Below are 71,358 nucleotides of genomic sequence, written 5' to 3' on the forward strand. Positions count from 1 at the left end.
TGTTAGACCTGAAAGATGTTTCACTCCTTTATACCTTCCTCTTGGTACTTGCTTGCTTTTGAATGGGAGGACCCAACTACTAAAGTTAGTCAGTAATACACTTAACCAGTCCTCCCTCAATGGCTCAGGGGTATGTCCCACCCTTTTTCTTGAGTATTAGAAAAAGATTTTAGAAACTTGTTTTCCCACAAGAAATCATTCTATGATGATGATACATTAGTATATATTCCTACTACATAAATCTCAGACCAAAATACCATCAAAACCTTAAACTTTCTGGCCTCCTGAGGCCACCAGATTTCTCCCTGAAAAGGCCCAAATAACCTTAAAGGAAATGCAGTATTTAGGATTGGTCTTGATTCCTGAGGCATGGTGACTATGCTCATCTTGCGTCAGGGGCTTAAATAAATCAGTTCTACCAAGAACAAAAAGACAACTTCAGACCTTTCCAGGGATGGCCAGGTTTTGTTGATTTTGTATTTCTAACTTTGGATTAAAGGGAAAACCTCTCCATGAGGCTATCAAGGGCAGAGATTCTGAGTCTCTCAAGTAGAATTCTCAATTGGAAACATCTTTTAATCAAATAAAGTAGTCTTTAACTGAAGGACCAGCAGTGGGCATGCTCAGTACTAAAAGTCCTATTTTTTATTTGTGACAGGAAAGCAAGTTTCAGAATGGCTGACTTGGTGTTCAGGTTGCTCTGTTTCTTAGAGGAACTGAACATTGTAGCATGAGTGTGGCCTTCCTGTCTAAGAGCTGTGGCCATTGATGCACTGCTAGCTGACAAGGCTTCTACACTGTCTGTGGGTCAATCATCAGAACCTTTGGCCTCATCAGGCAAGGCTGTATTAGAATTGAGGGAGCACCTATGATTGACCAGAAGTACGCTAACCAAATATGAAGCAATCCTCCCAGACAACCAGAGGTGACTATTAAAGCCTGAGGCATGCTAATGTATGCCCCCTTATTTCCCATGGTAACTTCTTCCAATTTGGAATACTTGTGTGGTGAGATCATTTCTTCCATATGTTTCATTCGCCTAAGTAACCAGACCCTGCATAACACAGAGACACCGTTTGCTGGTGGAAGTGGTCCTGTTCTAAGTGGAGAGTATGAAGCTCTCCCAGAAGAGAGAGGTCAGCCAAAAGGAGAAATTAAGAGCTGGGTGGTGGTGTTGTACGCCTTTAATCCGAGCACTTGGGAGGCAGAAGCAAGCAGATCTCTGTTGAGTTCAAGGTCTGCCTGGTCTATAAAGCTAGTGCCAGGACAGCGACTGTTACACAATGAAACCCTGTCTCAAAAAACAAAACAAAACAGAAAAAGTAATTGAAACTAATTGAAACCTCCCCCACTACCCCTTTCCACCTCCATCTAAAAGACTGGCTTTGCAATAATCCTGATAAGGAGAGTCTTTTGAGGGAAGGAAAATGATTTAGACTACATTGGCTCAAAATGTACATTCACCAGCTGCCAAAAATGGGTAAAGGTGTCATGAAGCCTGTTGACCTGAGTTCAGTTCCCAGAACCCAGGCAATGGACAGACTACTGACTCTTGCAAGTTATCCTCTGACCACTATGGCACATGTGCAAACACACACACACATATACACACACATGCGCGCGCGCGCGCAAATTAATTTTTTGTCAAGAATGGCCATGATGCTTTCTGGAAGAATCAAGGATTGTTAATGGTCAACAATTCACCCATAAGACATAAGCAAGATATTGTAAGTATATGGACAGCATCCAAATCCCCAGTTAACTGATAATCATCTACTACTTCAAGGGCCATCAGAAGGACATGCCTGATGTTGCCCAAGAAAATAGACCAGCAGACAGAGAAACAGAAAAAAAAGCAGTATTAGCTGGGATAAGCACTTGGGAATAGGAAGTTAACAGATCTGTGAATTCAAGGTCAACCTAGTCTACATAGAGAGTTCTAGGACAGCCAGAACTACATAGTGAGACCCCGTCTCAAAAAAATAAAATGAAGTCCTGCAAGTCCTTTGACTGTTTACTCCTGGAAGAGGAAGGGGCTCAAGATCAAGGGGACGGCCAACCAAAGTCGATCATCAGTCTTTGTTGATAATAAAGTACTATTACCCCTGTAGGGTAAAATGGCCAGCCAAAGAAACACACCCTGACCTAGAACTAGAGCCAGCCAAAGAAACACACCCTGACCCTAAAACCAGAGCCAAAGAAATATACATTAACTCTGAAACCAGAGCCAGTGAAAGGAATGTACCCTGGCCCTGAAACTAGAGGCAAAAGTTAAAAAAAAAAAAAAGGCCAGTGAAACAAACACACGTTGGTCCTAAAACCAGAACCAAAGAAACACACTCTGCCCTTGACCAACTAAGCACAAAACCAACCAGTCCCTGAGCAGGAAAATCATGCAATTCCTGAGCATGAAATCCAGTCAATTTCTGAGCTTGTCCAAACTCAGGGATTGAAATCTGACCTGAAAATCTCCCTGGAAAAACTCTGCCCCTAAGAAGCCCAATATAGGCCCTGTGCGTGTTCAGTTGGCAGCTGCCCTTTTCTACCCTGGCAGAGGCAGCCATTCTCCTGGATACCTCCCTCCCAATAAATCTCTTGAATGAATCTTGGGTGGAGATCTTCTTTTGCTAGAGCAGAGCGGAGAGGCAACAGACATCTCTGCTGGGAAACTTTCTTAGCAGAGTGGAGCAGAGCTGAGCTGTAAAGGCTGTCTAAGAGAGGAGCGTGATTGCCACATCCTTCAGGGAGAGCATCCCCCACTGAAGGACAGCTGTAGGTATAGTCTGACTTCCCAAGAGGACACTTTTCTTTAACAGCTGTAGGTATAGTCTGACATGCAGCCATCAGGTAGAGAGCTGTAGGTATCCAGGATACCTTCCCTTCACAGCTGGAGGTCCAGCCCAACTTCCAACAGTCGGGATACCTTTCCCTCCAGAGCTGTAACACTTGCAATCCCAAGCTCTACAGTGGAAAATAATTAAGGAACACATGACTCATTTCACATGGGGAAAGACGTCACTCTAAGTGATGTCTCAACTGTTCTTCCAACAAGATCGACTGGCACAGTGAACATGTATGTCAGGATCAGGCCTGTATACCCTGCATTCGGAACAGCTCCAGGCACCCTACTCCTCCACCAAGCCTTGAGCCAGTTTAGAGGAAAGACACCTTGCCGCATGAGGATTGACAGGTAGACTTTACTCATATGCCTTCTTGTGCCAGCTCCAAGTTGGTGTCGGTAGACACTGTTACTGGCTGGATCCAGGCTGAGAAGATGCCTACAGTGGCGAGGGACTACCCTGAAAGGAATTATACCAGGGTATGACCTCACCCACTCATCCCAGGGTGACAGTGGATCATCATTTACTTCACAGGGGACTCGGGGACTCAGTCTATATCTAGAGCTCTGGGGGAAAAAATATTATCTGCACTCTGCTCAGAGAGCGCTGTCTTCAGGCAAAACTGAAATGACTAACCAAACCATTAAATAGGTTCTAGGAAAGCTTTGCCAGGAATCCTCTGAGGATTGCCTATCACCCTCATGAGAGTTAAAACAGCTCCAATGTCTAATGCTGGGGTCAGACCATAGAGTTACTTTCTCATCTGACCAGGTATAGCATAAACCTAAGGCAAATTCAACAAGCCATATACAAAAATGGAAACGAGGTTATACCCAAACCAAAGGATGGAACCTGACAGACTGTGAACCCTGGAGACTGGGTTCCTCCTTAAAACCTAAGAAGGCAGACCCACAGAATAGTTGGGTCCTCAATGGAATGGGCCTTTCCAAGTGGTCCTAAGTGCCCTCCATAGTTACCAAACTGCTGGCAATTGACAGCTGTGTTGACACCCCTCCAGAGTAGAACTGAAGGATACCCAGTCCCTGAAGACCCAGAAGAGAACAGCTACAGCTCTGCACCCCTGAAAGCTCTTGAACTTCCCTTGACAAAACAATGTAACATCCTGACTGTTGGCTGGGGCAGTTCTGAGACCTGTCCTGCTCTGGCTCTTCATGTTTCTCTCTCCTGGAACCAGAGTCCTGCACTTAAGCATGGAGAGTCGTGTGCTCACGACTTCTCAAAGCAAAACATCACCCATGATGACGTTTCTCCTGCTTTTGTCGTCTTCTTTGCTCTTTTGAGGAATAAGCATCTGCTGGCTCCTATCTTAAACAGGGTATTGACCTGTTTAAATCCTGCAAAATCCTCTAATTGTTAACTTTTTTTTAAGTTGCATCAGCTTCACAAGAGATAACTACCTGAGAGTCTTCCAATGTTGTGTGGGAAATTTTTCACACTATGACCCCAAATGGAGTTCTTAAATAGACCCTATAAAGGAGAACCTTATAAATGTGATGAGAGGTGGTCCCAGATTGAAGGATCCAACTGGAAGTTTGCTCCCTTAGGACACATCTTCAAGTCAGAAGACCACATGAACTTACTTTTTTAAAAAAAAAAAAAAAAGTTTCTATTTTCCTAATTTGAATGGAACTGGCCCATTCATAGATACTTGAAAAAGTTTCCCTGCCCAGTTCCAGTGTGCAATTTGTATGGGAATGAGAAGGACCTGACTCTCTTGAAGGCTGGATACAGCAAATGCAATCTCATCCATGGATAGGCACTGCCCGAATGCCACCTTGGTCCAGTAAAGTATCTTTGACAACGGTGGGTGGAAGCTGTAATTCTTTTGGGTCCCATTACATATGAGGCAGAAGATGGGGTGGTTTTCTTCATGCACTGCCAGACTGTACACACCAGTACAGAAGGGAGGGGAGCCCCTCATCCTCAAGGAAGCACTGCTCATTGATGGGTAGGTAAAGGAAAACCCCCTGCAGTGGAGGGCATTAACCTACCTTCCAAAGACACGGAATGTCTGCAATGATAAAAGCTAAGGTTCCAGCAGTCAGGGGCCAAATTCCAATCAATACAGATCTTAATAACAAGAGCAGAAAATTCTAATTCAATGCATTGAGAGTGGGTCATTTTCAAGAGCCCTACACTGTAGCTTCCTCAGTGGCAGGCTCAACGATGGGTGGGTCAGGATTTGTGGAAACACTTGGTGTTCTGTGGCTTACCAATCCTTAGTCACCTAAAAGCGACGAAGTTGATCAAGTTGCCAAGATCAAATGGTCTGAAGAATCCTACCTGAAGATGTAGCCTCCTAGCTGCAAAGCTGACTATAACGCAGAAGCTAGAGAACCATATGGGCTGACGCTCTGCATCAGGGGTTCACGTCAGGGTGATAGGCATCATGTGATCTTGCCAGCAATGTGTGCTCAAAAGTACCCAAAGGGTCTGGGGTTGCAGAGAGTGCCATTGGGAGAGGGAATCCACCCTTTCGGAGGTGGCAGAGGGACCACACCAGCCCTGTACCAAGCTCAGGGAAAGCCTGGTGTGCTTTGGCAGATGCTGACGTGACACTGCCACCAGATGTCAAATGTTTGTCATGATTCTCCCAGTAAAGAGCCACCTAGAAGATGACAAAACCAGAACTTACTAGGTTGAACCTGAGGTATAAACCCCCTCAAATAATAGAAAGTGACCAAAGTACCTACTTCACAAATCACGAAGGGTAACAATGAGCTAAAAATGACTGAGACATACTGCAGATCTTCTACCTGCAGGACTCACCCAGAGGAGAATCACTGCAGGCTTTACAGACCACTCCTACTCTATGTAAGGTGGACTATGGCTTGAGAAGTCTCCATAGAAACGCTTCAAAAAGACAAGCTAGTAGCAATGCCACCGTCAGCCACCTGCAGTCCCTGCTCTAAACTACGAATTAGAATGGACAGACCCCTCAAGCTAGAGCAGGGACATGACAGCAATTCAGCGTGTACAGATACAGCCAATAGAATAGCAGACACAGGATGCCTGATGCGGCCCTGGGAAGACTGAACCAGCCCTGGATAGTTCACAGTATCAACTCCGCAAGGGGAGGACCAGGTTAGACATTTACATTTAACTGTCCTCTACCATGTTGTAAACATGGTCTAGAAAGATTCGGGCATTTGGGAGGGAATCATCCCTAAAGAGACATTTATAATATGACAGTGACACCTCCCTGTGGTATCCTTTCCCTTTCCGTCCCCTAATAGATTTAACCATGCTTTTCCTGTGTGATGAATTATATCGCTGTTGTAGCAACCAGATACAGTGCTAGTGCTTTGTCTCAAGGACATAAGGAAGATTCAGAGTAAGGTAAGAACAGAAGGCACAAGAAAGGCCTCCGCCTTTGAAGGGGAACATGGGAAACATGTCAGGGTTTGAAGTCACAGGGGCCTTGTCCTATGACATCAGAGACTGGATTAATAGATGCTAGAGTGGGAAGCTCATTCCCAGCCACTTCTTTTCTATGAAGCTGGTGAAACATAGGAGGATAACCTCTAACGGACAGGCAGAGAAGACCCATTTGAAACTAGTTAATATGACTCTGGGCGCTAGCACTCCACCCCTCCATTGTGCTCATGCACGTCCTTGTCCATCGAGCGTCCACAGCCAAGCACTAAGTAAACTGCCCAAACCCCGTAGAGACTCCCTAGCTCTTTCTTTGGTATCTTTCTGAGGCCTTTGAATATTTAAATGATAGAGAGCCAGGCAGATGGCAGACAATTAGAAATAATAGGAGAAGGCACAGGCATCGATTCTGTGATCTGGATGCAAGTTGGGCGGGAGACCTTCGAGTCACCTGACTGAACGTGTTCTCCTGACTCGACTTTTTTTCCGGTGACAAAGGGGCCCATTGATTCCCAGCACTTTCTGGGAGAGGCACCGACGTATTGTGACATACTTCAAGGAGTGGGTGGAAGCTTCTGACAAGCACTTTTGTTGAGAGCTCTTAAGGACACTGGGTCCCAATGACGTTGTCGTCCCTTTTGCCATGGAGCTGGCACTCCACCCAAGCTGAATGCGATGGTCATAATGTCAGCAACGGACCTGTGTAGCAAGCAGCAAAAAGCACCCACTGGCAGAGCAAGCAGTGCAATCACTAACATTAGATCCATCATGCGAGAAACAAAAGCAAAACTTTCCTTGAATTGACTATCAGTATGGAAAACAAAACCAAACAAAACAAAAACCCCAGCAGGCCAGAAAGATAGGGAGAGAGGGAGGGAAAGTGGGATTAGTGTTTTAATGGATTTGGGTGAGGCTTCTAGAAGGCTGATTGGTAAACCGAGTGAGGAGAAGGCTATCCTTGTTAAAGGTTGCCTGAGTGATTCTAATGTCAGATCAGGAGTTGAATCCATGCACCAATGCATGGTGATCTGTATGATTTACTTTTCCATTGTTGTGGTAAAATATCATACCGAAGAGGAACTTACAGAAGAGCCTATTTTGGCTTTTGGTTCAAGGAGGAAGGAAGTGGCTCATAATGTTGGGGAAGGCATACCAACAAGAGACCACAGCAGGAAACGAGGAGCTCACATCTTCAAAAACACACGCAAAGCAGCGAAAAGGCAAAATGGAAATGGGCCAAGGCTACAAGCTCTCAACGCCTATCTTAGTGCGGTAGTACCTCCAGCAAGGCTTCCCTGACTAGGCTTTCTGAGCTCCCCAAACAGGACCTCCAGCTGAGGACCAAGTATGCAAATACCTGGGCCCACAGGGGCCAATTCCCACTCATCATATGGTTCACATAATTAAATCAGTTGTTGTGACATACAAAAATTTGCAATAACTGGGTAAGAGAAGTGTTATCATTCCCACTGATGGGTAAAATGTGAGGTGAGAAAGCCACCAAACCATTGTCACATCCCCTGGCATCACTAGATGAACAATATGGCTTGAATGTGAAATGTCCCTCACAGATCCATATGCAAGGGGTTTGGTTGTCTGTTGGACTTCCAGGAAGTAAATGGGTCCTGAAGGTTCTGTCCTAATCAATGAATTAATCCCATGATAGATTTGTAATATGGCATTATGGGGAGATGACTAAAAAGTGGGGGGGACTTGTTGGAGGAAGTCTGCCCTTGAGGGAGCTACCTTTTCCTTGGCTTCTGTCTGCGTTCTGGCTGTCATGAGGTGAGCTGTGTTGTTCCAACACGCAATTCCCATCATGATGTTCATGCCCAGAAGCAACAAAGCCATTTAACATCAAACCAAAATCTTGGAAACTATGAGCCAGAATAAATCTTCCTCCTTCTGGATTACAGGCCTGATATGTAATTTCTCAAGGTCCCTCCCTCTTCCTCTTTCCCTCCCTCCCTCTGTGTGTGTGTGTGCGTGTGTGTGTGTGTGTGTGTGTGTGTGTGTGTGTGTTCTCGCTCTTCTTGCGGTGCTGGACTAACCCTACATACAGTCACATGCATGTTAGATACATTTCTACATTTGCATGCTTCTACATTTGTGGAGGGCTCCTCCAAGGTAGGTATCATACTTTGTATTTCCAGTATGTTCTGCAAGAGACAAAAGACCCAAGGGGAAAAAAAAAACAAAACCCTCAAGCCAGAAAATGTAAGTGCTATTGTAGGCAGAGAAAGGCTAGGAGCGAGCTCTGAGTGAAGCATTGATCTGCTGTAAGGAAATAAATACAGTCTAACCCTTGAAGTGGCTTCCAAAGGGCTGGATTCCCGATGGAGTCACTAAAATGCTCAGAAGGAGGTAGAGGGGCAGGGCCCAAGTCTAAGACTCTGTGCAACTGCAGAACTGCTCAGAACCGGCAAGGATGACCTGTCTGGCCAGAACCAGGTTCCACGGTGTTTATGTTGTAAGACACTGAATAAAAAACAGCATTTTGAATTGTTTTGTAAAATGACATTTACATGATGGAAAGTGGTAACAATGAATTCTTAAAATAAGATTGCCAAGCCAAAGGAATGAGAAGGTCAGTAGGCGTAAACTTTCACTTTATGGACTTCCTTGTCCTCGCACTCCCTCTGCTTGTCGTAATAGTAGAAAGTATTGTCCCTCCGCTGAAGCTTCTTCACGTAGCCTGTCTCTGGCCAGCGGTCTACCTGCACAGGAAGGGCGAGGATGAGAATGTGGTCACACCAGTTTTATTTCATATCATTTTACCATCAAACAACTCGCATCAAAAATTAAACTCTGGGGGTTGGGGAGATGGCTCAGAAGTTAAGAGCACTGGCTGCTCTTCCAGAGGTCCTGAGTTCAATTCCCAGCAGCCACATGGTGGCTCACAATCACCCCTAATGAGATCTGTGTGCCGTGCAGGTATACAGGCAGGCAGAACACTGCATACATAATAAATGATCAATTAAAGGCTGAGGTAAAGTTTTAAGATCCTTGTGCTCTTGGGGAGAGCACTGTGTGCTCACATAAAGCAAACGTTAGTTTCTGGCCTTACTCTGGAAGACACAACACTGAAACGTGCTTCTCTTTACAGGCTGGCTTCGAGGTTTCAGCGTCTACACCACGGCCAAGATTGGAGATACGTGCCAAATAATTTAAAATGCATTGTTTTTAGGTTTCTGAGTGATTGGAAGCATTGCAAGTTCAACAATGAGTGCTGCCGGAGGAAACTGGGGGAGTCCAGGCCCCTGCTCTAACAGCTATGCTGATCACAGGCTTTAGTCTAGGAATTAAGCAGTGGTTCTCAACCTGTGGGTCATGACCCTTTGGGATTAAAGGACCCTTACAGAGATCGCTTATCAGATATCCTGCATGTCATATATTTGTATTAAAATTCATACATTACAGTAGCAAAATTACAGTTATGAAATAGCAATGAAGTACTTCATGGTTGGGGTCACCACAACATAAGGAACTGTATTAAAGGGTCACAGAATTAGAAAGGTTGAGAACCTCTGGACTAAAGGAAGGCACTAGGCTTGAAGAGGTACCTATGCACTTCTACCCAAGCTTCAAGTTGATGATCAAGTCCAATTTTTAATAGAACTTGAACCCACAGAGCCCTCAGCAATCCTTTCTTCTCCCCACTAGTCCCTATTCTGTCTCACTCTGATTTGTTTATCATTTGCCTTGGTCTGATTTGTATGCTTTCTTCTTTCTCTCCAACTTCAATGTTATGCTTTCTTGATCAGGTTAGTAAGTGGTGGCTTTGCTGTTACTTTCAGACAATGTTTCATGTAATTTGCTGTCTGTGCCACATAGCCCAAGGATGACCTTGAACTTCTGATCTTTTGCATCCACCTGAGGATAACAGGCATGTAATTACAACCAGGCTCAGCTTATGTGGTGTTAGAAATGGAGCACAGGGTGGCTTCATGCATGCTAGGCAAGCACTCTACTAACAAAGCTACATGTCCAGCCACAGTGTGTGTGTGTGTGTGTGTGTGTGTGTGTGCATGTTCTAGGAACTTGTTAAGTCTCAAGTAATAACTTTTCTTTGGTCCATAACTAATCACAGTGCATTCTGGGACCCAATGTGTTCTTTTTATTGATAAAAATGTTCCTTCTGAATTTTGTGAGCTATACTTTATCATTATCAAAAATTCAAGTTTTGGAAAATCAAACCCTTTTCTTTAAGAGGGCGGATACGGGCAGCCCTTCCCTTCCCCAGCCCTCCTATAAATCACAGCCTGCAACTGGAAGGAAAAATAAGTGCACTATTTGGGGGAACTGTGTCTATTATTTCCTGGTAAATTTGCCCGCTTTTTCTTTCCAATTCTTTCACCTGCTTTTGCTTGAAACAAACTCTCCCAATGTAGCCCAAGCTTAAGATCCCTAGTCTTCTGAGAGCTGGGATCTCAGGCATGTGTCACAATGCAAGGACCTTGTGTCTTCTCTCGCCTGCTTTGATTATGTGACAGTAGAAACAGACCCGGCACATCTGGTCAGCGTGGCAGGTTCCAGCTGCATTTGCTTTGTAGGAAAACAGCTACAAAGCTTGTTCCTAATGCTTAAGTCAGAGCTGCCACCAGCAGGGAAAGGGGGTGTTCCCAAAACGCTGGGACAGATTCTAATCCCTTCACCAGGTTCCAAAGACACCCTTGTTAGTGTAAACACACCTACTGACTCTTCAGAGAACTCCAGGTCACTCTGTAAGCATCAACTATAAGAACTGCAGGAGGGAAAACTCCATTGTCAGGTAAATGGTCAAATCGGGAGGCACCCAGTGGTGTGAGTTATCTAGCTTGCTATCCATTAATGTTAAATTAGCTGTTAATTGTAGAGTGTAGCTACACTGGATGTAATGTTTGCTCCTGTAATCCCAGAGCCTGGGAAGCACAGTGGGAGGAGCGATGCTTATCTGAGGCGCTCATCTACATAGTGAATTCAAGGTCAGCCTAGTTTCGAGTGAGATCTTATCTCAAGAAACAAAAGAAACAAAAACAATAACCAAAAAAAAAAAAAACAAGAAAAGAAGCCAATATATACTTTAAATTAGAACTCCTTTCTAATTTACTGTCAAAATAAGCAGAGGGGAAGTAATGTTTTACCACAACTGAATATACGATAACAGAGTTACCAGAGTAAGGAAAAGGACCCTTTGAAGACTCCTGGATAAGAGAGCACAGTAGTTCAGAAAGTGAAGGTGCCCAGCCAAAGGACCACACTGGCCCCCAACTTGTAGACCACCTCTTGAGACAGGAGTTTCAGAGAATTCCCTTCAGTGGTGCTTTGTTACTCTGTTATTAAAATACATTTCACCCTCTGTGAAGCTGGTTTTTTAGCAAGCTTGAAGAGCAATAAATTTTACCATAGCAACTTGCTTCACTTGTCTGTATTCGATCTCATCCCGATATCCTGCTTGTTGAAATCTGTACAGGTTCTCTATTTCTTCTGACCATTTCTTGGCGCGACTTATTGATTTTGGTTTCACATCAGAACTTGCCATGGCTACAGAGGCCTTCCTAGCAATTATTTCTGAAAGAGGTTAGAACAATTTAGTAGGTAACATGCTAACTACAATTTTCAAAACATTTAGAATGAACAACAACAAGGGGAAAAAAGAGAACCTTGCTGGGCGGTGGTGGCGCAGGCCTTTAATCCCAGCACTTGGGAGGCGGAGACAGGCAGAGCTCTGTGAGTTCAAGACCAGCCTGGTCTACAAGAGCTAGTTCCAGGACAGGAACCAAAGTTACAGAGAAACCCTGTCTCAAAAATAATAATAATAATAAAATAAAATAAAACAAAATACCTCAGTAAAATTTCACACTTTAACATTCATTTCCAAGACTGTTATTTTTGGGAAAACAAAACAATGCACCCAAAATATTCTTAAGCCCTGGAAGACACGCAGAGAATAGCTAATTTCACCATCAAAATTGTATTTGGAGTTATTAAGTAATGTTCCAAAATAGCCATTCTTGATTTCTGGATACCAGATAGTGTACCTTTACAAAAATACACTGTCATCTGTATGTGCTCAACATATCGTCAAAATATCCCACCACTATTCCATTGATTTATAGTCTCGCTCTCTTCCTCTTCTCCCTCTTTTAAAAAAGGAACATCAGGCCGGGCGGTGGTGGCGCACGCCTTTAATCCCAGCACTCGGGAGGCAGAGGCAGGCGGATCTCTGAGTTCGAGGCCAGCCTGGTCTACAAGAGCTAGTTCCAGGACAGGCTCTAAAAAAGCTGCAGAGAAACCCTGTCTCGAAAAACCAAAAAAAAAAAAAAAAAAGAAAGGACCATCAGAACAATCGCTCTTAGCAAGGTACGGTGATGGACTTGGGAGGCCAAAGCAGGAGGCCCTGGGGTGAGGCCACTCTGCGCTGCCTACAAATCACAACGGAAGAAGTCCTCTTCTTTCTCTCCCCTTCTTGTTCCCGAGTTGCACCTTCCATATAATTTCTGAAGACATCGTAATCTATCTTCTTGGGTGTCAAGAAGTGTCACACTGCCCTTTGGTAGACTAGCATGGGAGAACAACTGGACCAATTCCATGCTAGTTGTTTGGGTGTCGTGTTTGAGCGTTGATTTCAAATGGCTTACGGGGTTACTATTGGTCATTCAGCTCTCTAAGCTTGGTTCGTATTAACTGTCTACATACCAAACTTCTATTGCTGAGCTTTTCCCCGGTTACTGGGACTGAACTCAGGACCTTATGAGTGCTAGGCAAGCATTCTACCACTGAGCTACACACGCCCAACACCACAGTCAGTTTTTCGAAGGCATTGTCTTGTATTAGTTTTTCTCAAATACTTATTTTGTTACAAAAGATTATTTAACTGACACAAAGTACCCAAAATTTTCACCATGATTCCTTGAACCCATTCTATTAAAAATTTTATTCTGTCTAAAATTCTTTGACATACTTCATAAAGAAGATCCTTAAGGGAATTTGTGTATTTTCGATCACTGCAACACATTCTCATTAGGTTATTTTTTTTAAAGGCCAAGAAACTCACAGCAAATGCCTTTACATATGGAATACATTTAGCTTTTACAGAGGGAAAAGCAGGAAAAGGGAAAGACAGACTTGCTGAACTTCCTTGACTATTTCCTCAGTGTGGAGAATGTAGCCTTCAAGTCTCTTCTCACGGTTAGTAAAAGGGAGGCTATCAGGAGACTGCGGCCTTGGTTTAGCCTCCAGGATGAGCACTAAGGGGCTGGCCTGGGGAAGACGAGGAGCTTGCCTATGCTCCTCCTGCATCCTCTAGATGTTTTGTCCCATTACTTACATTATCACATTCTAAATAGAAGGCTGTTTACAAACTCTTTGGAAATCACAGTCCCACCTTTGTTCAGTTTCGCTCCAGAGTGAAATGAATGTAAATGAAATCACTGGTCTAGTACAGCTCTAATTCTGATGAAAGAGTAACCGCACACCAGATAAAGAATCAGGACCGCTTTGTGCATTTTCTGATGAAAGAGTAACCGCACACCAGATAAAGAATCAGGACTGCTTTGTGCATTCTTTCCAGTGTGCAAACTGACATGCACACTGGTTAGACTAGGGAAAATTAGGCCTTTGTTAGAGTGTGCGTTTTAAACAACTTTTGCCTCGGTTATTTTAGATTTAGGCTCATGCTGCCTCTTATTGACTTCATTGTTACGGTATTGTGAGAGTCTTTGTAAAATAGGGAAAGCCTGACAAAGCGAAAAGGTCTCTTATTTCACTGTGAAGTTCATCACATCCCCAAGGTGCCATTCACTAGCGATGACTAACAAGTGAGGTGAAATATGTAGTAGAGCTCGGTAGTCCACTTGTGTAGGGGAGATGAATCACACACACACACACGCACACACACACACATGAAAACATGATTTGAAGAATCAAGAGAGGGAAAAATGTGAACTCATTTATTAAAGACACATTCGAGCCATGTGTAGGGGTGCGCATGTTTAATTGAGTCTCTGTGAGTTTGAGAACAGCTGCTTGTTCCAGGACAGCCAAAGCTACACAGCGAGACTGTCTCAGACAACAAACAAACAAAATAAACCACTCGAGTGGCTAGAGAGACTGTACAGTGGCTACAGCTTCTCATTGTCCTTGCACAGGCTGAAGTTCAATCTCAGCACCAATTCAAGCACTCACAGACACCAGAACTTCCAGTCTCTAGGAGACCCATCAGCACCCTCTACTGGCCTCCTTGAGCACTGCACCCATGTGTACATGGCTTCTTAAACCATATGAATACATGTCATAAAAATAATTCTAAAATACTAAAAACCTTTTTAAATAATCAAAATTAGCCATATTTTCTATGAAGTTAGCGGCCGAATCACTTTACTGCGTCTGCAGACAGAGCTGTTTTCTTAGGGCAGGGGTTTGGGGTTAGTTTTGTTCCCCATCACTTTTACTCTAGGCCTCGCTGTTTGACAATAGGATGCTTTGATTTGCTTGTATCATTCACATATATTTGCCGTAAGCAAGAATCATACACTTTGTTGACTCCCTATGGGAAGCCTTATTCTTTCTGAGGAGTGGATGGGGCTGGAGCAGGAGGAGGGGAGGGAGTCGGAACAGGGATAGCTATGTAAAATAAGATTATACTTAAAAATTCTTAATTAAAAGTAATAACCTTGAAGATAAAAAAGATATTTTCCTGAGTGTCATGTCTTTTGTCACTTTCAGAGTAAGCAACACTCATGAAACTGCTGCAGGCTACGGGAGGGGGAAAGGGTGCCGCACCCAGGCAAAGCTTCAGGAAGGGAAGTTTTTCTCAGCAGGAATGCCCACCTTAAAAGACATTATGTATCAGACATGGAAATTTTTTTTTTTTTTGGTTTTTCGAGACAGGGTTTCTCTGTAGCTTTGGAGCCTGTCCTGGAACTAGCTCTTGTAGACCAGGCTGGTCTCGAACTCACAGAGATCCGCCTGCCTCTGCCTCCCGAGTGCTGGGATTAAAGGCGTGCGCCACCACCGCCCGGCTAGACATATGGAAATTTAACGCCAATTTTCTCACAACAGAAAGAGACTATTTCGTGTCTAGTTTAGTAAAAAGCAAACGGAAAGTGAGTCTCGTGAAGTTCCGTGAAGCACCCTGTGCTCAGGATCGCACAGCCAGACCACCTGCCCAAAGCTGAGAGACTGCAGGTGTTGCAGTTCAAACAACATCAGCAGGAACTACCTTGGGTGCTGAACAGTCATTTACTTTCAACCTCTGGCTCTGAGATAACGTATTTATGACTGTGAGGAAAAACAGATTTGTTATTTAACAGACCACTAGGTAAGAATTTTATAATAACAAAATCGACAGGAGCTATTCCCTTGCTCTGTTCTAACCTGCTCTCTTATGTCCTTACCAATGTAACTGACAAATGCATTATTTTTTCGCCTGACTTTGGCTCTATGGTAACAAACTTCATTTACTCTCTTCCGTGGTGGAAGACAGCAAGCAGTGTAACCTGAGTCCATGTTCTTATGCCATGGCCACGCTCACATTTATCTACAATTAACTATCCCTTACTATCTTTGGAATGGGAGCTAGGTTTTGAAGAGATAAACTAAAATTCACAAATAACTTGACATTCCTTGCTTAAATACTTCAGTGATATGGGAAAATACAATGCCATTGCTATTTCTGATAGTGACACTCAAGACATTAAAATGCAGTGGTTTACTTTGGCCTCTGGGGCAGGGGGACTAATAAAACTACATTTGTCTTACTGAACATGAGGTGTCGCAGACACTGTGACCTGACATCTCTAGGTGAGAAAGAAGCCAAACAGGAGTGGAAAGGAGAGGAGAAGTTTTCTAACATTTCAGTCATGACTAAAGGGAAATCAGAAAAGCTGGTAGACATTAAACTGAGAGAAACAAGAAACCAAAGTGCCCAGAAAACAAACAAAAACAGCAAGACAAACAAAAAACCCACTGTGGAAAAACCCACAGCTAATTGAGTTTGATTTTAAAAAAAGAGAGAGAAATGTGACCTTTTGTTTTGTTTTGTTTTGTTTTATGGAGCTATATATTTTTCTCCACTCCCCTCCCTTCCTCATCTACCCTCTCTCATGGTCCCCATGCTCTCAATTTACTCAGGAGACCTTGTCTTTTTCTACTTCCCATGTAGATTAGATCCATCTCTTAGGGTCCTCATTGTTGTCTAGGTTCTCTGGGATTGTTAATTGTAGGCTGGTTTGTCTTTGCTTTATGTCTAAAAGTCACTGATAAGTACGTATTATATTTGTCTTTCTGAGTCTGGGTTACCTCACTCAATATAATGTTTTCTAGATCCATCCATTTGCCCACAAATTTCAAGGTGTTTTATTTTTTTCTGGGGTCTCCATTGTGTAAATCCACATGTTTCTTATCCATTCTTCAGTTGAGGGGCATTTAGATTGTTTCTAGGTTCTGACTATGACAAACAATGCTGCTATGAACATAGTTGAGCACATGTCCTTGTGGCATGGTTGAGCATCCTTTGGGTATATACCCAAAAGTGCTATTGCTGGGTCTTGAGATAGGTTGTTTCCTAATTGTGTGAAATCACCATACTGATATCTAAAGTGGCTGGACCAGCTTGCACTCCGACGAGCAATGGAGGAGTGTTCCCTTTAGACCACAACCTCTCCAGCATAAGTTGTCATCAGTGTTTTTGATCTTAGCCATTCTTACATTCTTGTAGATTAGATTCCATTCTGTGATGGAATCTCAGAGTTGGTTTGATTGGCATTTCTCTGAAGTCTAAAGATGTTGAGCATTTCCTTAAGTGTCTTTCAGCCATTTTATATTCCTCTGTTGAGAGTTCTCTGTTTAAGTCTGTAATCCATTTTTTATTGAATTTTGTGTTCCTTCAACAACCAATTTCTTGAGTTCTTTGTATATTTTGGAGAGCACCCTCTGTCTGATGTGGAGTTAGTGAAGATCTTTTCCCATTCTGCAGGCTGCCGTTTTGTCTTGTTGACTGTGTCCTTTGCTTTACAGAAGCTTCTCCGTTAGTTTCAGGAGGTTCCATTTATTAATTGTTTCTCTCAGTGTCTGTGTTACTAGGGTTATATTTAGGAAGTGGTGTCCTGTGCCAACGTGTTCAAGTGTACTTTCCACTTTCTCTTCTATGAGGTTCAGTGTGATTGGTTTTATGTTGAGGTCTTTGATCCATTTGGACTTGAGTTTTGTGCATGGTGATAGATATAGATCTATTTTCATTTTTCTTCATGTTGATATCCAGTTATGCCAGAACCAGTTGTTGAATACGCTTTTTTCCATTTGATATTTTTTGCATCTTTGTCAAAAATCTGATTTTTGTAGGTGTGTGGATTGATATCCGGGTTTCTGAATAGTTTCCATTGGTCCTCCTGTCTGTTTTTAATGCCAATACCAAGCTGTTTTCAGTACTGTAGCTCTGTAGTAAAGTTTGGAGTCAGGGATTGATGCTTCCAGAAGTTCCTTTATTGTACAGAATTGTTTGGCCTATCCTTTATTTTTTTGCTTTTCCATATGAAGGTGAGTATCTTTCTTTCAAGGTCTGTGAAGAATTTTGCTGGGATTTTGATGGGCATTGCACCGAATCTGTAGATTACTTTTAGTAAGATTGCTATTTTTACTATGTTAATTTTAATTACTCAAGATCATGGGAGATCTTTCCATTTTCTGGTGTCTTCTTCAATTTCTTTCTTCAAAGATTTAAAGTTCTTGTCATTCATGTCTTCCACTTGTTTGGTTAGACTTACTCCAAGATACTTTATGTTATTTGTGGCTATGGTGAAGGGTGATGTTTCTCTGATTTCTTTCTCAGCCGATTTATCATCTGTGTAAAGGAGGGCTACTGATTTTTTGAGTTAATCTTGAATATTGCTACATTACTGAAAGTATTTATGAGTTGTAGAAGTTCCTTGTTAGAATTTTTGGGGTTGCTTATGTAAACTATCATATCATCAGCAAATAGAGTTTTACGTCCTCTTTTCTGATTTGTATCCCCTTAATCTCCTTTTGTTGTCTTATTGCTCTAGCTAGAACCTGAAGTACTATATTGAATAGATAGGGAGAGAGTGGACAACCTTGTCTTCTTCCTGATTTCAGTGGGATCACTGGGAGTTTCTCTCCATTTAGTTTGATGTTGGCTGTTGGCTTGCTGTATATTGCCTTTATTATGTTTAGGTATGTTCCTTGCATCCCTGCTCTCTCCAAGGCATTTATCATGAAGGGATGTTGTATTTTGTTGAAGGCTTTTTCAGCATGTAATGAGATGATCATGTGGGGTTTTTTTCACTTTGTTTATATGGTGGATTACATTTCCAGATTTTCATATGTTGAACCATCCCTGCATCTCTGGAATGAAGTCGACTTGATCATGGTGGATGATTTTTCTGATGTGTTCTTGGACTCCATTTGCCAATATTTTAATGAGTAATTTTGTATCAATGTACATGAGTGAGATTGGTCTGGTAATTCTCTTTCTTAGTAATGTCTATGTGGTTTGGGTATCAGGGTAACTGTAGCTTCGTAAAAAGAATTTGGCAATGTTCCTTCTGTTTCTATTGTATGGAACATTTGAAGAGTATGGTATTCTTTGTAAATCTTGTAGAATTCTGTACTGAAACTATCTGATTCTGGACTTTTTTTTGGTTGGGAGACTTTAGTAATTGTTTCTATTTCTTTAGCAGTTATAGGTATATTTAATTTGTTTATCTGGTCTTGATTTAATTTTGGTAAGTGGTATTTATCCAAAGAATTGTTTATTTCCTTTTTAAGTTTTCCAATTTTGTGGAGTACAAGTTTTTGAAAACTGACCTAATGATTCTCTGGATTTCCTCCATGTCTGTTGCTGTGTCCCCCTTCCACTTCTAATTTTGTTAAGCTGGATATTTCCTCTGCCTTTTGTGAGTTTGTATAAAGGTTTGTCTGTTTTGTTGATTTTCTCAAAGAAGCAACTTTTTTCTCATTGATTCCTTGTATTGTTTTCTTTGTTTCCTTTTTGTTGACTTCAGCTCTCAATTTGATTATTTCCTGCCATCTAGTCCTCCTGGGTGAGTTTGCTTCTTTTTGTTCTAGAATTTTCAGTTGTTCTGTTAACTCATTAATGTGGGATTTTCCAACTTCTTTCTGTAGGCATTTAGTGCTATGAACTTTCCTCTTAAAACTGTTTTTATTGTGTCCCATAAATTTGGATATGTTGTGTGGTCATTTTCATTGAATTTTAGGAAGTTTTTCATCTCATTATTTTTTTCTTGACCCATTGATGGTTCAGGTGAGCACTGTTTAATTTCCATGTGTTTGTGGGCTTTCTGGAATTAGTGTTGCTGTTGCATTATAATTTTAAGCCATGGTGGTCTTATAAGATACATGGGGTTGTTCCAATTTTTTTGTATCTGTTGAGGTTTGCTTTGTTACCTAGTATGTGGTGAATTTTTGAGACAATTCCATGAGGTTCTGAGAAGAAAGTATATTCTCTTATGTTTGGATGGAATATTCTATAGATGTCTATTAAAATCCATTTGTGTCATAACATCTGTTAGATCCCTTATTTCTCTATTAAGTTCCTGTCTGGCAGACCTGTCCAGTGGTGAGAGGGGAGTGTTGAAGTCTCCCACTAGTAGTGTGTGAGGTTCAATGTGTGATTTAAGCTTCAGCAGTGTTTCTTTGACATATGAGAGTGCCTTTGTAATTGGGGCATAGATGTTCAGTACTGAGATTTCCTCTTGACGTTTTTCCTTTGACTAATATGTAATGTCCTTCTTTGTCTCTTTTGATTGATTTTAGTTTGAAGCCTATTTTGTTAGATATTAGGAGAGCTATATCAGTTTGTTTCTTAGGTCCATTTGATTGGAAATTTTTTTTCCCAACCCTTTACTCTAAGGCTATGTCTGTCTCTGAGGTTGAGGTGTGTTTCTTCTGTGCAGTAGAAGGATAGATTCTGTTTGCGTATCCAATCTGTTAGCCTGTGTCTTTTTATAGGTGAGTTGAGTTCATTTATATTAAGGGATATTAATGATCAGTGATTGCCAGTTCTTGTTATTTTAGTTTTTGTTGTTGGTGATGTTATTGTGTGTGTGTGTGTGTGTGTGTGTGTGTGTGTGTGTGTATGTGTGTTTCCTTTCTTTGGGATTTGCTGTTGTGAAATCATCTCTTGTCTGTGTTTTTGTGGGTGTAGCCAACTTCCTTGGGTTGGAATTTTCCTTCTAGCATTTTGTGTAGGGCTGGGTTTATGGCTAGGTTTTGGTTAAATCTGGTTCTGCCATGGAATATCTTGTTTTGTGTGTCTATTATGATTGAAAGTTTTGCTGAATCTAGTAGTCTGGTTTGGCATTTTTGGTCTCTTAATGTCTGCATAATATTTGACCAGGACCTTCTGGCTTTCATTGTTTCCATTGAGAAGTCAGGTATAATTCTGATATGTCTGCATTTATATGTTACTTGATCTTTATACTTTGCAGCTCTTAATATTCTTTCTTTATTCTGTAGGTTTAGTGTATTGATTATTATATGGCAAGGGGAGTCTTTTTTTTTGATCCAGTCTATTTGGTGTTCTGTAATCTTCTTGTATCTTCATAAGCATATCTTTCTTTAGGTTGGGAAAGTTTTCTTCTACGATTTTGTTAAATATATTTTCTGTGCTTTTGAGCTGGACTTCTCCTTTTTCTATCTCTTATTATTCTTAGGTTTGGTCTTTTCATGGTGTCCCATATTTCCTGGGAATTTTGTGTTAAGCTTTCATTAGATTTAATGTTTTCTTTGACCAATGAGTCATTTCCTCTATTTTATCTTCAGTGCTTGAGATTCTCTCTTCTATTTTTTGTATTCTGCTATTCATGCTTGCATTTGTGGTTCCTGATCATTTTCTCATGATTTCTGTTTCTATAATTCCCTCAGTTTGTGTTTTCTTTATTGTCTCTATTTCAGTTTTCTTGTCTTAATTAGTTTCTTTCATCTGATTGCTTTTTCTTGGTTTTCTTTAATGGATTTGTTGATTTCTTCCAATTTTTTGTCTTTTCCTCCATTTCTTTGAGGAAATTTGTCATTTCCTCTTTTAAGGGCCTCAAGCATTCTCCTAAGGTTATTTTTAGTTCATTTTTTTCTGCTTCATCTATATTGGGGTATTCAAGTCTTGCTGTTGTAGGGCCACTAGTTTTTGTGGGTGTCATGTTGCTATTTGTGGTGTTGAATGTATTCTTGTCTATCCATTTTCTCCTCTGATGGATGTAGTTGGGCTATGTCTCTAGTGATCAATCTTCCAAGTGCCAGTGTATCCAAGGCTCAGATGGTTGCTCCTCATGGTGCTTCAGGGCCACAGCTCTAGTCACCCCAGAGATCATTCAGTGTTCCCAGAGGTCACTCAGTGCTCCCGGGGGATAGCTCTGCAATCCTGGGGGTCATTTTGGCCTGCTCCCATGGAGGTTGCTTGCTTGAGGCTGTTCCTGCCGAGGTCGCTGGCTCATGCCTGTTCCCACAGATGTCCCTGGCTTGGGCCTGGCCCATAGAGGTCTCTGGCTCAGGCCTGCTCCCTTGGTGGTTGCTCCCTTTCACCTGCTCCTGTGGAGATGTGACCTTGTACTCATGGAGTGTTCAATTTATCCAGTGAGGAGCCTTACCTTTCAGTTTAGTAACAAGGACAATAGGGACAATGGATCATGTTTTCTCAACTTCTAAAGAAAGTTCCACATCTCTTCTTAGGAAATACTGTGGTGTTTCTCTTTGTCGATTGAAATTAGTCAATTCAGCAAGTATTTCTGTCCAGTCACAAACTTGTTGCAAGGGTTTATGATAAGGCTTGAACTGAAGGCCCTTACTTCTGCTTCCAGGAGGGATGGGAGGACCCCATTGAACGTGTAAACCAAGCCAGATCAACGAATCAGAAGGTAGAAGAAACTATGGCAGCCAAGTGTTCCTTGGTTGATTATGAAGCTTACCTGAAAGATATATAGCTAGATCCAGAAGCAGCTTATTTGGCCAAGGAGCAAACATATATGGAACTGCAGTTTAGCATACAAGAAACTTCTTTCCCAGGAATTGAGCCAAAGCCAAGCTTCCATGAAACAGTTAAAACTAGAGAAACTGTTGGAGGAATTACTGACCAGACTTAACATGCTAGGACAGAAGCGCATCTTGTTGAAGTCCAGATGATAAAATATATCACACCCATTCCAGATAAAACCTGAGAAAGACACCAGGCTGCAGCCCTGGAGGCTGAGAGACGTGAGTAAGATGGCCATGGGATCGTCTGTGATCCTTACTGTGGTCCACAGAGCAAGGTCTCCATTGGGTAGTCTGGGAAAGAAAAGCATTCAGCATGACCGGTGTGCACCCCACCACACTCAAAACTTCAAGAAGAGTGTTTGGAGTCTCCATCAAGGTATTTTTTAAGCAGGGTTTTTTTTTTTTTTTTGAGGAAGTTCAGTGGAATCTTCTGGAGTTCCTTCAAAATATTTCATTGTCAAGTCAAGAACAGATGAGTAAGAAACTCACAGCTGACGAATGTGTGCAGATGACCTCAGAATCACTGTAGTCTGCGACACCAGATCCTGCTGAAGTCATACATAGTGGTATGAAGGGAGCCAACATGCAAAGAGCTCACCTGGGAACAACCAGGGAACCACGAGCAAATCCAAGTGTGGCACTGTTGCTGGAACTTCTCTTGGTTAAGGATGCTCACCCACCACTTTTAGATTGATTCATGCAGGGGAACTTAAGCTCATAGTCTGACCGGGTGCACAAAAATAGGGAGAATGAGAAAACAGTGCCTACAGGGAAGTGCGAGAAATTTACCTGTGGGCATTATTATGCTAGAGATGTGACTTGTAAAATTCCAGGCAAGAGGTTTGTGTATAAATTTGTTTGTAACCAGAAGACACTTATTTTATGTTTGACACTGGGTCTCATATTGTCCAAGGTAGGCTCAAACTTCTGAGGATGATCTTGAACTTCTGATCATCCTGGCTTCATATCCCAAGAGATGGGGTTTCAGGCATTTGTATCACACCTAGTTTTACGGAATGCTGTTATAAATGTGTGCTAATAAATTGGGGACATTATTTAGCTGTCTTCACCCTGATTAATGGTGATGTTCAGGCCTACTGTTTCTTTAAAAACGGCTATTCTCCCAAATATTTTTGTGAAGCATGTTGGGTTTTTTTTTATCCATTTTATGCTACTGCCTTTAATAAAGAATGAGTGATTCTTTAAAATAGCACAAAGTTGTTTTAAAATTCATAACTGCAAAGCAAGACTAACAATGTCATCAGATGTAAATCTGTACAATATCAATGCTTCAATATTTAACTTGTTATCCCAGCACTCGGGAGGCAGAGGCAGGCGGATCTCTGTGAGTTCGAGACCAGCCTGGTCTACAAGAGCTAGCTCCAGGACAGGCTCCAAAGCCACAGAGAAACCCTGTCTCGAAAAACCAAAAAAAAAAAAAAAAAATTTAACTTGTTGCCAGGAAAAAGAATCCTCAATCTTTTGTGAAAGGAATACTTTTTCGTTAATTTTTACTCTGTAAAGACATTACCACAATAACAACTATATATATATTTCTTTCTGTTTTTGTAAGGCTGTGTAAAAACAGTCGTTTTTTAGTTTTGCTCACATAAGAATACCTATGCATAGCATTTTAAAATAGTGAATGAAAAATATTATATAATACACACATTCTATAATACATATGTGTATCACTACAAACAGGAAGTGGCAATGCTTGAGTGTCTATGTTTTAGAAACTGAATTTCATTAAGCACTATTAAGGGCTATGTGTGTACTGGGAGGGAAAAAATGCCACCAAACTCAAGTCCCTGAGAAATTAAGGCTCTAATGTAAAAGCTGACACCTGTGATGTAGCCAGTCACCGCAAGTTCTACAACAGGAAACCCACAACTTAAATGAGGCGGTTTGTTATGCATCCCTCTTATGACCTATTTAGTTTCTTCCTCTCCTTAACCCTAAAGCTTATGTCACAAACCCGGGTCCCAGGACCTTTTTCCTTATCGCTCTTGGCCGTGTGCCACCTTAATTACATCTTTCTCTACTTTTCACGTTGAGCATCTCTTTGATGGGTGTTTTAGGGATCGATCCTGCCTGCTGTCGCTGAAGCTATTGTCCCTTAACGCTAATAACACAACATGAAAACACGCCTAATCTAACGACCCCAACTCTCCTCACTTTTAATTCATTATCTGTGCTCCAAGCAGGTGGCAGAATATAAATGAGGATCCTTTTAAACTATATGTAAACCTTGGCCAAGATAATGAACGCGACTGTTAATCTGAACCCAGTTCTCACACTGTGTCCGAAACAGAACACCATTTTCTGAACCCAAAGTGCCGTCCCCCACCCCAAGCACTCCCCAATGGTCGATCCACAGTCCAGGTGTGCAAATTAGCGATTGTGGAGCATAAAGCCACCCTTAAGAGCGTTCCCACAGTTAGCGTTCTGTCTGCCAGAAACCACTTTCTTTTTGCCATAAATCACGATTTCTGTAAGGTATAATTTGCCCAGAAGAAGCTGGGCTAGAGACAGTCCTCTGAACCCAGGCATTAAATGGAAGAGCCATTAAATGAGCTACCTCGGGAAGCAGAAGAGTTTAGCTGGGGAGCCTATCCGAAGATGTAGGAAGGGCCAAATAAAGACCCGCCCTAAAAGACAGAAAACCCAGGTACCAGGGTGGCCGGGCGGAAGGGGCGGGGCTTGCGCTACCGGGGCAGGACGGAGCCAGGGGCACGGCGGTCAGGGCCCGGGTCCTCGCTGCCCATCCGCTCAGGCCCGGCTCCCGCTATCCGCGGTTACCCTGGTTCAGCCGGCCTCGCTGGAGTGTGCTGCGCTGCTCGCGTTCTCTACTCGGGATCTGTGGGCTGAGTCAGCCAGGGGCCAACTGTTGCGGCCGCTGCCGCCGGCTCGTCTCCTAGCAACGCAGTGACGCCACTCCGCCCGCTCACGTAGGCCACGCCCTGCTCCTTCAGGCCCCGCCCCCTGCTCTTGGTGTTTGTGTGTACTTTAAGGGCTAGACTGGGCTAGGAGGTCTGTGTTCTGTACGGTGGAACGCACCAGCTGGGAACTGTTCACTGCTACGATGAGGCGGAGACTCAGAGACGTTATACGAAAGCCTTTGAGGGAGTAGAGATAGCAGAGGTTCTGGATCCTGATAAAAGATAACTGTCAGTGTGTATAGATTCAAGTAATCCATCAGGCATGGTGTCTGGTAATGACTAAATGAAAGCTAACTAACATCTATAGCTTTATTTTCCCAACAGCATCTTCACTAACGCTTAATATATCACCTATTTCGGTGAAAAGTGATTCAAGATCGGTATTTTTGAGTGGAGAGCCATGATGATTTGCTAATAAATAGAGGGTGAAAGAGAAAAGGACGATGAGTAAGAGCCAGTTCACTGAAAATTCCCAGAATGTAAGAATTTTGTGAGCCAGGTAAACACGAGCCTTGTTTTTTTTACAGGTTAAATTCTGCAAAATTCTTTTTAAAGAGTCACTAAATATTAAAAATAAAAAGGATCTATTTATAACTCCCAGATTAATTTCCTTAGCCAAGATATATCTCTGAATTTTAGATTTATCTATACAATTTGTACTCTACATCCAAAGCCAACCTCTTCCCCCAAACAAAGGAAATTCTGCTGCTTCCACATCTTCCACTTTGAATAGCTGTTGCCTGGAGCTCTCTGTTTCTCTTAGTCCACCCATCAGTGAGACTTGTTGGCTTTGAGAGCTCCCATGTAAGTCCAAAAAGCCATATCTTTGCAGTTTCTCTTGTGATTACAGTAATTCCCAACATCTCTCCCTACTCCCACTCAACACAATAGTCAGCACAACCCACTTAAAACCTAAATCAGATTATAGCAGCCTTGGGCTTGGCTTGGGACCCTGCAATAGCTCTCTGTTTTATTCTCAGTAAGAACAAAACAAAACAAAAGAAACCTCTCAGAGATTTACAAGGCCAGTAAAGATTTAGGAATTTGCATGTTACCCATGCAGATTTGCTGTCTTCCTCTGTTGTCCTGGATCACTTTTCTCTAGCCACAGCTGGCCTAACAGCTCCTAGCGTGCAGTAGATGCGAACAGAGGATGCTTGAGATGAATACATGCATTTCACTACTACACTGCTGCTGGCTACGATGAAGGAAGCAGGATGACAAGGGAGTTCTGCGGGAGGTGCTTCAGAACACAGTGGCCTTGAATGTAAATCTGGACGCTGCTTACTGAGAACGTGACCTTGTGCAATTTCCGGAACAACTTCCGCAACCTTAAATAACAAAAATGAACCTCTCTGCTGGGGTTGCTGCGAAAGTGAAATAGTGAACGCAGAACACTGACAGCATCTGGGACCACACAGGGATAGGGATAAACTTCTAGAATATGCAGTCCGCAAACAAAGGTTTTTTGACTACTTTACTTGCCAACACTGTGCCTTAGTGTTTAGCTAAGGGTCTGTAACATGATAGAGAGTGGGTGACTGTTTGCTGAAGAAATGAATAAATTTTGACCATCAGATTTCCTGGAATATGACAGTAGCTTCCCTGGCTCCTTTCCTGAGAGCTGCGTATTATTTCATATAGATTTCATACATGTAAGCAGTATTTTTAAGTCTCTCTCTCTCTCTCTCTCTCTCTCTCTGTGTGTGTGTGTGTGTGTGTGTGTGTGTGTGTGTGCGTGTGTGTGTGTCTGAATGTGGGTACTTCTGGAGGCCTGGGCATTGGATCCCTGGAATTAGAATGACAGGTGATGTTTGAGACACCCAATATGAGTGATAAGAACTGAACTTGATCTCCCTGCGGGAGCAGTATGAAGTCTCAACGTCTCAGCTGTCCCTCCAGCCATGGACAACGTATTTTGATTATATCCACATCCAGCCCTTCCTCCCACACTCCCCAGACATCCCAGCAATTCACTTCCATCCTGTGTGCCTTTTCTCCCTGCCTTGTTTTTGTAAGAAAAGGAAAAGAATTCTGAGACCACAATGGCTGAAAATAAACTCAAAAGCAAATACGTGATCAATTCCAGGTGATTGTACCAAGGTGCATCTGTGTCAAATTGCACAGTTTCCCGGAGTCTCTGTTCTAGAGTTTGTTGTCGTTTTGAGACAGGGTCTCACTGTGTAGTTCTGACTGACCTGGATCTTGCTATGGAGACCAGGCCAGCTCCAAATACACAAAGATCCGCCTGCCTCTGCCTCCAGTATCAAAGATTTGCACCACTATATCCAGCAGTCTCAAGTTTAATCATAAAACACACACGCTCTGCACTACACACGCCATCATGCCACACAATACCATACCAAAGAATTGCTTTCAAATAAATAAATCTTTATGATTTATTATAAGCAAATGTTGGATTTGCTTGCCTGTGTTCTATGTGTTCAGTGTTGTGTAAAAACTTGTAAAAGGAAAGATTCTTGAGTGGAAAAGTTAAGCGGTAAGGATCTAAGTGTACATGTTGCTTACATTGATGCCTTACATTGATAACTTGAAGAATCAAGTTATCATTACTTCCTACTGTATACATGATAAAGAGGAAAGAAGCGAGCAAATAAACAAGAATAAGAACCTTATTTTGCCTTTCCTCTTGAGGAGTTTCAACTTAGGAATAATTCTGTAGATAACCAGACTCAATGCAGAATCTATTGTTCTGTATGGGCAACCCAGCCACAGCAATAGACCCCCGTTATTCTAAGACAGACCATCTTATACAAAACCAAGGCTTTGTCAGTCCTGCTGTGGGGAAATGTGTGTATTAGTGACTATGTCTAGACCACTTCCCTCCACTGCCCGCCTTCCCTCTTCCCACATTCCTCTTTATGAAAATCTGCATGAGAACGGAACTGTTATGGCTGAAAAAGCAAGCAAATGTTACCTGATTATGGCATTCTGGCCCATCTCCTCATAACTTATTCCTGGCATTATTCTGGGATCACTTCTCTCTCTGGGGAAATACTGCTTGCCATATTCTTCACTTCCATGGTTTTTCGAGTGTGCTGAACTCTGAAGGCATATCTTAGTCAGCTGTAACTGCTGTGGATCCACAGCTCTCATCTCACAGGGAAGAAGAGATTATTTGGATTTCTTTTAAGTGACCATGGGCCAGGAACACAGACTTAGGTCACCCTAAATTCCATTTTCCAATGTGGAAACAGCTTCATGAAGTATTATATAACAAAGAAAGTCATAAATCAAGGCATGTTTAAAATGCATTTCTGGGCCAGGTGGTAGTGGTGCATACCTTTGATCCCAGCACTTGGGAGGCATAAGCAGGCATAGGCAAGCAGATCTCTGTGAGTTCAAGGACAACCTGATCCACAGAGTATGTTCCAGGACAGCCAGGACTGTTTCACAGAGAAACCCTGTCTCTTAAAACAGAACAACAACAAAAAATTCTGGACACATCAGAGAGGCATATACAGAGAAGATGGGGAAGCTTTTGTATAGGCCCAAGGTGCTGTCTGACAACATTCTTAGCTTTCGGGTTGGTGGAAACTAGTGGTCTGCTAGATTAATAAATTCCAAAAGGTTCTCATCTATTAGTCACAAGAGGTTAATTCCAACATAGAGGTGGCCATTTCCAAGGGTTAGAAGTATTCCCAGATAAGGTAATTAGCTCCCTGCCTGCCCTTTGGGGAATTTTCCTTCCCACCTCCATAAGGCTTGTCGAAGTGTTCTGCATAGCAGGATTTGGAAGTTCCAGTTGTTTGTGATCAACAGCATCTAAGGAGAACTTGCTAGGAAGGAGACAATAAAGACCACTGCCAAAAGTCTTTGGTGGGTTTTATTAGTGTTACCATGAACTTTCCCAAACATCGTCCTCTTCCTCTGTTTCTTTATATACATCCTTCTGGCTTCCTAAAAACACAGCTCTAGTGATTACTGGAGGCTAGCAGATCAACAGGATCTTTACTTTTATTTTTCTTTTCCTCTAAGAATCTATGTCTGAGTTGTAGCCTTCGAGACATAGTTAGTTTATGCACAAATGTGAACAAGCACCAACAGACTCTCTTAACCAAGAGTCCGAGGCCGTTTTCTCATCCAGCCCTCGTGGTTATCCTGTAAAATACAAACTGGGAGAAGAGGAAAAAAGGAACAAGAACTCGATCTTCTGTTGACAAGAGGAAATGCAAGGCAGTGTGATTAGAAAAAGGGAAGCTCCCTGGCCACCATTTCCAGCTGTGTTTTTTTTTTTTTTTTTGTTTCGTGCATCGATTACTCCACAGATGCGGGCAGCTCTGTATCAGTGCACCAAACACTTTTGTTTTCCTTTGTTGCTTTCTGGCAGGAACGCGACTCTCCGTGACCAGCTGTGAGATAGCGACACACTCCGTGAGCCTTGCATTTCCTCTTCGTGCTTGTTCGCTTTTGTACTTAAGCTAGCGCACAGCTGTTGCTGTTGTGGTTATTTAAACCGAGAGTCCTGGGACGCGGGGACAGGACTGGATGTTTTTGGCTCTGCCCCCTGCCGCAAGGCTCCTTTGATTGGACGTAGCTGGGTTCGACCGGCCTATGGGAGGCGTTGCACAGGTTCCCGGAAGTGGCGGCACCCAGGGTCAGTGTGCACCTCGGCTTCCGCGGCGTGCTTAGGGGCTAGCCTTCCTGGCGCTATGAGCTCCTTCCAGGGACAGATGGTGGAATATCCAACCATCTCTATTGACCGCTTTGACCGGGAGAACCTGAAAGCCCGCGCCTACTTCCTTTCGCACTGTCACAAGGGTGAGTGAGCCCCTCTCGCCACCTACTGCGAGGGCACTAGGGCTGGAGATGGGACGAAGGGTCGGGGCCTGGTGAAGGAGAGAGCACCCCTGGTCCCAGTCGGCTCTTAGCCTCGCCTTGGCTTTATTGAGTTCTGTACCACCTCTGTAACCCCAACTCCGGTTGCAATCTGACAGGACCCTGTGGTAAGGCTAAGCTGTTTGAAGTGCTGATTGCTATCCTAACAGAGAGGCTTAGTAAGGTTTAGTTAGCTCTTGCCCATACCTCTCTAACTCTCGTTTGTCACGCGTAAAGAAAACATGTTTCAAAACTTCTACACCCCGAGACATTAGGCAAGAGCCTGAGATCTATCTGCATCTCTCTCTCTCTCTCTCTCTCTCTCTCTCTCTCTCTCTCTCTCTCTCTCTCTCTCTCTCTCTCTCTCTCTCTCTCTCTCTCTCTTTCTCTCTCTCTCTCTCACACACACACATACACATACACAATAATATCTCATACACACACTAATCTCACTATTTCTCTCTGTGTGTCTCTCTGTCTCTATCTCTCTCTGACACACACACACACACAACCTGGCCTGGCCAGGTGTTTTTGTTTGTTTGTTTGTTTGTTTGTTTTTGTTTGTTTGTTGTTTTTTTTTGAGACAGGGTTTCTTTGTGTAGCTTTGGATCCTGTCCTGGAACTCACTCTGCTCACTCTGTAGACCAGGCTGGTCTCAAACTGACAGAGATCCGCCTACCTCTGCCTCCTGAGTGCTGGGATTAAAGGATGTGCCATCACTGCCAGGCTCATTCATTTCTTCTTCTTCTTCTTCTTCTTCTTCTTCTTCTTCTTCTTCTTCTTCTTCTTCCTCTTCCTCTTCCTCTTCCTCTTCTTCTTCTTCTTCTTCTTCTTCTTCTTCCTCCTCCTTCTCCTCCTCCCCCTCTCCCCCCTCTTCCTCCTCCCCCTCTTCTCCTCCCCCTTCTTCTTCTGCAGTATTTTTTTTATTTAATTTATTTATTATGTATATAATGTTCTGTCTGCATGTATGCCTGCCACCAGAAGAGGGCATCAGATCTCATAGATGGTTGTGAGTCACCATGTGGTTGCTGGGAATAGAACTCAGGACCTCTGGAAGAGCAGCCAGTGCTCTTAACCTCTGAGCCATCTCTCCAGCCCCTCATTTTTCTTCTTATATCACTATTTTAGGTTATCTGGCAGAGTTCTCGTATCCTTGGTGTCGTCAAATCAGTTCACATAGGTTCTCCTAGCACTTGCCTGCCTCGGTCTCCTCAGCCATGTGGGGCTTGTTTTCATCCGCTCAGGTGGACAAACTTTTAGTGGTTCCTGCTCTGTGTTCCGAAACATTCTTAATCTACAGAAGGACCAAAGACCTGTGGGATCAATTTGCTCATAACAGTGAGCCTTATGTAATGTCTCTCAATAGGAAGCTCACAAAGACAGCCCAGCTGTCGTGGGCCGAGGAATCCTCTTTTTAAAAAGTGAAACAAAAGGTGTTTATGATTTCTGATTCTTTTCCTTGTAGATCACATGAAAGGATTGAGGGCTCCTTCCATGAAAAGGAGGCTGGAATGCAGGTAATTGATTTTTGTTACTTATTTGCATATAAGTAGCCATCTTAACTAAGAGATAGCACCTAGACAGAGCAGTACTTCCACCTTAAGGGGTAGCATGATAAGCCTGTATAAACACTATCTAGCTTCCCTACCAATAAGAAATCGAACACTACCAATATCCCAGGAACCCTGTATAATCACTGCTGCTCCTTCTCCCAGAACTAATTCCTATTTTGACCTTTTGTCATGATGGGCTAACTTTGGTTATTCTTGAATTTTATATAACTAGAAGACGTGACATGGTGGTGTAACCCCCAACACTGAGGAAACAAGAGGGTTGTGAGTTCAAGGCCAGTCTGGGTTACATAGTAAGAACTTGTCAAAAACAAACAAAAATAAGTAAATAGGATCATATACTCTATAGATTAAGAAATCTTCTTAAACATTTTTCAAAACTTTATTATTTTTGTTTCATGTAAATGCTTGTTTTTGCCTGCGTATATAGTGTATATGCATACCACATGTGGGCAGTGCCCACAGAAGCCAGAAGGTGCCAGGGTAACAGACATTTATAGTGGCTATGTGAGTGCCAGGAATTGAACCTGGGTCTTCTGGAAGAGCGACTATCCCAATGGCTGAGCCAACTCTCCAGCTCCAACTTTGTCTTAACATTGTATCTCTGTGGCCCGTCTGTGTTGCTGGCTGCGGCAATGGCTCATCTGCTTTCATTGTTGTAAGCGTGTATGTTTATGTATATGAGTGGTTGTTCGAGAATCCTAGACTGACAAGATGCCCTGGCTGCTGTGATGGGCCAGGCCTGGTGGAGACTGAGAATGTTATCCTCATCAGAACCTCTTGATAATCTTTAAATAGGTACTATTGTTATTCCTAATTTACAGATGAGGATACTAAGAAGCCAAACAGGTTAAATGAGCTGTTCAGTGTCACAGGTCCAGTGAGTGTCAGGACCAGGTTTTTAGCCAGGTCTGCCTGAAGTCAGAGCCTATGTATCAGCTACCTATGGCCATGTAGCATTACCTTGTAACTGAATGTTTTAAGATAACACCAGTCTCTCAGTTCCTCTGCATCAGGAATTGTGTACAGCGGGGATTGCTCCTTTCTGCCTGGCTGGCATCAGGTGGGACTGAAATCTGAAGACTCAAGTGTCTGAAACTTGGAAGGAATCATGTAACAGCATCAAAGCCTAGAATAGCTGGCTTTCTGAGCTTGTCTGTCTCTGAGAGGCTTCTTTAACCCGGGATAGCTAGTTTTGTTGGTAGAGAATCCAGGGTTGAAAGCTGTACATCCTGGGAGAGAGATGGTGAGTAGGCTTTTAGTCCAGGCACTCGGGAGGCAGAGGCACAGACAAATCTTTGTGAGTTTGAGGCCAGTCTGGTCTACATAGTAAGTTCCAGGTTAGCCAGGATGACATAGTGAGCAAAACAAAGTCCCAAGGGAGAGTCAGGAGGCAGGCATATTGTCTGGAGAGCAAGCTTTAACAGTCTTGGAGTTGCCAGGCGTGGTGACGCACCTCTGTAATTCCAGCCCTGGAGAGGCAGAGGTAGACAGATTCATGTGAGTTTGAGGGCAGCCTGATCTACATAGTGAGTTTCAGGACAGCCAGTCCTGTTACACAGAGAAACCCTGTCTCAACGTAGATCTTGCTATTAAAACAAAATCTGCTTTAAGCAGAGTCGATCTTCCCCCTTTGAAGTTGTTTCTCTCAAGTGCCTTGCCACAGTGACAAGCTGGCTAACCAAGTACCGGTATACCATCACCCATTTCAGACCTGTCATTGAGCAGGAAGAGGGGACATTCAGGGTCCTCCCCTCCCTGAGAAGCCCATCACTTCTCTTCTGTTAAAACCAAGTGCTGGTTTTTATATTAAAAAAATACAGTATTTGTATTTCCAATACAAATACTTTTGTACTAAAACAAAAAGAGTCCTGCAATTACTTCCATCATATTCTGTAGTCAAAGCAGTTACAGAGATCTGCCCAGTTCAAAATGAGGGCTCATAAGCCCCTCCTGTTAGGGTGAAGTGTGTGGGTGTGGGTGTGGATGGGTGTGTTCGACACACAGTCTCACCATGTAGCCCTGGCTGTTCTTGAACTTATGTGCATCAAAGAATACAAACAGATGGAGTATACAGTGTGTGGAAGTATACTTTAGCATGGAGTGTATTCCTGATCTCCAAGCTATACCATGACATTTTTAGAATTTGATAGAAATTAGTATCTGTTCACTAGAAATGTAAATACAAGGACCTGAGGTGCTGCTCAGGGGTAGAGCCTGTGACCGGCCTACGCAAGGCTCTGGCTTTGCTCTTCAGCAAACACAGAAAAGTAGATTTATATGAAGCAAAAAGCAGAAATCTCTATTCCCAGCACCCTCTTTCTGTTTCCTAGAAGTAACTTAACATTTGGTGGTGTCCTTCCTAGTTGTACCTGACCACATACAAGCTTTTTTTCCTCTTCTCATGATAGGCAAGTGTTCCAGTACTGTGATACACTTTAAGCCCCCAGCACGTGGTTTCAACAGAAGAGAAGCCATGCGCTTCTTAGGGAGGGGAGGGCCCTGCATGGTGACGGGACTGAAATGGGTGGTGGTATACCGGTACGTTGTTAGCCAGCTGTGACTTTGGCAAGGCACCTGAGGGAAGATCTCCTTTGCTTCCTGGTTTCAGTCTGTGATTGGCTGGTTCCAGTGCTCTTAGGCTCCTAGCGAGGCAGAAACGTGGCAAAAAACATGGCAGATGAAAGCTGGCCCCTCCCACAGTCATGAAGCAGAAAGCAAGAGACAGGGAGGACCAGGGATAAGGGATACCTGTCAAGGATGTGTCCCCAGAGATGTCCTTCACCATTAGCCCCACCTCCAGTAATCTGTCATATCGGTTCATGACTCCATCACAGGGTTAATCCGTGCATTCGCTCAGAGGCCTTCCATACCTCCAAAGCCCTGCCTCTTTCTGAACACTGTATTGGACACCAAGCCTTAGCGCGTGGTTTTAGAGGGGCTTTTATAGCCAAGTCATGGGAGCCACTCTCTCACTTTCCCTGTTAACTGATTGTGATTTACTGGAGAAAGATCATAGCCCGTGAAATGCATTGCTGACTCACCAAAGTGACTTGTGAATTCCACTGAAACAGCTTTTTTTCCCATTCTGTTTTGTTTTTTTGCTTTCAGTTTGAAGGTTTTCCTGTACTGTTCTCCAGTTACCAAGGAGCTGTTGTTAACTAGCCCAAAGTACAAATTCTGGGAAAAACGAATTGTAAGTCACTTGTAATTTTAAAATTGTAATTTTTGCATAGCACTACTTTGTTGTGGACATGTGTAGTGAGGAGGCGGGCAGGCCTGCTTTTCATCCTGCCTTGCTCCCGCATGGTTAGCTTTACACCCGAAATAACAACACACAAACTGTATTCATTAGTTTCAGTCTCTTATCCGCTAATTTTCACATCTTGACTAACCCATATCTAATAATCTGAATGCCACCACGAGATTGTGGCTTACCCGGAAAGATTCAGCATGTCTGACCAGGCGGCTGGCTCCATAGCATCTGTCTCGGGTCGGAGAATCATGGCGACTGTCTGAAGCATCTGCCTAACTTCCCTTCTTCCCAGCATTCTGTTCTGTCTACTCCACCTATCTAAATCCTGCCCTATCAAAAAGCCAAGGCAGTGTCTTTATTAACCAGTGAGAGTCCTCCATCAGACATGGGGAGTAATTTTAGAGGCATCCTTTTGAAAAAACTCTTTGGAATTATTCAAAACTCCTTTCTTCACATATTATAGGTTCATCATTAAGTAGAACAGTGGTATTTGCTGTGTAATTCAGCGGTTTAGGTGTCAGCAATTGGCTGTTTTCTTGTTCTGCGAGAATGTGCTTTAGGTCTTACACTTTACCTGCTCTCATGGACTGCCTGCCTGAGATGTATTCAAACCCAGACAAAGTGTGCATTCTCGTAACTTTTAAATCACAGGCTAGCTCAGGAAGTGGAAACATAATTTGAAGTTTACAGTAAGGATCAGGGCCAAGAGATGGTTCAGTGGCTAAGAGCACCTGATGCTCGTCAGCATCCACATTAGGCATCTCACAACCACCTGTCACTCCAGCTCCAGGGGGTCTGCCTTCCTCTGCTGGCCTCAGCAGGTGTTCATACACAGGTGGCATTGATACACACACACACACACACACACACACACACACACACATGTAGTGAGGACAGCATTCTGTTCTGTCTACTCCACCCACCCAAGGGCTGGCCTATCAAATGGCCAAGGCAGTTTCTTTATTAACCAATGAAATCAACATAAAACAGAAGACCCTCCCACATCTCACACACACACACACACACAAAGCTTAAAGAAAGAGAGAAAGGAAAGGTAACAAACAGAGTACTCGAATATTAAAAGATAGAATGGAGCCAAACAGTGACACAAAACTAGTTTTGTGGACTAAACCTGGGATCTTGTGTGTGCCAGTGCTCAACAACTGATCTATATCCCAGGCCCAAGATCCTGAATTTCATGTCATCTTGACCTACATGACAAAAAAGAATGAGATATAAAATGCATAATTTGAGAGAGAGAGAGAGAGAGAGAGAGAGAGAGAGAGAGTGTTTGTGTGTGTGTGTGTGTTGTATGACGGGGGAGGGATCACACTATGTAACTTTGACAGGTCTAGAATTTGCTATATAGACTAGGCTGACCTCAAACTCAGAGATCTACCTGCCTCTGCCTCCAGAGTGCTAGGATTAAATACATGTGCCACCGTGCCTGACCCAATTAATGGATAACTTTTATTCTGGAAAAATGAAATGGTTCTCTCCTCCAGAAGGTAGTCAAAAGAAAATTTAATGTAAATAAAATAAAATGTAAACATGGCAGACAAAGTCCTGTTATGAACCTTATTATCTTAAGGAGGAGCAGATTTCTCAGTGGAGGTGAGAAAAGTTAAAAAAGCTCAAAGGAAGGCCAATGCTAACCTAGATCTAGATAAAGCAAAGGATAGATTTTAAAAAGAAAAAAGAAAAGAAAGGGAAGGAAGAACATAAACTAAACAGAAACCCAAAGTGCCAGTGTGGCGGTTTTCCATCATATGGAGTAGAACTAAAGGCCAAAGAAGCCAGCCAAACAAAACGCCAGAGAACCGAAAGATCCACAGAGGATCATCATCTGCTGTGATGAGAAGCTGCAGCTCAAGAGGACATGAACATATATGCCGTCAACAAAATACCTCTCACTCAAAGTGATGCCTGCTGGAATCTGTGATGTCCATATCCAAGAAGGTGGCAACTGTAGAGCATGGGGTTAGGGTTAGGGATTGCTGTGGAGGGCAGGCTTTAAGTAACTGTTAGAAGTCTGCACGAAGGGTAGTGTCTTGTTGTCTGACAGATGACAGCTTTCAAGTCCCAGCTCCTCTGTCTTCTCTGCCCCACACCTGGCATTCCTCTGCCAAAAATGGCCAGATCAAAGCAAGCCCGGGCCAGCCTCTTTACCGCAGCAGCCAGATGCGCAGCTCAGAGGTGGTGCATGTTTGCCTAGTGTGTTTGGTCCCCAGTGTTACCAAAACAACAGAGCATGAGACAAGAGCCTGTGAGGTTGCTCAGAGGGAAAGAACTTGCCAGTAAGCCTAATGACCCAAGTTTGACCCTGGGACCTCTATGGTAGAAGGAGAGCTCGAACTCCAAGTGAGCTTCTGACCTCTACGTGTATGCTCACTTCCCCTCCACTCCACAATAATCAACTAAATGTGAACAATTTTTTTTTTAAAAAGGAAACAATACAAGAACAATTTTGTACAGACTGAGCCTCCAACAGTCTGTGATAATAAGGAATCCAACGATTCGCAAAGAATGGGATGATGACTAGTTAAAGGGATGGAATTCTGATAACTCAATTTGATCACGACACATACAAACCAAATTATTGTTCTGTACCCAGTAAGTCTGTGTGGACATTATGTTTCAATAGAAACAGCTGCCAACATCTGCTGCCTCTAAAGCCACATCGGCCCCTTTCACTCTGCTTGGGTGCTGCACCCAGAAGATCCCGTGCTAGGCGTAGCCTTTCGTCATGTGTGTCTGTCCCCTTGCCAGCTGTGTCGCTGCAGCTGGACTGCTCTCCCTTCGCCTCTAAGACCAGGCTGTACCAATGCAGTTAGTCAGTCTGAGGCAGTCAGGAAGTGGGAAGAGACAACATAAGCTGGAATTAACAAAGGCATCTAGAGCCGGGCGGTGGTGGCGCACGCCTTTAATCCCAGCACTCGGGAGGCAGAGGCAGGCAGATCTCTGTGAGTTCGAGGCCGGCCTGGTCTACAAGAGCTAGTTCCAGGGCAGGCTCTAAAAAAAAAGCTGCAGAGAAACCCTGTCTCGAAAAAACCAAAAAAAAAAAAAAAAAAAAAACAAAGGCATCTAGAGACCGGGAAGGCAGCCAAGCCATGTCAGCATCCCCTTCCAGCCTCGATAGTGCTGATCACTGCGTGTTACGGTCACATTGGCCCTTGACTCAGGGAAGTATATAAATCCTGTGAGCCCAGCAGATAGGCAGATTGCTGCTGCTCACTGGCCAACTGCAGGTTTAATGAGAGACCCTGTCTCAAAGAAGGAAAAGGCCATGGAGGAAGACACGACATCAGCCTCTGCTTCCATATGCACATGCATGTTCACAGGAACACATACGCACCAACGAGGTGTCACTGTTCTGATGACCAGGGATGATCAAAGAAAGAAAGCCACTCCAGGATGTAATGGGGCTCTGAGGCAGCAGGGAGGCTCAGGCTCGATGAACTGAACCTCAAACAGCCATGGAGAAGCATATTTATATTACACCCCTGCAGCTTTATAGTCCTTATCGTGTGCACAGTAATACAAGATGTTCAGGGTTTGCCAGGACCCTCTTGTGACTAAAGTCCTGCAGGGGTTGTGGAGCTCCTTCAGAAACACCGTAAGTCTCTGAAAACCATCACTGACTGAGCACAAAGGATGACCTCAGGGCTCAGGGTCATGTCTAAGCAATCCCAAGACTGGTGTTCATGCCACATACAATGGCTGTACGGGTTTGTCCACTACAGGGAAATCTATCTAGAGCTGGTGATGCAGCTTAGCAGTGGAGTGCTTAATGTGCCCCCATGCATGCCCACCACATACATGCACATGCAGATAGGAAAAGTGAAGAAAATGGAAGTTCTCCAAAATCTCTTCAAAACAGTCTCCAGCCCAGTGGTTTCATGATGCAGCATGAGCTGATGCTTCTCATCTGTAAATGGGATATTTTAACATTTGTCCCCGGTTACTGTATGTGTGTGTGTGTGTGTGTGTGTGTGTGTGTGTGTATGTACTGAGTGTGTATATGTGAGATTACTGTATTGTGCTGTATTGTGTGTGTGTGTGTGTGTGTGTGTGTGTGTGTGTACTGAGTATATGTGCTCTGTGTGTGTACTGAGTATATGTGATCAGCACACGCTGATCCTGGAGTCTAAGGCCTGAACACGCTAAGCAAGTGCTGTAACACTGAGCTATTAAAGGTATTTTTGTTTTGTTATGCCATTTTCTTAAACTACTGATTTTACTGAAATCACAAATGGTTACGTGGAGTCTATAACATCCTCACTTAATCTCTTTCCAGATAGCAATTGAAATTGAAACTCCTACCCAGATAGCTTTAGTTGACGAGGCATCAGGTGAGGTAACTATACATATTTTGTATGTTTTCTTTGTGCTAAAATGATTCTTTAACTTTCTCTTTAATTTAGAATGCTCATTTATTCATAAACAATAATTTATGAATGAAGTAAATTTTTAGAAAAACAACCACAACATTTGTGAGTGTTTTGATCCCTATTTGCCGGGGTTCTGTCCCCATGGCCTGGGGTTCTGTCCCCATGGCCTGGCATTCTCTGACTGCAGATTGGGGTTCTCTACCCATGACTTGGGGTTCTCTTGCTGTGGGCTGGGGTTCTCTGACTGAAGATTGGGGTTCTCTCGTTGTGGGGTGGGGTCTCTCACTATGGGCTGGAGTTCTCTCACAGTAGCCTGGTACTCTCTCTTTGTGGATTCTTAGCTATTATTTCTCACACAGGGAGAAGTAAAAGTTCCCGTGTAAGGGCACTACTCTGTTTTCTGAGGGGTTAATTTCAAGAACTAATCACCTGTCAAAAGCTTCTTAGTTAAATTCCCAGGGGTCTCTGTTTGAACCCCCAGCTGCAGGGAATAGAGACATTCAGTCATAGATTGTTAGAATTATTTCAAACATTAGAAGGACTATACATGGTGTCTTTATTTTTTCCTTCTCTCTCTCTCTGTCTCTCTCTCTCTGTCTCTCTCTGTCTCTCTCTCTCTCTCTCTCTCTCTCTCTCTCTCTCTCTCTCTCTCTCCTCTCTCTCTCTCTCTCTCTCTCTTTCCATGTTTAGGACAAGAATGTTATTTGTTAATAGTACACAATGTTATCATATTTATTGTTTCTTATATCTGGGATATAAAATAGTGGTTTGTTAATATTTTTTCAAACAAACTCAAGTACAACAAAGTCTCTGCCCAAGTGATAAAGTTTACTTTTCAGCCTTAAATTTAGAGCTAGTACTTTATGGATGTATTGTTTAATAGTAAATAAGACTGTAGGCCTTAAAACAAAGCAAAGTCCAGTCTAAATGACACCAAGGGCTAGGGGGGATTTGCCTGTTTTCTGGCAGTCAGATTAGCATTTGCTCTGTAGTCTGTTATAACATCATCATATGTGGCTTCACAGTGTGGAACTCAGAAGGTGGCCTGTGTGTGTGACTGTGACCAGAAGAGAGATGACCATTTAGATGCTAGAAGATAGGGTGTATTCTTCATCAGTTTCATCCTGGTAGAGCCAGGTTTGGGTGGCAGGGGGGACAAGGAGGAAAGGAGAAAGGGAGAGAATTAGGGAAGGAGAGCAAGCCTGAATTTTTGCAAGTGTGACCTGGGAAGAATGTTATCATTGGCCTTGTCACCTGTAGATGCTTCCTCCAAGCCCAGCACTGAGCACCAACAGTGCAGGCTCTTGTTGGGGGTCTTGCTGTGCCTCTTACATGCCTTGTCCTGTGACCTGGCTTTTGTGCAGTGTGTCCCCAGCCCCAACCTGGAGACCCCCATTGAAAGGGGCCTGGAGGATGAGTGCTGTGAGCAGTGGCTGAGGAATTATTACTGAGCAGTGAACCATTGCAGGCAGAGCTCTGCCCTCTCCTCGCGAGAGCTGGAGAGTCAGTGGTGCCCAGCAGGCTCTGTCTTAAAGGGGCAATGCCACGTACAATGTGATGAGCTGGGACCGGACTGCACCCACTTCTTTTTTTCTTTTAATAATAGCATTATTGCAATATTCATCAACACACAATTCACCCCCTTGAAGACCTGGTAGCTCTAATGCATTCACAGAACTATCCGTACACCACCATAACCAATTTTAGAATATTTTCACCACTCAGAAACCCTGTGCCTGTTCCAGCCACTCCCACCCCTTCCTGTCACAGCTCCTGGTGGCTGTTGTTTTCCTTTCTATCTTTTTGGACTTGCTTATCTGTGGAATTATTATACATCATGGGACTTCTTTCTCTGAGCATTTTTCAGTAGGCATCCCTATATGTGGATGGCATACATATATAGAATCTTATCTTTATGGCCAGATGGTGTGGACAAACCTTATGCTGTTTATCCATTCATCCGTTGCTAGGTATTTTGAAGTGTTTCCACTTTGGGGCTGGTGTGTTTATGCAATGAATGTCCATGCACAGATTTTCTCTTGTGACCATTCTCTTGAGTGTGTACCTAGAAAAGGAACCGAGTCCTATCATAGCTCTGTGTAAGGGAGTGGACAAGACACTTCTTCCACAGTTTGAAGAGTGAGAGACTGAAAAAGGCAACGCTATGAATTATGAATTAGGCAGTTCCTCATGGTGACTTTTGTACTATTATTTTCTTTCTTTTTTTTTAGAAGGAAGAGGTTGTTGTGACTCTCTTACCAGCTGGTCACTGCCCAGGATCAGTTATGTAAGGGCCCCTCTGTTCCCATTTCTTCTTATATAAGTATGTATTATGCTTGTAGAGATAACTTTTTAGCGTCTAAAGTGTAGTATGTGTACAGAGATAGATTTCCTTTTTCTGGCAGTGTCTTTAATCAAAATTGAGCTTGGGAAACCGAGATGAAGACCCCTTGAAATGTGGCTTTCTTAGTGTACATGCCTTAAATTGGGATTTCCTCTGTGTCTTTGCGCTGTCGTATCACAGGGATTTTTCTCTCTCTGGAATGCAATGATTTGAGTGTATATTAGGAAGTGCTAGAATATTCCAGGCCATGCCTAGTACAGATTCAGTAATGTTCCCATCCTGTTTGATCATATTTTATTGTATTTGTTTTTGCTCCTCATGGGGAAAAGTGGTAGTCACCAGGACTTAGCACTGCCAAAATTCTAACACTACCTTGTAAGGCATATGTTTGGCAGGAGGCCTTTGCTGCAATTTTAGCTTTCTTAGGACTTTGTGATTTGGAAGTTACTGAGATACATTTATTTTTCAGGTTTTTATTTCAGGGCAGTAATGGAACCGTCTTATACACAGGAGACTTCAGACTGGCAAAAGGAGAAGCTTCTAGAATGGAGCTTCTGCACTCTGGGGGCAGGTAGAGGACCTTCTATAATTCTTGGCTGTGCAGGTTGAATAAGTGTGTGTGTGTGTGTGTGTGTGTGTGTGTGTGCAGGTCAGAGGATAATTTGTGGGAGTGGGTCCCGTTTCACCACATGGGCCCTGGGGATGGAACCCAGGCTATCAGGCTTGATGATCGGTGTTTTTACCCACAGAGTCGTTTCTCTGCTCCAAAATCTGAACTCGCTCTGTAGACCAGGCTGGCCTTGAACTCACAGAGACCCACCTGCCTCTGCCTCCAGAGTGCTGGGACTACAAGTGTGTGCCAACACCAACTGGCTCATAAATATGTATTTTATTGGATGAATATTGTTCCAGTGAGATTGATGGACAATAGATTTGGAAGTGGAGTAGTACACAATTGAAAATAACCCAGGTTCTACATAATTTATACACAATTATGTCCCATGAAATAGCTAACAGTATTTTTTCTTCTTCTTCTCAGAGTAAAAGACATCCAAAGTGTATATTTAGACACCACATTCTGTGACCCAAGGTTTTATCAAATTCCAAGTCGTGTATGTTTGCTTGGGGTGATGGGGCTGGCTGGGGTGACGGGGCTGGCTGGGGTGACGAGGCTGCCTGGCTGGGGTTACGGGACTGTTTGGGGTGACGGGGCTGGCTGGGGTTACGGGACTGCTTGGGGTGACGGGGCGCCTGGGGTAATGGGGCTGCCTGGGGTGGTGAGCTGGGGTGTAGCCACCTGTCTTGTTGGAATGGCCGGTGGAGGCTATTAACAGCAGTTATCCCTTTGGGAAGCGATTGCCTCTGAATGTTGAAGAGGAGAAAGGTTAGTGAGTTTCTTCAAAGTATCTTTTTTTTTTTTTTTTTTTTTTTTTTGGCCATCTAGGAGGAGTGCTTAAGGGGAATTTTGGAGCTGGTTCGGAGCTGGATCACTAGGAGTCCACACCACGCTGTATGGCTGAACTGTAAAGCAGCTTATGGCTATGAGTATTTGTTCACCAACCTGAGTGAGGAGCTGGGAGTCCAGGTACCTCTCGCTTTTCCTAGCCCCCCTTCCTTGCCTTGCCCCTCTCTATTCCCTTCCCCTACTCCTTTCCCTCCTCCTCCCCAAATAACTGAAGGTGGGGTATGGGAGTGGGGAGTTGGAGCAGCTTGCCAAAACACAGCTGCCTCTTAGAAGTCACCTCATCTTTATAGGTACATATCCTCGCAAAAGGGCAGTCACAGCTCAAAAATATGCCCCAGAGGCAAAGTGTTTTTTTCCCAAAGTGTGGGTTATAAAATAAATATAGCAACTGTGACCAGTATCAAAAGTAAATTTGAACCCAGTGATACCTGGCTATATTGCTTGCAGTTTAGGTATTGACAGTGAACATTTACTTAACTGGTTGGAAACATACATGTACACATGAATATGGATTTCTCCTTGATTGTGTGCTGATCAGGTTGCTATGGAAACTGTATTTCCTGCTTTGACTCATGGCCAACAACACATGAAGAGCATTGACCTGGAGATAGTCAGTGGGTCAGTGCTGGGCATGGTGGGAGTTTCCACTTGCCCATTTCGACCACTCTTTCCCAGATGTTTGATGCTGGCCGCTCAGACCCAGGGCAGAAGAGCCTGGGGTATGTATAGAGGCTGTTGAGCATGTACCTCCTCTTCCAGGGCAGAAAGTGTCTGGAACATTTGTGCCTGAGAGAATATGGATTGGAAATAATCACTGAACAAAATGAAACATTGGGACCAGGTGGACATTTGTAGTTGTGGGTTATTAAATGTAGATCCACCCGATCACACACACACACACACACACACACACACACACACACACACACACACACACATTTGCATTACCTGTCTTTTAAATTCTTCTTCATACTCTGTCTCTCTGATGTGTAGTGGTGGCAGTTATTTGGGGTGTAATTTCAGGGGTATGTGAAGAATGGAAGCCACAGCTCTGAACCCTGGAAGGAGAAGTGGGGGGCAGGGAGGCTTCAGGGAGAGGCTTTTTTGATGGTGGCCCCAGAGTTTCCTTACATCCCTTTGGCAGAGATGGGGATAATTCTAGATCAGGAGTTTACAAAGAAAAAATGGTGGGGTTTCCAAGTCAGGTGCTCAGGGGCGACCTGCGGCTGCCTTCCTGGTCACCGCTCGGGTGCTCAGGGGCGACCTGCGGCTGCCTTCCTGGTCACCGCTCGGGTGCTCAGGGGCGACCTGCGGCTGCCTTCCTGGTCACCGCTCGGGTGCTCAGGGGCGACCTGCGGCTGCCTTCCTGGTCACCGCTGTGCCGATTCTCTCCCACAGTTCACTTTAGCCCTCGCCATTCTCCTTAGAGAGCCTGAACGGCACGTTCACTATTTTCTTTCTTCCTTATTTTCCTTTATCTTTTCTGGGAGAAAGGGGTGCATTGCCCAGGTCTGTCTGAAACTCACTCTGCAGCCAGACTGCCTTCAAACTCATGATCCTCCTGCCTCAGTCTTCTGAGTGCTGCGATAATAGAAGCATCACCATACCTGACTTCTGTTTTCTCTGTGTGTCTGTGTCTGTGTATACAAGCACCTCTGCATTTGAGTGCAAGTGTTAAAGGCCAAAAGTCTGATTCTTTGTTTAAAGACAGTCTCTCATTGACCTGGAACCCACTAGGTGGACTGGCTAGCAGGTGTACCCCAGGGATCCTCCTGTCCCACCTCCCAATTGGGATCACAAGCTCAGGCCACCATAGCCATATTTTTTGCATGGTTCTGGGGATCAAACTTAGTTCCTTATGCCTGCAAATCCATGTTTCCTGACTGCCCCCTCTCCTCAGTCACTTATCTTTCCTTCCGATGGTCGTAAGTAAATCAGCTCTAAGTCCAACGGGCCACTCAGGTAAGCAGTTGTGCCTAAGTTCTTTCTGCACCCTGCCTTAGCAGCAGCCAGCACAGTAATTGGACATTATTTTTGTGTGTTTGTTAGTCTCACACCAACATGAGAGTGTTACAATTTTAATTTTGTTTCATAATCCTAATATCAGTTTAGGCACTAATATCATCTGCTTTGAAAGACCCAGAAGACAAGCTTGAAGTAAAAGTGACATCATTGGTTTTAATACTTTAAACTGTTAATAGCCTTAAATTTCTGCAGGTCAGCCACATTTGAGTATTTGTTTTTCTGGATCTTTCTCTCCTCTTTGCCGTGTGAAGTTCTATGTGGCAGGACAATCTGGGTCTTACTTCTTTTTTTTAAAACCACACCAGCTGTTCTGTGTGGCATGTTGTATGGCATTAGAGTGGTAACATGCGTGCCACACAGGACACATTATAGTTGCTTCTCTCCCTCTAAGTGGTTCTGGAGACTGAATCCAGGGCCACAGCTTCTTTAGCACACACTTGTACCCACTGAGCCATCTCACCAGCCCAGTGGGAGCTTCTTGATTGTCCTTGTCGGCTTTGGCCTCTGCTGTAGTGCTAGAGTTTAGAATTGTTTGACATCCAGGAGATGCATAATCAATATGAACCAAATGATTCTCGAAGGACAGTATTAACACAATCAGCTGCAATCTATGGGATCGGTCCTTTGCCTAGTGACACCAGAGCCCCAAATGAGACTGCAAGAGAGAAGACTCATCCACTAACTGGACAGTGTCCCCTGGAATGTGTGTCCTCTTAGGACTGCATTTCAAACAGTGTGCTTCTTCTACCTGCTCTTGTATTGTACACAGGTTCATGTGGACAAGATGGATATGTTTAGAAACATGCCTGATATCCTCCATCACCTCACCACGGACCGAAACACCCAAATCCATGCCTGCCGCCACCCAAAGGTACTGTTCTTTGTGGGACCTGAGAAATTGAGATCAAGGCGGCAGATCAGAAATTCCCTTTTGGAACTCTTTATGATCCTAAGCTGTTAGCTGTTAGCCGTTAGCAGTTATACATACCTATATTCCATGAGCACGTACCTCATAATGAGGAGCACACACAGATTCTTAAATCCGTTACAGAAAATTGCTTCTTCTACATGAAGGTGGAATTTTATTTGTAATGAAGTTATTAATCTGTGTTAGTTGTAATTTAAGCAAATATTAATTCTTTGAAAAATGCATGCAATCAATTTTGGTCATATTTATCCCCTCTACTCTTCCCAGATCCACCCACTTCTCCCTGTTCATCCACCTGCGTGTGCTCTGTTACTTTTGTCAGTTTTAATAACCCATAGAGTTCAGTTGGTGCTGCCCATATTTTCCTGGATATGGGGCCATCCACTGGACACGGCTGACCTGCCAGAAGCCACACCCTTAAAGAAAACTGACTCTCCGTCTTCCAGAAGGCATCAGCTGTCCATAGCTCCTCAGGAGTAGGGTCTGCTCAGGAACTTTCCCACTCTGTGTTAAAACGCCGACTGGGTTCATATGTGCAGCAGTTCTGTCATGGCTAGAAGACAGTTTGGCTCCTGTCCCCATAACCTCTGGCTCTTACTGTCTTTCTGTGCCCACTTCCACGATGGCCTGAGCCTCAGGGGTGGCGATGTGTTAGAGACGGCTCATGGCTGGGCACCACTCACGCACTTACTCCCTGTATCTTGGCCAGCTGTGAGTTTTTGTGTCCGCCACCGTCCACTGCACAAAGAAACTTCTCTGATGAGGTCTGAGAGCCATACTGGTCTATGGATAGAGAGATACTAATGTGGAGGCCAGGGTGATACTATGTCGAGCTTATAATTTAAGTAAACATGTTCACAGTGCATTGCTACTTGTTTCTGAGACTTAAGACAGGTGTATGCTTGAAAACTATAATTTTGGGGCTGGAGAGATGGCTCTGAGGTTAAGAGCACTGACTCAAGTCCCAGCAACCACATGATGGCTCACAACCATCTGTAATGAGATCTGGTGCCCTCTTCTGGCCTGCAGGAACACATGCAAGTAGAATTCTGTATACATAATTAAATAAATCTTTTTCTAAAAAAACTATAATTTTCTTCTACTCACTTAAATATCTAGGTATAACCTCCTTCCAACTCTGAAGGCAATACCATAGTGGTGTAAGCCCAAGGAAGTGCCTCAGATGTCTTTGCTGCTCACTGTCAATTTTTCTTTGTAATTCTACTGTGAACCCTTGAGTTACCAGTGCCAGCTTTCCATTTTGAGTTTGCCTTTGACATTTGTTTTCCTTTGATAATACATCTTTTCCCTGTACTTTTTTATATCTATAAAATATATTTTTTTAAAAAATAAATCTTTATTTATCTATTTATTATATATACAGTGGTCTGTCTGCATGTATGCTTAGATGCCGGAAGAGGGCACCAGATCTCATTATAGATGGTTGTGAGCCACCATGTGGTTGCTGGGAATTGAACTCAGGACCCCTAGAAAAGCCAATGCTCTTAACCTCTGAGCCATCCCTCCAATCCTATACAATATATTTTTAATTACATTTGCTCTTCATATTCTCTGTTCCCCCTCCCCCTGATTTCCATCCTCTTCCCAACTAATGTCTTTTTTTTTGTCTTTTTTTGAGACAGGATTTCTCTGTGTAACAGCCCTAGCTGTACTGCTAACTAACTCTTATAGATCAGGCTGATCTTGAACTCACAGAGATCCATCTGCTTCTGCCTCCAAATGCTGGGATTAAAGGCGTGCGCCACCACTGCCCAGCTCCAGCTTCTGTCTTTGACATTTAATTAAGACAACTGAGCTGGGTGGTGGTGGCACATGCCTTTAATCTCAGCACTTGGGAGGCAGAGGCAGGCAGATCTCTGTGACTTTGAAGCCAGCCTGGTTTACAGAGTGAGTTCCAGGACTGACTCCATAGCTACTAAGAAACTCTGTCTTGAAAAACCAAAAAAGACAATTGAATTAGTCACCTTCAAATACAATTATGTGCCTGGTCACAATTTTCCCCTAAAATCTGAGCTGTCTGAGCATAGAACCCTCAGCAACATGCATATATATGTAGACCACTGTTGCAGAACAGAGTAGCACTGCTCCATGTGCTCAAACCCTTAAGAACAATGCCTGAAAATACATTTTCACCTCGACAACATGTAGTGTTCTAATAGAAGCCTTTGCAAGAGAACTGCACATTAACTCCGTGCCTAGAGCTCTTCCTGCTCTTTCAGGGGACTCACAACTGCCTGCAAATCCAACTCCAGGGGTCCAGTGCCCTCTCTTGGCTTCCTTGGGCACCCCCACATATATGTATACACATGCACACACACATGCAGACAAATAAAAAGAATTTTTTTTCCAGTAAGAGAGCTGCATGTTAGAAACTATTCCTGGCGATAGGTAGCTACACAGTCTAACTCATACTGTAACTGGCGATAGGTAGGCTACATAGTCTAACTCTCATTATTTATTTACTCATACGCAGCTACCCATCCAGTAGATCTTGGATGGCTAAAAGAATGTAATAATAAACCGGGAGTCTGACGTTGTGTTCGGGCTGTTGTAGCATGGACTAGGCTCCAACTTGCCATCTTCCTGCTTGTTTCCCCAGTCATCGTGTGCCATCTCACCCAGCCCGAGAGTAGCTTGCTGTTGATTTTCTTGAGAGTCTTCACTGTAGATAGGGCTAGGCTGCTGGAGTCCAGGCTGGGTTCAAACTCATGATCTTCCAGCCATGTAGCACATCACTAAGCCAGGGAGTTCTCTTGATACAAACCTACTTTCCAGCATTATTGGAGCACCCAGGCCAGGTGTCTGGAGAAGATTTCTCAGTTTGGAATAACCCGCTTCCTTCCTTGCGTCTGCAGTTTCTTCATATCCAAAAACTCACCTGCAATTGCTTTTGAATGCCAGTCTACAATAGCCTTGTTGAAAATATGTAGCTAGGATTTAAAACAAATGTGTTTTTGTTTTGTTTTCAGGCAGAAGAGTATTTTCACTGGAATAAATTACCCTGTGGGATTACTTCCAAAAACAAAACTGTGCTCCATACAATCAGCATCAAACCATCCACCATGTGGTTCGGAGAGAGAACCAGAAAAACCAACGTGATAGTGAGGTAAGGGACCGATGGCCTGGTCTTCAGAAACCCAGAGGGGAAGTGTTGTGTTTAATGAAGTTTAAACTCAGATCAGCATGAGCCCAGGGAGAGGATGTTACAATTGTAGGGACTATGTTTTTCATTTAAACGTTATGTAAAGTAAAGGGATGTTTCTTTCAAACTATGGCAGTACATTTGCTGATACATCCAGGGACTTCCTCTGTGAGATACAAGATGGCTGAACTCTGAAGGCATCTGAGTGCTGTGTATCACAGACTGGTATTGGAAAGAATAGAAGCACGGGTACAGTAGAGGCACCTCCACAATGGCCCCAGTACCTTAGCAACACCTCCTTGATTTGGGCTATTTAGAATGTCTACAGAAGGTCTCCATGTCTAAAGAAGTTGCCTCCTGTCCCAAGAAGCAGTTCCTCACATCCCCATGGCTTCACACCCAAACAGCCTAAGTGGAGTTCAACCCTACGGCACTACTTAGTTTTGCTAAGTGTCCTTTTGTGTTCTGCTTTTCCCTAGGACAGGAGAGAGCTCATACAGAGCTTGCTTTTCTTTTCACTCCTCCTACAGTGAGGTAAGAGGATCCATTAGCTCCTACTGCTGACTGCAGCCTTTGGGGTTGGTCACCACGGGGCAGGGCACATGTCTGTGGGGTGTACACATATGTGTGCGTGTGGGGGGGAAGGGGTGAGTGTAGCTGTGTGTCTGGGTGGAGGCCAGAAGGCAGCTTCAGGTGTCGTCCTCAGGAAGGCCCTCACACTCTTCTGCACCAGGGTCTCTCATTGGCATGGAGTTCAGCAGTTAGGCTGGGCTGGCTGTTGGCAGGGGTCTTCCTGTGCTTTCCTGGCACTGGGATTACCAGTGTGCGCCACTATATCCAGCATTGTTACATGGCTCTGGCCATCAAACTCAGATCCTCATATGTGCAAGGTGGGCACTTTAGGGGCAAGTAATGGTTTTGTGTGCATGCCTCCCTAAAGGTATAAAAAAGTTGGTTGTGCAAAGTGCCTAAAGAATAGGTGTCCTTTAGGTTAGAGTAGCCATTTTCGTAGTTACTGGACATCCCTGAGGCTCTGTGTCCTCATTTGGTCCTTTGAGTTAGAGTTAGATGCTCATTACTTTGTGCCTTGGTCATCCATTTTGGAAAGAGGGCATCCAAATCTTTGTATTGGCATCGCCATCTCTGTCCTGCATAATGGCAGCGGATGTTTCACTGGGTACCAGGTACTGGCCAGGGAGTACTGGCGCCAGCATTTTACAGGTGTTATCTTCTTTATACGATAGATAAAGAATCTGAGCCTTAGACTTACTTAGACTTACTGAGATCAAAGCTCACCAATATCTAATAAGTGAGGTTTGCCTGGTAGGACTCTTAAGGGGAATAAGGACAGAATTCTTCTGTTTTGTATTCTGAAGATGGCAAAAAATAAAATCAACATACCTGTGAATGTTTTAAACTGTGTTTGGAATTGGTATGAAAGGACTTTGTATGTGCAGTCTTTTGAGTCACACACATACACACAAAGGGCCTGGAACACTTCCTCCCAGCTGTATGTCTCAGTCAGAGTACACGCAGCCTGCACTGGCTAGCACCTTTGCTCAGGAAGCCTTCTGCTTTGGTCTTGTGTGTGCTCCCTCCCTGTCCACATCCACCTATGTGTGAACAGCTTTCAGACACCTTAACATCCAGTGTTTCAGACTTTACGGTAAGGTATAACTGGAGGTTTCTTGTCCCGCCTGGTCCCACAGCCACTTTTACAATAATCACTCAGTGACTTAATATTAGTTACATACTGTTTGGCTTGTTAGCTCAGGCTTATTATTGACTAGCTCTTAAAACTTAAAATAACCCATTTCTATTAGTTTACATTTTACCACAAAGCTTGCGGCTTGTCATCTCACAGCTTGCTTCCCTGGTGGCTGCTGGCATCTCCCAGACTCTGCCTTCTTTCCCCCTCTATCTCTGCTTGGATTTCCCACCTAGCTCTATTCTGCCCTGCCATAGGCCAAAGCAGCTTCTTTATTAACCAATGGTAATAAAACATATTCACAGCATCCAGAGGGTATCCCACATTAGTAAGGGGTCCTCTCTCTGGCACTAGAGAAATGTGCACAGAGGCAGGTTGTCCTAAGTTGGCTGCTTGGAGAGACCTGCAGGTCTTGGGCCACCAGAGATCACTACTGGGCCCAGTCTTACTCTGGACTCCTCGAGTGCTCTTGCATTCAGGCTTGACTGTGTTGCTCACTTTAGCAACTGCAAGCCAAGATGTAATGAGCAGAAGAGTTTGGAATCTTCCCAAGGTGGTAGCCACTGCGTGGTATTTGATTCCATAAGAATAGGCATTAGAGCAAATCAAGTAATCTCCAAGATGCAGTTGCCCTGGTAATGACTATTTATACATGGAAAAAGGTACAAGACCTTCTTTTCTTGTATCTATTATGGTCAATATTCAGCTATATTCTAACTCACATGGAAGAGGGTTTGCCAAATGTGTAGGCAACTGGCCTTGTACAAAAAAAAAATGCATGTCAAATTTTAAAAAGACACCATTTTTAGATTCCATTAATTAGGACCTCAAGTTCTTTCTGTGGAGCAGAAACCTGAACAAAGTTCAACTGTGCAAGTTCCCAGGCCCCACGTAGCGCAGCACAGGGAGCGTTTAGGGGAATGAGGCCAAGGCATTGCCAGTGCGTGTGTCTTTTGTTTGGCAGGTCCCTTGGTGGTCCCCACATGCAGCCAGCACTGAAGCAGGGTCACAAGGACGCTCTGCTGCCCTTTCCTATACCTTTCTTTTCTGACACCGTTTTCTTTTTTTAATTAATATTTTAGTTAGCATACAAAATAATGAATTTTATCATATCATTTTCATACAAATATATCTTCATACTTTGTTCGTTTTTGCCCACCATTACCCTCCCTTGTCCCTCCTCCCCCTCTCACTGGTCTCTCCTGAGACAGTCCCCCATCAGTTTCCATTATGTATTGTTAGACCTAGTTCCCGCAATGAGAGAAAACAGACTAGACTCTTTCTCTCCTGATAGTCCCCGCCCCACACAGTTACTCTCCCGCTTTCCTATCACGTATCTGTACATGTACCATGTATGTGTGTATCCACATGATACAAAATGTGCTATTTGCCTGAGTTGGCTTATTTTGCCTAACACAATGATCTCTAGTTTTTATCCATTTTCCTGCAAATGATAGTTTGTTCCTTATGGCTGGACACAACTCCATTGTGTCTGTATGTCCCCTCTTCATTTATTCCCATGGAGAGACCTCTCAACTGGTTCTGTATACTAGGAACTGGGAATAGACTGGCACCTCAATTTCCCATCAGAGATAGCTGATGCATTTTGTATTCCTTTTAGATTAAAGATTTTTTGAGTTACATCTGTCCAGTGAATGCCTATCCAAATGTCATTCCAGTAGGCCTCACCGTGGATAAGGTCATGGACGTGTGAGTAGTTTCTGTTTGTGGGACTTGTGTGCTGTTGGTGGCTCTGGCTGGGAGGCATGGGAGTGCTATGCTTGAAAATCAGCCTGAGACTGATGAGGACATACAGCACTGAGCTTTGAGAGACAGGTGGGAAACAGGCTCCTGGCTATGGTGAGGTCTAGGCGGTGAGCCACCACTGCCCAGGGTTTTACAAGGAACAGGTACCTGGGAGGAGGGGACTATAAACTGAGGTGCAGGTCTTTGAAGTGTAGGGATTGAATGTGTCTAGGAGCTTGATATGCTAATAGGCACCACAGTGTATGTTAATGGAGAGCCAGGGTCCCTTGTGCCAGAGATAAGGACAATGATTCCTTTTAGCAGGTACAGGCTACTTTCTCAAGTCCCGGAGAGGAAGCTGGTTTTTGTCCAAATGCCAGGCAGGTGGGAGGCTGTCAAGGACAAAAATCACCAGGGAAGCGCAAGGAATAAGAGCTAGACTGAGGCCAGAGCTCAGCCGAGCAACCAGGAAAGATACATGCTCTGACGGTGGGAGGAGGGGAAGTGGAAGTTACTAGTGGCCAGTTTTGTTTATGAGCACAAGTTATATGCTTTATTAGAAGCTCACATGTAATTATATTTTCTTTTGTATTCATTTTCCAACTGTAACATCTTCACTCCAAAGCAATGATTCTTTAATTATTTAATTTCATTTTGCATTCCATCCACAGTTCTCCCCCTCCATCCCTCCTCCCAACGAGTATGGGCTCCCATGGGAAGTCAACAAAAAGTCTGCACTTTAAGTTGGGGCATCCCACCATAGGGAATGGGCTCCAATAGGCTAACTCATACACCAGGGATAGATCCTACTGCCAGGTGCCCTACAGATAGTCCAAGCTTCACCACTGTCTCCCACATATGGAGGGCCTATTTCAGTCCCAGGGAGGCTCCACAGCTGTCGGCCTAGAGTTCCTGAAATTCCACAAACTTGGTTCAGCTGCCTTTATAGATGTCTCATCATGATCTTAACCTCCCTAGCTCATATATTCTCTTCCCTCTCTTCAATTGGATTCCTGGTTCTTGGTTGTGGATCTCTGCATCTGGTTTCATCAGTTGCTGGATGAAGGTTCTATGATGATAGTTGGGGTATTCACCAATCTGATTACAGGGGAAGGCCAGTTTGGGCCCTCTCTCCACTGTTGCCAGGAGTCTTAGCTGTGGTCATCCTTGTGGATTCTTGGGAATTTCTCTAACCCCATAGTGGTTCCCTCTATCAAGATCTCTCTTTCAGTCTCTCCCACTCCATCCCTACCCACTTAGACCATCATTCCCTCGTGTTCTCATTTCCCATCCTCTCCCCTTTACTCTCCTTGTCCCCAGTTTACCCAGGAGATCTCATCTAACTCCCCTTCCCTGGGAGATCCATGTGTCCCTCTTAGGGTCTTCCTTGTTACCTAGCTTCTGTGGAGCTGTGGATTGTAGTCTGGTTTTTCTTTGCTTTACATATAATATCTACTTATGAGTGGCCAATTCTTTTTTTACTGTTTTTATTGAGCTGTACATTTTTCTCCACTCCCTTCCCTTCCTCCCCTCTCTCCCTCTACCCTCCCTGAGTGGCCAATTCTTAAGTGTGAACTGATAAGCTGGAGAGATAGCTCAGCGGTTAAGAGCTCTCCAGAGGACCCGAGTGTGGTTCCCAGCACCCACATCCAAAGCTGCACAACTAGCTCTAATTCCAGTTCCAGCGGACCCAATGCCCTTTCTGGTCTCCATGGAACATATCCACCTCAAACGTGATGGACACATGAATACAGAAATAAAAATCTTTTTAAAGTGACCTAGTGCAGGGACTAGATTATCTTGGTAGTAAGGTTATTTGTGCCAGCTTACACCATTTTTAGTAGACTCATGAGTTAGAAGCCAGAAAGCATGGTAGTATAAAGAAAGCAACATGCTGGCTAGCAAGGCAAGAGATAAGAACTTAATCCTGATGGCTGAGATTTAAGATTGTGTTGTAGATTTAAATGGGACTATACTTAGAATCATTTGGAGTACTTGTTATCCTATCTTGTACTCCCACCTTGCATTTCTATTGGGCAATCTGTTGTAGGTAGGTGTCTGAAGAGTGACCTTCATTTGGTAAAAGTTACCCAAAGAGAATGCATGAAATGGCTACAGAGAGAAGCAGTAACAGCAGATTCTGGAGGTGCCACATGGGACTGAGCCAGGGAATATCACAGACATGAGAACATGGATGACAAATAGAAGTCTGGCTGTAGTCAGGTTGGGAGCTTCATGGCTGCCACCATCTGCTGTGTTGGCTCTGATCCTCAAGGCTTCTAGCAAGTTGGCAGAAGGAAAGTAGGTAGTGTAGCCCTCAGTGAGGGTGGACCCCCTGCAGATCTTATTTCTGTGTCCTGGCTATCAGCTTGTGGCTTTGGAATCAGATCAACTTTGTGGGATCCTTGCAAGAGGTAAATAAATGACTTTGAACAGAGAAGCACCTCTCCTAGACTCTCTGGATGCTAGGTGTCAATAGGTGACTTAATCCTGTCTTGGGATAGAGCTCATTAAGAGCAAAGATTCAAGTTTGGCTTTAATCTGCTAAGACGGTTCCCTCTGTACAAGATTGGTATCTACTAATGTTGTCTGTAAGTGCTTCCATTGGCCACTTTATTAAGTTATAGATCTTTATTAAATATTGCCTTTATTTCCCACAAATGCTCACATGATCGCCCTATGGCTTTGTTCTAATCTAAGTGATGTTTATGCTTCAGCAACTTTCCCAAAAGGAAAAGTCAAATATTCTGATTTATGTCAGTTTAAAGCCTCTGTGCCGATCTTCCCGAAGTGCCGAACCAAAGTACAAACCACTTGGAAAACTGAAGAGAACCAGAACAATCTATGTAGACTCAGGTAAGAATGGTTCTTCTCTTCCCAAAATGCACCGTGACAGGAGGGCTGTGTTGTCACCCAGAGCATTTTTGCCAGGATGCTGAAGAAACTTAGCTTCCTTTGGTTCTGATCAGACAGAGCAGGGGAACAAACAGTTCTTCTCCATTCATTCTACCTTCTTATACTGCTATTTCGTTTTGTAATTAAGAACATAGATAAGTTCTGACTAGAAATGAGAGCTTCAGATTCTGAGCAAAGCCTTGTTGGCTTATAGCAGCCACACTTGGTGGTTACGACTTCAGATTTCCATCCTTTGGTAAAGTGCCAGAGGTGAATTCTCACTGGAGAAGAATGCTGTGTATTAAACACTTCTATAGGGCAAGTCTTCATTTTCTACACGCTACAGCTAGACATGTAAACAAACTTCCAAGTGATGTCAGTCTGACTTTGCCAAAGAGAACACTGGAAGCCGGGCGGTGGTGGCGCACGCCTTTAATCCCAGCACTTGGGAGGCAGAGGCGGGTGGATCTCTGTGAGTTCGAGACCAGCCTGGTCTACAAGAGCTAGCTCCAGGACAGGCTCTAAAGCTGCAGAGAAACCCTGTCTCGGAAAAAAAAAAAAAAAAAAAAAAAAAGAGAACACTGGAATTTAGACAATTTAGAAAATCCCCAAAGTCTAGCAGGAAGTGATAGGGCTAGGATTTGAACTCAGGTCTGTTTTCCATTTTAGCTTCTATATTTCTATTCATTTAGAATCTAATTTTAAATTATTTTTGAGATTTTATGTATATATGAGTTTTGCTCCCAGGTATATCTGTGCACATGTGTAGCTGGTGCCCTCCAAAGTCAGAAGGCATTGGCCTTGGAACTAAAGGATGATTTATTTTACAAGCAATATGCTTATTTTAGTCCATGCATGTCATTGGTTTTATTGAGTGGGTTTTAAAATATGATCATCACTTTCCCTCCTTTTTCATCCGTTTCCTTCCTCCAGCCCTTTCCACATCCCCCTTCAAGTTGAGAACCTCTTTTATTATTATGCATACACACGTGTATATATGTATATGCACAAACAGAGAAATACGTGCTGGTTTTTGTTGTTTGTATATATGGTATCAGGGCCGATAGCATTGCACTGGATGATTCATAAGGGGCTCATTCCTGGAGAAGCTAGTTCTCCTCCCAGCAGTCATTAGTTGCCTGTAGTTACTTTGTCTAGGGGTGTAACCCTGGAAAATTTCACCCTTCCACATTAATGTGTCAATTGATATTGTCATTATTCAACTTCCACAGGAGACTTCTTGGTATTTTGACTCATTTCCAGTCTGTCACCTCTTCCACAATATTCCCTCGGCCATAGATGCGGGAGCTATGACGTAGATTATCTGTTGGAGCTGTGCTCTTAATGAGCTGTTGATTTCTGCATTGCGTCCAGTTGTGGTTTTCTGTGATGGCCTCCATTTGCTGTAAAGAGAGGCTTATTTGCTCAGGGGTGGTAGCTACACTTATCAGGAAAGGTGGCTCACAGACAAAGACAGCTCAAGGGCAGAAGGCGTAGAATTAGATTTGTGGGCTTATAGATCATTTTCTGTAAGTCTGCTGACCAGGCCTTCGTATCCCTTAGTCCTTAAAATGTTTCATGGATTGTCCACACACAGGAGTATTAAATCAGCATCCACGTTAGTTGGCTCACAACTGCCTCTAACTCCAGCTTCAGGGATCTAACACTGGTGACGTTTTCAGGCACGTCATTCATGGGCACATACTCAAACAGATACACATACATATAACTGAAAACAAAATCCTTTAAGAAAAAAAAAGGTCATCCTGTGAGTCAAGTGGTCCCTCAAGTGTGAGAAGTACTGACCTATATTCTCAACAGATGGCAGCCTTTTATTATCTCTTTGCAGACTGGCACCTGTGTTTGTACCATTCCAAGATTTGAAACAGGTCAATGGTACAGCTCCAACTCTCACGGAAGTGAAAAGTCTCATTCCCTTGTTCCCTACATGTCTGTTTTGTTTGTTTCAGAGGAGGAAGATGATCTCTTTGATGACCCTCTACCAATACCGTTAAGGCACAAAGTTCCGTACCAGCTAACTCTACATCCTGAGGTATTTCCAGTGAAGGCATTGCCACAAGACCAGTCTGAACTGAGACAAAGCCCTGGGTACTACAAAGCAGATAGTATGCAGAAGGCTTCTCTGGCCAACTTCATAGACTGTGAAGAATCTAACAGTGACACTGAAGAAGAGTTAGAAGCCCCACCTTCACTACAGGGAGGTCTGGGCCCTGTGATAGTCCCCCAGCAAAATGCTGATGCAGACACACCACAGTGGGAAGTGTTCTTCAAAAGAAAAGATGATGTCACAGATGAATGTTTGGAAAATTTACCTTCCTCCATAGAGACGGGGGAATCTCAGTCACCAAGGCTTCTCACTGACTCTGATGGAGAATCCACTCACATCTCTTCCCAGAATTCATCTCAGTCAACACACATAACAGATCAAGGAAGTCAAGGCTGGGACAGCCAGGGTGATACTATTTTGTTATCTTCCCAAGAGAGAAGTGCTGGGGATAGCACATCTTTGAACAGAGATGCCTACACACCAAAAAGCAGAGAGAATATTTCTGCCTCTCAAATGGAACAGAATGCACATGGTCCACAGGATTCTTACTGTGATTCGAAAAGCAGAGATGAGGGAAATGGAGGTCCTCACATTGGAGAACCAGATACTGTGAGTGGCAAGAAATCCCCACCTGAGAAAACATTACTAACCAGCACACATGCGGATTCACAGAGCTCCTCCGATTTTGAAATCCCCTCAACTCCAGAGGCTGAGCTTCCTAAACCAGAGCATTTACAGTATTTATATGGAAAACTGGCAACAGGTGAGAGTATAGTTGTCGAGAAAAGAAATGCTCACTCTTAGATATTTAAGAATTAAAACCCTAATTCTAGCAAGGATGTCCAATCTTTTGATGTTGCAACACAATGTCATACACAAATTTCTGGGCAACACTCATAGCTGTGGATGTATATGGCCTGCAGGTTAGACACACCTATTAGAGCAACCACTAAAAAACCTACACAAAGCAATACACTGGATCAAAATGGAATACTAAAGTATGCTCAAATGACAGGGTCAAAACCAGTGTTGCATGAGATTGTAGAACTAAATCTAAACACATTAATCCTCACAATAAATGCAAGTGATGTAAAGAGATTCATAAAAACACAGACTCAAGGAAAAACATAAGTCAACTATGCTGTTTACAGAAAGCGCAATTCAAGTTAAAAGTAAAAGGACAATGTAAGTATGTTCAAGAAAGCCAGAGAGACTATAATAAGAGCAGATACTGTCATAGACAAAATGCCTAACTCACCAAAACAATGGAATGGTAGAGCTCTTGCCTAGCATGTATGAAGTCCAGTACTGCTCTCCAGAAAAGAGACCAGATAATACACAAATACAAAAACTGATCACCACCAGATAAACTAGATAACTAGATCTGATAAACTTTTACTTCACAGCAGAATACATCTCTTCAAGTATATGCAGACTATTCCACAATATCCACTGTATCCTAAATCATGGATACAATGAAGCAGTCTAGAAGAAAAGGCAGTCCTATTAAAGTAAATTGATAGCAGAGGCAGGCTGGAGAGATGGCTCAGCAAAACACTTGCTATTTTGTAGAGGATCCAAGTTTGATTTCTAACACCTACATGGTGGCTCAAAATTGTAACTCTATTCTGGAGGATCCAGGCACACATGTGGTGTGTGTACATACAGGCAGGCAAAACACACATAAAATAAAAATCTTACAAATCACCAGTGAGCTAAGCAAGGCTGTGTTCTAACTGTTCTGGAGGCTGAGACAAGAGGGACTTAAGTTGGCAGTCAAGCCTGGGCAACTTAGCAAGAACTGTTTTAGTAAGTACAAAAGTCACCAATACAATGGTACAACTGAAACTACAACGTAAAGGAAAACACTTAGAATGACTAACATATATATGCTCTGTGAATTGTGAAACTGCCTTAAAGTACAATGCTTTTGTATTGATGTATATGAATTTAATAAATCTTTATAAACGTCTTCATAAGCACTTTACTATGCTGACATTTTACAACTCAAGGAAAAAGATATATATATATATATATATATATATATATATATATGCATACCACTTAAAGTAAGTTTAAATGGAGTCTCACAATGTGCAGATTAAACTGAATGTCACAGATCATCACTGTACTACATGGCAATTAGATCAGGAATTACTTGACCCAACCTAGTGGGTATATGACTTAGAATATATGTATATATAACTATGCATTTGAATATATTCACTAATACTCAAAAATTTATTTTTGTTTTGTTTTTTATCTGAGCCATAAATCTCAGCCCAAGATTTGGGCTGATCCAAAGTAAGCATTCAAAACATGCCCACATTGTTCTGAATGTATCTCTAATATTTTATAACTGTAATGTTCATGTTTTAGGTCTTAAGCCTGGTACAAACACTGGCTGAAGGAGTTAGAGAGCTAAGAACAATAGAGTAGATTTAGATCAATCTACATGATCAGTTTTTACAGCTTATGTTTTGAATACAGAATAATAATAGGAAACATTTATATATGGTGTTTATTCTGTGATAAAACCACTTTATAAAGCTTTAATCTGTGAAGCCACACTTTGAGGTAGACATGAGACTAAGGCACACAGATTAGTTCACAAAGCCAGGACTCAACACTAGCAATGGGGCTCCAGTGTCCGTGCTCTTGAGCACTATATGATGCTATATTATGAAACCTCATCACAAACAGCATCAAAACAGAACTGTAGTGGTGACTTCATTTTCAAAGGTTATACATTATCAAAGGTTAAAGAGTTTTAAAATGCCAAGATAACATCAAAAAATCTAGTGGCTAGCAATATGGACTTTAGCGAAGAGTCAAATATGCAAAATACATTATCATAGTTAGCTTTAGCTGTCAACTTGAGAAACCTGGGGTCACCTAGGAAGAGGGAACCTCAGTTAAGGAACTGTGTCCATCAAATCGGCCTGAGGTATGTGGAGGATTTTCTGAACGGCTAACTGTGGGCAGTCCCATCCCGAGGCTGATGTGCCTGGGATGTGTAAGAAAGCTAGCTGAGTATAAGTCTGGGAGAAGCCAGTGAGCAGAGTTCAGTCTCTGCTCCTGCTTAAGTTCCTTTGCTGAAGCCACCATACACTCAGGACATGTGATCTGAAGGATCCAAGCTGGAGCTGAACTGATGACCTTTATCATAGCCACAAAGTATCTACATACACACATCTCTTTTTAGATAAATAGCTATCACAAGGTGAAAGTATAAAAGGAAGACAGTGGAGGAATGGTGGGGGCAAGAAGGTAATGGGACAGTGAATAAAGGCACAGTACATTACACGTGTGGAACTTTGATGGAGGGTGGTCATCTGTCTATGTGTTACTTTCATTGGTTAATTAATAAAGAAACTGCTTGGCCTGATAGGTCAGAACATAGGTGGGTAGAGTAGACAGAACAGAATGCTGGGAAGAAGGCAGAGTCAGGCAGATGCCATGCCTCTCCTCTCTGAGATGGACGCAGGCTAAGATCCTTCCTGGTAAGCTACCACCTCGTGGTGCTACACAGATTACTAAATATGGGTTAAAGCAAGATATGAGAATTAGCCAATAAGAGGCTGGAGCTAATAGGCCAAGCAGTATTTAAAAGAATACAGTTTCCGTGTAATTATTTTGGGTGTAAAGCTAGCCAGGTGGTGGGAAGCTGCCCACTGATCCTACTACAGAACTTAGAATGAAACTTCTGTGTACTTGTTTTGTCTTTTTTTAAAGGTAGAAATCTTAAACTGGGCATGGTAGCACATGCCTGTTATCTCAGCACTAGGAGGTAGAGGAAGGCAAGTAATAGTTCAAGATAATCTCCAGCTTCACAGAAAATTCAGGGCTAGCCTGAGCCACACAATACCCTACCTCAAGACCTACCCCCAACCCACAAAATCAGGACCACAAAATTAAATTTCTATTAGTAGAGACAAAACAAAGCCACAAGTTTATTAAACATAATCCTTTCCCCTTTGTCCTCTCTTTTCTTTTAACCTGAATGTAAATAAGACCAAATATCTAGGCAATTAAAACACTGAATTTTTTTTTTTTTAAATCTTATCTTTAAACCTGAGAATACTTCAAAGTGAGTTTGGCCATCCAGGGAGAAGAAAATCACACCTAGAATGATTTTAAGATTCTCAAAGAAAAACAAATGCAATTAAAATATATATATTTTCTTGACACATTCTGAAAATTCTGGGTAGCAAACATAGAATGAGATCTCAAATATGCAAACAGTGTATCCTATGTATTGTGAACAAGTAGCCTTGTGAAGGCAATATTCTGAATAACATTACAGCTTCTCCCAAAACAGATTAAGAGAAGATAAAGGAAGTGCTGAATTCCTGGATTCAGTTCATTTTACTTGAGCTTATTACAGCCTATTAAGGCCTGGAGCAGTGAGCTTAGGTAAATCTTAATCAGGACACTGAAAGGATTATTTGCTGCCATTTCTTTCTTTTTTGGTCTTCACACTGGACACCATGATTAGAACTCCCAGACCCAGAAAGATGAAAGTAAGTTTTTTTCTTTATTGTGTTTTATACATGGGAAAATCCCATCTAATCCCCACAGGTTAATAAAAGTTCAATAAGACATAACTTTGGCCAAACTTAGTTTTATCCATTTAAAAGTTCTTGTATAAAACAATATCTGTTCAAATATAGGTTACTTTTCAAAGACATACAGAAAATGCAAAAATAATTAAATTTAGTGGAAAGGAAATATTAAAACTGCCTGGCAGAGACAGTAATGTGATGTGAATTACACTGCCATTAGGGACAAGTGCTCTCCGAGGCTGTTGCTCTTCTGCTGAGATGAGAGCTACTCAGTGTGACTCGGTTCACGCTGTGGCTCACTCTGTACTCACCCTGCCTGGCACTCCCAACGGGTCCTCTTAGCCACACTGTTATGTCCTTGCAAAGAAGCATAATGGCCAGCCACTATGGACTTCTAGAGAAGGAGATTAGAGATTTTTCTTCAGCAGGATTAAAAATCTAAGAATTTCAAGTTCCGACATACAGTCTTTGTAATGGTCTCTATTGCTTCAGAATGAGATCAAGCTAAAAGAATATTTTTCACACTTCTTTTTATACCTGAAACATATCATTAAGATGTCAATGTTTTAATGTAGAAGTAGAAAATACAGTAAAAAAATTCAGTGTCGCTTACTTGTCTCAAATACAAGATCAGTGAATATTAAGCAGGAACAATATAGTATAAAAAAATAAAATAAAATTTGTACATTTGCCTATACTGAATTATCTATTTGAGTCATGATAAAAGGTTTTATATCAACAGCCATTGCCTCATTGCTTTTCAGACACTAAAGGGGATACTTGCCTATTAAGAAGTACACAGTGATTTGCAAATGGTTCACTTTCCATATTTAGTATGTAACCACCAAATATATTCTATTTAAGTGGCCGGCCCCTGCAGTCCTCATCAAAAGCAACAGTAATGTACTTTGCAACTATCTTGAGACACAAGTTGTATATTAACATACATATAATCTTGATAATAGAAATAATAAAAGAAAATACTTTTTCAGTTCTTAGAACAAAACACAATCATGTGCTCCGTTTCCTGAAGTTTCAGTTGAGGTAACCTCTGCAAGTCTCAGCCCCACATTTACATTCAGTTCTGACCCTTTTTTTGGCAGGGCTGTGGTCCACAGAATCTGAAGACAATTCTCCAGAACCTGAAAATACAGAGAGAGAAACATATTTTAGAATAGGGGCTTGAAAATGGTTCAGCAGGTAGAGTAGTCCATGCTCTTCTAGAGGACCAGAGTTTAGTTCCTGGTACCCATGTCAGGCAGCTTACTTCTGGCTCAAACTGCAGCTCCAGGTGATCCCATGCCCCCTTCTGAGTACCCATATTCACATGAACACACCACACAAATCTTTATTTTAAAAAAGATATTTTAGCTGGGCATGGTTGGGTACACTTTTAATCCCAGCACTCAGAAGGCAGAGGCAGGTGGATCTGAGTTTGAGGCCAGCCTGGTCTACACAATGAGTTCCAAACTAGCCAGGGCTATATAGTGAGACCCAGTCCCAACCATAAAAGATACTTTAGAATACTTTCAATCTTCTGTTTTGTTTGGCTTTGGTTTTTGAGACAGGGTTTCTTTGTGTAACCCTGGCTTTCCTGAAGCTAGCAATGGTGATTACTTTCTCAAGGCACTGGTTAACTTTCAAGGAAATGGCTTTGTACTTCTGTGAAATCCTGAGACAATTTGTTCTGAGGTGTTTTGAAACAATGGGACAGGCTAATGTGAATTATCTGCCATGATGACATTTACTGAGAAAGTTCAATGTAAAAGGTGAAAGATTTATACAATCTGAAGAGAAACAAGAGTGTAAGAGAAAGTCCAATGTACAATTATTCTTTTTATACACCATGAGAAGCACAGGCAGTGAGGCCAAGCAGGAACAGCACGTAAAGCACACTGCTCATAGAAAATATTCATAATCACAATATAGGCAATATAATTAAATACTTTAAAAAGCTATATTCAAGAAGGAAGTAATTCATATGTAATTGAAATCATACTTTCAATCTTGTTATATTTACCTATTAGTAAAAATTCAAAACCTTTATATTTTTACTAATATTAATAGTATTGAGAAAAGATGTTGTAAATCAGCTTCCAAAATGGAAGTCCTAAGAAAAATCAGTCTGCAGTGACTTAGAGGACAGACTGAGGGCTAGCTTTAGTTGTCAGATGGGCTTTGGACCTTAAGATGACAGACACACACCAATTACTTTCATTTTTAAATATTTTTAAATTAGTACAGAGTAATGTGTTCCATCTTCTCCACATATATTTATTTAGTGTGTCCTCCCCTGCCTGATTTCTTTTACCTTTGATGTTAGCTTGGCTTGCCTTCATTGTCATACTGAAACCAATACCAATGAAATAATTCTTGAAAACCATACCTTTCATTTGATAATCAAAAGTCAGCTCCTCTCCAGCTTTTATGGTTCTTGTGGAAAACAGTGCTATCCTGGGAAGCCGAGTATCAAGGTTATCGATGAAGACACTGAACACCTGAAGATTTGGGTCACACTAAAGAGAAGAAAAGCTGCTGAAGTGAGACTGGCACGAAGGTGCCCGTCTGCGCTCCACAGCACAGGGTGAGTTAGCCTCCCATATACCCACTGAACTTCTGCCAACCAAGCGCTTCCGATGGCATGTACATTTAAAATACACTTTTCATATATAAGAAGCTCTCACTCATAGAAAAAGATAAATCAAGTATCCAATATGTCACTTTTGTCTTAGCTTTTTTTTTCTGGAGAATTTTACTCCATCTATATCATGAACATTTTACTTGTAACTATTTCAATAATATGTGTGTATAGATACTTTAAATAACTATTTTAAAATAAAATCAGCACCATGGAACTCAAATTTTATATTATATAGTTTCATTGCTTAAACTTTTATTTGTACTTGTTCAGTATTTTGGGAACACTAAACTAGAGAATATGCAAGAAGAAAGATCTAGGGAGTCACACCAAGAATTTATTTTTTATTTTTTTAACATATTGTAATTGAAATCACACTTTCAATCTTGTTATATTTACCTATTAGTAAAATAAATATAAAAATATAAAATATTAACATTTTATATTTTTAACATATTGGGGGCAGACTTAGATATGCCAAGGACTTTACCTGCTGAACCATGCCCCCAAGTGCTGCTGTACTTTTATTTTTTAAAACATTTATTTGTTTGTTTGTTTGTTTATTATGTATGGAGTGTTCTGTCTGTCTGTATGCTTGCTGGCCAGAAGAGGGCACCATATCTCATTACAGATGGCTGTGTGTCACCATGTGGTTGCTGGGAATTGAACTCAGGACCTCTGGAAAAGCAGTCAGTGCTCTTAACCTCTGAGCCATCTCTCCAACCCCACACCAAGAAATTTAAATTGGTGTTTAATCTTCCCCAAGTAGGAAGTATATGTTGGTAGTAGAGCTGGCCTTCTGTACTTATAGGTTCCACATCTGTACTCAACCAATTGCAGAGTCAACTAACTAGATTATAAAAGAATTTATAGAAAAGAAAAATCATACCATAGTCTTGTATATATACAGGTTGAGTGATCTTGTCCTCAGTCTGTGAATACAACTATTTATATTCTAATAGGCATTAGAAGTAATCTATGGATGATTTAATGGATAAAAGAGGATTGAGTTATTATATATGTCTCAAACTTAATATAAAGAACTAATAAGGATTTTGGCACCTTCAGGGGGTCTCATGACTAATCAATCCCCTAAGATACTGAGGATGGCTAAATCTCAAATTTGTCATTAAGAAGAAATTATTTTAAACAAACACTTAAACAAATCAGGCAACCAAAAAGGAAGTCTAGACAGTCTCTTACATTTCACTGAGATCACACACAATTCTTGGTAAGCAATCCACCACACATCTTAACTTGGCTACATGTCATACTATCTAAGACATACTTCCTTAATATCTGCCACGTATATATAAAATGGCAAAAGTACTAACCTCACTGGGCTTATTGTCTGGTACTTAGAAGGTGCCCAATAATTATTATTGTCCTTAGTTTTAGAAACAAGTTTTATAAAGTAGAAGATTCTGGAATTGTGGTTCTAGGGGTCTGGCCAGATGGCTCAGCAATTAAGAGCACTCACTCGTTGCTCTGCAGAGGACCTGAGTTTTGAGCACCCCCATTAGGCTTACAAACACCTGTAACTCCAGCTCCAGGGGGTCTGATGCCCCTCTGACCTCCACAGGCACCTGTGCACATATACACACACATACACAAATAAAATCTTAAAAAGACTGCAGATCTAACTTTTTAAAACATGAACTAAAAATTAAAGGATACTAATTTATAATTTAGGGAAATAATCCTAAATGCTTTAATGCAGTGTTAACACACTGACATTCAAAACAAAACAGCAACTCTGTTACCTTAACTGTACAGTAGTCCTTCCTTATCCTCAGACGACTGAAACTGGTGGTAGTACCAAACCCTATACTGTAGGGTTCTGTCCTATACATATATACTTGTAACTTTCAGACACAGTAAGAGATTAACAAATAACAAAAATGGAACAATTTTAAGTTATATGAGTGTTGACTCTATGAAAATATCTTATTGTACTTTAACCTTGTGGCTTAAAGGAAACACTTGGGCAAATCCAAATTGCTAGCATTACTAATCCTGTGCTTCTTAGCAATTCCTGAGTAAAATAAGGTCACCTGAACACAAATAATACTGTAATGGTTGACCTGATAATCCAGAGAGGTACTAAGTAACTGGGAGGTAGCATCTACAGTGTATATACCCTGAACAAAGGGATGGGTCAAGATTCCAGCAGAATACTTCACCTACTTACCAGAATAGCAAACAACTTAAAACTAAGAATGGATTATCTCTAGAATTCCCACTGGATATTTCTGGACTACAGTTAAGTAGGAAACTGAAAATATGGAGAATAAAATGTGGCTAAGGTAAAGGGTTACTGCACACTGTACAATTTAGTAGTATTAGCTTCTGTAAGATAACTTTGTTGAGTCTTCAAAACTTTTGCTTAACTCCCTTGCTTATTAATTGCCCTCTTCTGCTATGAAGTTATCTATCTACCCTATAAAGTTATTGGAAAGTTTAAATGAAGTAAGATATAAAGACTAGTAGAACATAGTAACTGGTAAACACCTCAATATGTATGTTATATTATAGCAATAATGTCCTGACTTAATAGAAGCCCTCATATTAAAATACTACGAATGGCTATATAAAAATGGTTATCTTCCAGTTAAGGAGAAATCATCCAAACAGCACTAAACTGAACTATTTGTCTTACTGCTCCTTACACTATGATTCACAAAATGGGACACATTTCCATATCGCGCTGCATCCACAGTGAATTCATCAGATTCATAGTCCAGATCAAAAAGATAGGTGATTCCTTGGTTGTCATATAACTGTCCACGCTTCTCAGCCTCCTCACTTGTGATCACCTAAGGTGGGAGAAACAACAATAGAACTGTAGTTTTATGTTTTTCTTTTTGTGACAGGCTCTCTCAAACTTCTGAACTCCAAAGCTCTTCTACCTTAGTTTCTTGCATAGCTGGGACTACAGGTGACACAGTACTCTGCAAAACCACAGAATATTATACAGCTACTGTGGAGCCAAAGAAGCATTATTAAGCTACTAACACTGATACAAATATTTAAAAAGAAATTCAAGTGTCATCAAAACGTTCATATGAACTAAAAGCTAGATAGAAAAAACAGTATAGAAATGAGGGAAAGTGATTGTATAAAGGACTACTGAAAATGAAATCTGAGATAAGCTGAGATATGGTTCTGTACTACCTGCATTATAATCCTGCTGTGCAAAGAGCTGCCCACCTATGCTCAACAGGACAGAGGAATAAGGTTACCTTCACAAGAGTATGCACTCTCAAAAGGCTCTACAGCGTGGCTCTCAACCTTCCTGGTGCTGCGATCCTTTAATACAGTTCCTCATGCTGAGGTCACCCCAACCATAAAATTACTTTTCATAATTGTAATTTTGTTACAGCTAGGAACTATAATGTAAATATCTGCTTTGCGATCCCCAAAGTTTTGCGACCCACAGGTTGAGAACCAGTGTCCTATGAGGACTAACACATGGAAACTGGTTATACAACAGGCTTTATGTTATATATGCAATGAGCCATTTGGAAAGCTGTTTTTCAGAACAAAAGCTTCAACTCAAAATCATGCCCTAGGGCTGGGGATGTAATTCAGCTTCGCGCATCAGGCAGGCACTGGCTAGATTCCAAACATCCCTGTTACCATGGAATCTGTCACAGCTTGGTCAGTGTTCAGCTGAAGACACCAACACCAGCCAAAGTGATATATATTCTTAGCTAAAATTCTTTGTGCCTGCTTCTTCATTTTTAATAGTGGAGATAAGTCCTCTTTCATAAACTTGAAGATTAAGGGTTTAATATACTAAGGTGTTAGCTGTGGCCCATGATGAGTACTATTTTAATACTTATGCATATGAGTTATCAAAAGAAATATGCTAGTATTTGGTAATTAGAGAATAGTCTGCAGTTCAGGGTAGTGTTTATTATTATTTATTTATTATTATAATAAATGCTTTTTTTTTTTAAAGTTTTTCGAGACAGGGTTCCTAACTCACGAAATCCACCTGTCTCTGCCTCCTGAGTGCTGGGATTAAAGGCATGCACCACCACCACCCTGCAATAAATGCTTTTATACATACTTGACAATACTAAAAATATTTTCTGCTCAGTAATGTCCTTCATACTGATAAAAAACAGAAAAGAAATTTAATCATACTGGACTAAATAATGAAATAAATGTAACTTCAAAGTTTCAATGTCAGCATTTATGTAAGTAGGCCTGACTTTCTTCTTAAGACTTCTGTGTAAATATAGTTAAGTTTAAAAAATATGGGTGCCAGGTGGTGGTGGTGCACATCTTTAATCTCAGCACTCTGCACTCTGGACGCAGAGGCAGGCGAATCTCTGAGTTCAAGGCAGCCTGGTCTACAGAGAGAGTTCCAGATAGACAGGGCTAAACAGAGAAACCCTGTCTTGAAAAACTAAACATATATATATGTATATTTAAAAAATATGCTTCAGCCAGTGGTTATGAATGAATGCCAACTATTAATTTATTTTATTATCTATTTGCTCATATAAAAAGTTTTACTTTTTTTTTCTTAAAGACTTATTTATTATGTATACAACATTCTGCCTCCCAGTATGCCCGGCAGGCCAGAAGAGGGCGCCAGATCTCATTACAGATGGTTGTGAGCCACCATGTAAGTTGACTGGGAATTGAACTCAGGACCTCTGGAAGAACAGCCAGTGCTCTTAAACCCTAAGCTATCTCTCCAGCTCCAAGTTTTACATTTTTAACTATACCAGTGAACCTTTCTCCTAAACCTGAAAATGAATTTCTACATATCTGCAAATGATAACATCAAAACGTATCACGTATTTACATTAAGGGTAGAAAGGTAACTTTTTGAAAGTATAAAGCTCATATCCATAGGAGAAATTTAATGTACCTCTCCAACATATTCCATGACAAAACTCATTCTTTTAATCTTCACAAGGGTTTTTACACCCCAGCCGCAACCATTGCTAGTTCTAAAGATGCACAGTGAATACTGTGTGCCTTTTTGTACAATCCTATTGGGACAGTCAGGTCCACATTGACACCTTGAGTTACATTCGTAGATGGGAGTGCCAGGTTTGATTTTAATTTGTTGGTTCTTATTATAAGCCAAAACAACTCCGGCCTCAACAGGACAACAGAACTGTCCCGAGAAGCAGTCTGTACATGAACATCCGAAGGTAGCTTCATTGTTTATGGTGATTCCTGGAGCTGGCCTGTATTCGTTAATGTAGTAAAAGTCTAAGGGTGGGCCCTCCAAGTCAACAGTATTTTCAACAAATATCATCCCTTTGTGGTTCTTTCTTCTGTTGAGGTAATCTTGCCATCTCTGGAGAGCTATTCTTTGCTTGGCTTTCTTTACAATGTACTCAGCGACAGCAGGTGGCAAGGATTTCCTACTGTTTTTTGGAGTGATTGCCTTCCCTTTCTTTACCCGAGATAAGAAACTATTCTTGTCACTGGAGAACTGCTGCAGCAGTTGTGGACACTTGAGGTTGCTCAAGGGCTCCCAAGTATTTGTAGACTCTGGCCATCCTTTCCATTTTACAAGGTAATATTCTACATCCTTAAAATAGAAATAAAATACAATTCAGATTATGACAGTCTCTATAGTGGCATTTCTCTTAATAATTCAAAATACATGAAGAGCCAAGTAAAGTGTAAGTCAGATAAACAGAACTTTTGTATGCTATCTGAAACACACTATTTAATGGGATGTAGCATCTGACAAGAGACCAAAGCATCCTATCTAGAGAAAGATAAAGGCACTGAAACCTATGACTTTTACTAAATAGTATTAGGTCAAACAAAAAAATTATTTACCTTGATCATGGAAACAGGTGGTCCCAAAACAAACATTAGGCTAGTGGCTCATATGGCCAGCATAGTTCCATGTATTCTCTAAGGGTTATAATAATGGTCACTGGACATGTAGGAATTTATATCCTCAATGTCATGGCCACACATCCCTTAGATGTTCTAAAGATAAGCTGGATAATCACTGTTAGCCACATGTAGCTACTGAGAACCTGAAATGTGGCTATACTCAAATGATATACTTTGTGCATAAATACTGCACTGATATTCAAGAATGGGAGGTGCAAAATATCTTTACCTTTAAAAATGCCTGTAACGTTGAAATATTTTATAGATATTGAATTAAATATATTATTGAAATCAATTACTACTTTGTATGTGGTTACCAAGAAATTAAAGTAACACTGCAGTTCACATCATTTTTTCTACCAGATATTAACATTTTAATAAATGCTGACCTCATTTAGAGAAACCTGTGTAGCTTAAGTAGGAGGCATGAAGGACAGCAAAGATCCACTTCTTATCATCTAGAATGTTATTTGCCACCATGGTTTCTGAAGTCTCTTTTACACACAGTGACTGTTTCTTTCCTTAAGGTCAGCTGACACTGCTAAGGGCCTAATTTAAAGGCAGTTCATGTACAGTAATAGTAAATTCTAAAGTGATGTCTTTCAGTAATTTTTCTTCATCTTAGAACAGCTAGCATATATCCACAGACCCCAAGGTAAAGTAAGTTCAGAAATGCTACTAAAATATCAAAGTGGGTGGGAAGCTGGA

General features: G+C 42.3%; 3 protein-coding genes across 8 annotated transcripts in view; 1 reads left to right on the forward strand and 2 right to left on the reverse strand.

Moving 5' to 3' along the window:
* Positions 1-8,824: 8,824 nt before the first annotated feature.
* Meig1 (meiosis/spermiogenesis associated 1) lies at positions 8,825-11,778 on the reverse strand. The gene is made up of 2 exons (XM_038335588.1): positions 11,620-11,778; positions 8,825-8,953 (listed from the first exon to the last, which is right to left on the reverse strand). The coding sequence occupies exons 1-2, from the start codon at positions 11,755-11,757 to the stop codon at positions 8,825-8,827; spliced, it is 267 nt and encodes an 88-aa protein (XP_038191516.1). The 5' UTR covers positions 11,758-11,778.
* Positions 11,779-29,788: 18,010 nt separating this feature from the next.
* Dclre1c (DNA cross-link repair 1C) lies at positions 29,789-59,536 on the forward strand. 5 transcript variants are annotated; one of them, XR_005285818.1, is made up of 14 exons: positions 29,789-29,947; positions 31,470-31,521; positions 34,687-34,771; positions 39,129-39,188; positions 41,454-41,509; positions 42,036-42,137; positions 42,606-42,678; positions 43,011-43,151; positions 45,826-45,927; positions 48,975-49,111; positions 49,627-49,681; positions 52,477-52,565; positions 55,319-55,457; positions 57,467-57,516. XR_005285818.1 is itself a non-coding variant. In XM_038333634.1 (14 exons), the coding sequence occupies exons 1-14, from the start codon at positions 29,839-29,841 to the stop codon at positions 58,366-58,368; spliced, it is 2,058 nt and encodes a 685-aa protein (XP_038189562.1). In that variant the 5' UTR covers positions 29,789-29,838; the 3' UTR covers positions 58,369-59,536. The 5 variants fall into 5 exon arrangements, 4 of the variants coding, with proteins under 4 accessions (XP_038189562.1, XP_038189563.1, XP_038189564.1 ...); XM_038333634.1 differs by having other exon boundaries at positions 55,363-55,457; positions 57,467-59,536; XM_038333635.1 differs by lacking the exon at positions 39,129-39,188 and having other exon boundaries at positions 55,363-55,457; positions 57,467-59,536.
* A 2,371-nt stretch (positions 59,537-61,907) lies between these two features.
* The window catches only part of Suv39h2 (suppressor of variegation 3-9 homolog 2), a 20,825-nt gene continuing 11,374 nt past the window's right edge, over positions 61,908-71,358 (reverse strand). For both annotated transcript variants that reach the window (XM_038333641.1, XM_038333640.1), the window contains exons 3-6: positions 69,656-70,330; positions 67,437-67,583; positions 64,516-64,645; positions 61,908-63,271 (exon numbers count right to left, since the gene is read on the reverse strand). In XM_038333641.1, coding sequence (XP_038189569.1) covers positions 63,165-63,271; positions 64,516-64,645; positions 67,437-67,583; positions 69,656-70,330 — 1,059 coding nt within the window. In that variant the 3' untranslated portion in view covers positions 61,908-63,164. The remainder of the gene's footprint in view (positions 63,272-64,515; positions 64,646-67,436; positions 67,584-69,655; positions 70,331-71,358) is intronic.

Source organism: Arvicola amphibius, chromosome 6, assembly GCF_903992535.2.
Source record: "Arvicola amphibius chromosome 6, mArvAmp1.2, whole genome shotgun sequence".
In the NCBI taxonomy this organism is placed as follows: domain Eukaryota; kingdom Metazoa; phylum Chordata; class Mammalia; order Rodentia; family Cricetidae; genus Arvicola; species Arvicola amphibius.

Excerpts from the sequence above, each read along its gene's own strand:
- Meig1 (XM_038335588.1), bottom strand. The coding sequence starts at position 11,757 with ATGGCAAGTTCTGATGTGAAACCAAAATCAATAAGTCGCGCCAAGAAA. Across the intron at positions 8,954-11,619 it reads AAGTGAAGCAAGTTGCTATG|GTAGACCGCTGGCCAGAGAC; the intron begins GTAAAATTTATT and ends CTTCCTGTGCAG.
- Dclre1c (XM_038333634.1), top strand. The coding sequence starts at position 29,839 with ATGAGCTCCTTCCAGGGACAGATGGTGGAATATCCAACCATCTCTATT. Across the intron at positions 43,152-45,825 it reads GTGAGGAGCTGGGAGTCCAG|GTTCATGTGGACAAGATGGA; the intron begins GTACCTCTCGCT and ends TATTGTACACAG. Across the intron at positions 52,566-55,362 it reads GTGGATAAGGTCATGGACGT|TTTAAAGCCTCTGTGCCGAT; the intron begins GTGAGTAGTTTC and ends GATTTATGTCAG.